The sequence below is a fragment of the Prorops nasuta genome, unplaced genomic scaffold, assembly GCF_024137725.1.
Source record: "Prorops nasuta isolate Cenicafe-Biocafe unplaced genomic scaffold, Cenicafe_Pnas_1.2 PNAS00041, whole genome shotgun sequence".
NCBI lineage: Eukaryota > Metazoa > Arthropoda > Insecta > Hymenoptera > Bethylidae > Prorops > Prorops nasuta.
The window spans coordinates 1,858,902-1,930,990 of NW_027116838.1; positions in this window are offsets into that span (position 1 = coordinate 1,858,902).

Below are 72,089 nucleotides of genomic sequence, written 5' to 3' on the forward strand. Positions count from 1 at the left end.
CTTGGGGTCAGGGAGTACATATAAAGGGGCTATGGTAACTCACTTGGGGTCAGGGAGTACTACTATGGGACTAGGGTAACCTACTTGCGGTCAGAGAGTACATATATAGGGGCTAGGATAACACACTTGGGGTCAAGGAGAACTTATAAAGGTTATATGGTAACTCACTTGGGGTCAGGGAGTACATATAAAGCGGCTAGGGTAACTCATTTGGAATCTGGGAGTACTTATAAAGGGGCTAGGATAACACACTTGGGGTCAGGGAGTACTTATAAAGGGGCTAGGGTAACTCACTTGGGGTCAGGGAGTACTTATATGGGACCAGGGTAACTCACTTGGGGCTAGGGTGTACTTATAAAGGGGCTAGGGTAACTCCCTTGGGGTCAGGGAGTACTTATATAGGGGCTATGGTAACTCACTTGGAATCTGGGGGTACATATAAAGGGGCTAGGATAACACTCTTGGGGTCAGGGAGTACTTATAAAGGGGCTAGGATAACACACTTGGAGTCAGGGAGTACTTATAAAGGGGCTGGGGTAACTCACTTGGGGTCAGGGAGTACATATAAAGGGGCTATGGTAACTCACTTGGGGTCAGGGAGTACATATAAAGGGTCTATGGTAACTCACTTGGGGTCAGGGAGTACATATAAAGGGTCTATGGTAACTCACTTGGGGTCAGGGAGTACTACTATGGGACTAGGGTAACTTATTTGCGGTCAGAGAGTACATATAAAGGGGCTAGGATAACTCACTTGGGGTCAGGGAGAACTTATAAAGGTGATATGGTAACTCACTTGGGGTCAGGGAGTACTTATATGGGACTAGGGTAACTCAGTTGGGGTCAGGGAGTACATATAAAGGGGCTAGGATAACATACTTGCTGTCAGAGAGTACTTCTATGGGACTAGGGTAACTCACTTGGGGACAGGGAGTACTTTAATGGGACCAGGGTAACTCACTTGGGGCCAGGGTGTACTTATAAAGGGGCTGGGGTAACTCACTTGGGGTCTGGGAGTACATATAAAGGGGCTAGGATAACATACTTGGGGTCAGGGAGTACTTATAAAGGGGCTAGGATAACACACTTGGAGTCAGGGAGTACTTATAAAGGGGCTAGGATAACACACTTGGGGTCAGGGAGTACATATAAAGGGGCTATGGCAACTCACTTGGGGTCAGGGAGTACTACTATGGGACCAGGGTAACTCACTTGCGGTCAGAGAGTACATATAAAGGGGCTAGGGTAACTCACTTGGGGTCAGAGAGTACTACTATGGGACCAGGGTAACTCACTTGCGGTCAGTGAGTACATATAAAGGGGCTAGGATAACACACTTGGGATCAGGGATTACTTATAAAGGTGATATGGTAACTCACTTGTGGTCAGGGAGTACTTATAAAGGGGCTAGGGTAACTCACTTAGGGTCAGGGAGTACATATAAAGGGGCTGGGATTACACACTTGGGGTCAGGGAGTACTTATAAAGGGGCTAGGGTAACTCACTTGGGTTCAGGGAGTACATATAAAGGGGCTATGGTAACTCACTTGAGGTCAGGGAGTACTACTATGGGACCAGGGTATCTCACTTGCGGTCAGAGAGTACATATAAAGGGGATAGGATAACTCACTTGGGGTCAGGGAGTACTTATAAAGGTGATATGGTAACTCACTTGGGATAAGGGAGTACTTATATGGGACCAGGGTAATTCACTTGGGGCCAGGGTGTACTTATAAAGGGGCTAGGGTAACTCACTTGGGGTCAGGGAGTACTACTATGGGACCAGGGTAACTCACTTGCGGTCAGAGAGTACATATAAAGGGGCTAGGATAACTCACTTGGGGTCAGGGAGAACTTATAAATGGGCTATGGTAACTCATTTGGAGTCTGGGAGTACATATAAAGGGGCTAGGATAACACACTTGGGGTCAGGGAGTACTTATAAAGGGGCTAGGGTAACTCACTTGGGTTCATGGAGTACATATAAAAGGGCTATGGTAACTCACTTGAGGTCAGGGAGTACTACTATGGGACCAGGGATCTCACTTGCGGTCAGAGAGTACATATAAAGGGGATAGGATAACTCACTTGGGGTCAGGGAGTACTTATAAAGGTGATATGGTAACTCACTTGGGATAAGGGAGTACTTATATGGGACCAGGGTAATTCACTTGGGGCCAGGGTGTACTTATAAAGGGGCTAGGGTAACTCACTTGGGGTCAGGGAGTACTACTATGGGACCAGGGTAACTCACTTGCGGTCAGAGAGTACATATAAAGGGGCTAGGATAACTCAATTGGGGTCAGGGAGTACCACTATGGGACTAGGGTAACTTACTTGCGGTCAGAGATTACATATATAGGGGCTAGGATAACTCACTTGGGGTCAAGGAGAACTTATAAAGGTTATATGGTAACTCACTTGGGGTCAGGGAGTACTTATATGGGACTAGGGTAACTCAATTGGGGTCAGGGAGTATATATATGGGACCAGGGTAACTCACTTGGGGCCAGGGTGTACTTATAAAGGGGCTAGGGTAACTCCCTTGGGGTCAGGGAGTACTTATAAAGGGGCTATGGTAACTCACTTGGAGTCTCGGAGTACATATAAAGGGGCTAGGATAACACACTTGGAGTCAGGGAGTACTTATAAATGGGATAGGGTAACTCACTTGGGGTCAGGGAGTACTTATATGGGACCAGGGTAACTCACTTGGGGCCAGGGTGTACTTATAAAGGGGCTAGGGTAACTCCCTTGGGGTCAGGGAGTACTTATAAAGGGCTATGGTAACTCACTTGGAGTCTGGGAGTACATATAAAGGGGCTAGGTTAACACACTTGGAATCAGGGAGTACTTATAAAGGGGATAGGGTAACTCACTTGCGGTCAGAGAGTACTTCTATGGGACTAGGGTAACTCACTTGGGGTCAGGGAGTACTTTTATGGTACCAGGGTAACTCACTTGGGGCCAGGGTGTACTTATAAAGGGGCTGGGGTAACTCACTTGGGTTCTGGGAGTACATATAAAGGGGCTAGGATAACACACTTGGGGTCAGGGAGTACTTATAAAGGGGCTAGGATAACACACTTGGAGTCAGGGAGTACTTATAAAGGGGATAGGGTAACTCACTTGCGGTCAGAGAGTACTTCTATGGGACTAGGGTAATTCACTTGGGGTCAGGGAGTACTTTTATGGGACCAGGGTAACTCACTTGGGGCCAGGGTGTACTTATAAAGGGGCTGGGGTAACTCACTTGGGGTCAGGGAGTACATATAAAGGGTCTATGGAAACTCACTTGGGGTCAAGGAGTACATATAAAGGGTCTATGGTAACTCACTTGGGGTCAGGGAGTACTACTATGGGACCAGGGTAACTCACTTGCGGTCAGAGTGTACATATAAAGGGGTTAGGATAACTCACTTGGGGTCAGGGAGTACTTATATGGGACTAGGGTAACTCACTTGGGGTCAGGGAGTACTTATAAAAGGGCTAGGGTAACTCACTTAGGGTCAGGGAGTACATATAAAGGGGCTAGGGTAACTCACTTGGGGTCAGGGAGTACTACTATGGGACTAGGGTAACTTACTTGCGGTCAGAGAGTACATATAAAGGGGATAGGATAACTCACTTGGGGTCAGGGAGTACTTATAAAGGTGATATGGTAACTCACTTGGGATAAGGGAGTACTTATATGGGACCAGGGTAATTCACTTGGGGCCAGGGTGTACTTATAAAGGGGCTAGGGTAACTCACTTGGGGTCAGGGAGTACTACTATGGGACCAGGGTAACTCACTTGCGGTCAGAGAGTACATATAAAGGGGCTAGGATAACTCACTTGGGGTCAGGGAGAACTTATAAATGGGCTATGGTAACTCATTTGGAGTCTGGGAGTACATATAAAGGGGCTAGGATAACACACTTGGGGTCAGGGAGTACTTATAAAGGGGCTAGGGTAACTCACTTGGGTTCATGGAGTACATATAAAAGGGCTATGGTAACTCACTTGAGGTCAGGGAGTACTACTATGGGACCAGGGATCTCACTTGCGGTCAGAGAGTACATATAAAGGGGATAGGATAACTCACTTGGGGTCAGGGAGTACTTATAAAGGTGATATGGTAACTCACTTGGGATAAGGGAGTACTTATATGGGACCAGGGTAATTCACTTGGGGCCAGGGTGTACTTATAAAGGGGCTAGGGTAACTCACTTGGGGTCAGGGAGTACTACTATGGGACCAGGGTAACTCACTTGCGGTCAGAGAGTACATATAAAGGGGCTAGGATAACTCAATTGGGGTCAGGGAGTACCACTATGGGACTAGGGTAACTTACTTGCGGTCAGAGATTACATATATAGGGGCTAGGATAACTCACTTGGGGTCAAGGAGAACTTATAAAGGTTATATGGTAACTCACTTGGGGTCAGGGAGTACTTATATGGGACTAGGGTAACTCAATTGGGGTCAGGGAGTATATATATGGGACCAGGGTAACTCACTTGGGGCCAGGGTGTACTTATAAAGGGGCTAGGGTAACTCCCTTGGGGTCAGGGAGTACTTATAAAGGGGCTATGGTAACTCACTTGGAGTCTCGGAGTACATATAAAGGGGCTAGGATAACACACTTGGAGTCAGGGAGTACTTATAAATGGGATAGGGTAACTCACTTGGGGTCAGGGAGTACTTATATGGGACCAGGGTAACTCACTTGGGGCCAGGGTGTACTTATAAAGGGGCTAGGGTAACTCCCTTGGGGTCAGGGAGTACTTATAAAGGGCTATGGTAACTCACTTGGAGTCTGGGAGTACATATAAAGGGGCTAGGTTAACACACTTGGAATCAGGGAGTACTTATAAAGGGGATAGGGTAACTCACTTGCGGTCAGAGAGTACTTCTATGGGACTAGGGTAACTCACTTGGGGTCAGGGAGTACTTTTATGGTACCAGGGTAACTCACTTGGGGCCAGGGTGTACTTATAAAGGGGCTGGGGTAACTCACTTGGGTTCTGGGAGTACATATAAAGGGGCTAGGATAACACACTTGGGGTCAGGGAGTACTTATAAAGGGGCTAGGATAACACACTTGGAGTCAGGGAGTACTTATAAAGGGGATAGGGTAACTCACTTGCGGTCAGAGAGTACTTCTATGGGACTAGGGTAATTCACTTGGGGTCAGGGAGTACTTTTATGGGACCAGGGTAACTCACTTGGGGCCAGGGTGTACTTATAAAGGGGCTGGGGTAACTCACTTGGGGTCAGGGAGTACATATAAAGGGTCTATGGAAACTCACTTGGGGTCAAGGAGTACATATAAAGGGTCTATGGTAACTCACTTGGGGTCAGGGAGTACTACTATGGGACCAGGGTAACTCACTTGCGGTCAGAGTGTACATATAAAGGGGTTAGGATAACTCACTTGGGGTCAGGGAGTACTTATATGGGACTAGGGTAACTCACTTGGGGTCAGGGAGTACTTATAAAAGGGCTAGGGTAACTCACTTAGGGTCAGGGAGTACATATAAAGGGGCTAGGGTAACTCACTTGGGGTCAGGGAGTACTACTATGGGACTAGGGTAACTTACTTGCGGTCAGAGAGTACATATAAAGGGGATAGGATAACTCACTTGGGGTCAGGGAGTACTTATAAAGGTGATATGGTAACTCACTTGGGATAAGGGAGTACTTATATGGGACCAGGGTAATTCACTTGGGGCCAGGGTGTACTTATAAAGGGGCTAGGGTAACTCACTTGGGGTCAGGGAGTACTACTATGGGACCAGGGTAACTCACTTGCGGTCAGAGAGTACATATAAAGGGGCTAGGATAACTCACTTGGGGTCAGGGAGAACTTATAAATGGGCTATGGTAACTCATTTGGAGTCTGGGAGTACATATAAAGGGGCTAGGATAACACACTTGGGGTCAGGGAGTACTTATAAAGGGGCTAGGGTAACTCACTTGGGTTCATGGAGTACATATAAAAGGGCTATGGTAACTCACTTGAGGTCAGGGAGTACTACTATGGGACCAGGGATCTCACTTGCGGTCAGAGAGTACATATAAAGGGGATAGGATAACTCACTTGGGGTCAGGGAGTACTTATAAAGGTGATATGGTAACTCACTTGGGATAAGGGAGTACTTATATGGGACCAGGGTAATTCACTTGGGGCCAGGGTGTACTTATAAAGGGGCTAGGGTAACTCACTTGGGGTCAGGGAGTACTACTATGGGACCAGGGTAACTCACTTGCGGTCAGAGAGTACATATAAAGGGGCTAGGATAACTCAATTGGGGTCAGGGAGTACCACTATGGGACTAGGGTAACTTACTTGCGGTCAGAGATTACATATATAGGGGCTAGGATAACTCACTTGGGGTCAAGGAGAACTTATAAAGGTTATATGGTAACTCACTTGGGGTCAGGGAGTACTTATATGGGACTAGGGTAACTCAATTGGGGTCAGGGAGTATATATATGGGACCAGGGTAACTCACTTGGGGCCAGGGTGTACTTATAAAGGGGCTAGGGTAACTCCCTTGGGGTCAGGGAGTACTTATAAAGGGGCTATGGTAACTCACTTGGAGTCTCGGAGTACATATAAAGGGGCTAGGATAACACACTTGGAGTCAGGGAGTACTTATAAATGGGATAGGGTAACTCACTTGGGGTCAGGGAGTACTTATATGGGACCAGGGTAACTCACTTGGGGCCAGGGTGTACTTATAAAGGGGCTAGGGTAACTCCCTTGGGGTCAGGGAGTACTTATAAAGGGCTATGGTAACTCACTTGGAGTCTGGGAGTACATATAAAGGGGCTAGGTTAACACACTTGGAATCAGGGAGTACTTATAAAGGGGATAGGGTAACTCACTTGCGGTCAGAGAGTACTTCTATGGGACTAGGGTAACTCACTTGGGGTCAGGGAGTACTTTTATGGTACCAGGGTAACTCACTTGGGGCCAGGGTGTACTTATAAAGGGGCTGGGGTAACTCACTTGGGTTCTGGGAGTACATATAAAGGGGCTAGGATAACACACTTGGGGTCAGGGAGTACTTATAAAGGGGCTAGGATAACACACTTGGAGTCAGGGAGTACTTATAAAGGGGATAGGGTAACTCACTTGCGGTCAGAGAGTACTTCTATGGGACTAGGGTAATTCACTTGGGGTCAGGGAGTACTTTTATGGGACCAGGGTAACTCACTTGGGGCCAGGGTGTACTTATAAAGGGGCTGGGGTAACTCACTTGGGGTCAGGGAGTACATATAAAGGGTCTATGGAAACTCACTTGGGGTCAAGGAGTACATATAAAGGGTCTATGGTAACTCACTTGGGGTCAGGGAGTACTACTATGGGACCAGGGTAACTCACTTGCGGTCAGAGAGTACATATAAAGGGGTTAGGATAACTCACTTGGGGTCAGGGAGTACTTATATGGGACTAGGGTAACTCACTTGGGGTCAGGGAGTACTTATAAAAGGGCTAGGGTAACTCACTTAGGGTCAGGGAGTACATATAAAGGGGCTAGGGTAACTCACTTGGGGTCAGGGAGTACTACTATGGGACTAGGGTAACTTACTTGCGGTCAGAGAGTACATATATAGGGGCTAGGATAACACACTTGGGGTCAAGGAGAACTTATAAAGGTTATATGGTAACTCACTTGGGGTCAGGGAGTACTTATATGGGACTAGGGTAACTCAATTGGGGTCAGGGAGTACATATAAAGCGGCTAGGGTAACTCATTTGGAATCTGGGAGTACTTATAAAGGGGCTAGGATAACACACTTGGGGTCAGGGAGTACTTATAAAGGGGCTAGGGTAACTCACTTGGGGTCAGGGAGTACTTATTAGGGACCAGGGTAACTCACTTGGGGCCAGGGTGTACTTATAAAGGGGCTAGGGTAACTCCCTTGGGGTCAGGGAGTACTTATAAAGGGGCTATGGTAACTCACTTGGAGTCTGGGAGTACATATAAAGGGGCTAGGATAACTCACTTGGGGTCAGGGAGTACTTTTATGGGACTAGGGTAACTCACCTGGGGTCAGGGAGTACTTATATAGGGGCTAGGTTAACACTCTTGGGGTCAGGGAGAACTAATCAAGGTGATATGGTAACTCATTTGGGGTCAGGGAGTACTTTTATGGGACCAGGGTAACTCACTTGGGGCCAGGGTATACTTATAAAGGGGCTGGGGTAACTCACTTGGGGTCAGGGAGTACATATAAAGGGGCTATGGTAACTCACTTGGGGTCAGGGAGTACATATAAAGGGTATATGGAAACTCACTTGGGGTCAGGGAGTACTTTTATGGGACCAGGGTAACTCACTTGGGGCCAGGGTGTACTTATAAAGGGGCTGGGGTAACTCACTTGGGGTCTGGGAGTACATATAAAGGGGCTAGGATAACACACTTGGGGTCAGGGAGTACTTATAAAGGGGCTAGGGTAACTCACTTGGGGTCAGGGAGTACTTATATGGGACCAGGGTAACTCACTTGGGGCCAGGGTGTACTTATAAAGGGGCTGGGGTAACTCACTTGGGGTCTGGGAGTACATATAAAGGGGCTAGGATAACACACTTGGGGTCAGGGAGTACATATAAAGGGGCTATGGTAACTCACTTGGGGTCAGGGAGTACATATAAAGGGTCTATGGTAACTCACTTGGGGTCATGGAGTACATATAAAGGGTCTATGGTAACTCACTTGGGGTCAGGGAGTACTACTATGTGACTAGGGTAACTTATTTGCGGTCAGAGAGTACATATAAAGGGGCTAGGATAACTCACTTGGGGTCAGGGAGAACTTATAAAGGTGATATGGTAACTCACTTGGGGTCAGGGAGTACTTATATGGGACTAGGGTAACTCACTTGGGGTCAGGGAGTACATATAAAGGGGCTAGGATAACATACTTGCGGTCAGAGAGTACTTCTATGGGACTAGGGTAACTCACTTGGGGACAGGGAGTACATTAATGGGACCAGGGTAACTCACTTGGGGCCAGGGTGTACTTATAAAGGGGCTGGGGTAACTCACTTGGGGTATGGGAGTACATATAAAGGGGCTAGGATAACATACTTGGGGTCAGGGAGTACTTATAAAGGGGCTAGGATAACACACTTGGAGTCAGGGAGTACTTATAAAGGGGATAGGGTAATTCACTTGCGGTCAGAGAGTACTTCTATGGGACTAGGGTAACTCACTTGGGGTCAGGGAGTACTTTTATGGGACCAGGGTAACTCACTTGGGGCCAGGGTGTACTTATAAAGGGGCTGGGGTAACTCACTTGGGGTCTGGGAGTACATATAAAGGGGCTAGGATAACACACTTGGGGTCAGGGAGTACTTATAAAGGGGCTAGGGTAACTCACTTGGGGTCAGGGAGTACTTATTAGGGACCAGGGTAACTCACTTGGGGCCAGGGTGTACTTATAAAGGGGCTAGGGTAACTCCCTTGGGGTCAGGGAGTACTTATAAAGGGGCTATGGTAACTCACTTGGAGTCTGGGAGTACATATAAAGGGGCTAGGATAACTCACTTGGGGTCAGGGAGTACTTTTATGGGACTAGGGTAACTCACCTGGGGTCAGGGAGTACTTATATAGGGGCTAGGGTAACACTCTTGGGGTCAGGGAGAACTAATCAAGGTGATATGGTAACTCATTTGGGGTCAGGGAGTACTTTTATGGGACCAGGGTAACTCACTTGGGGCCAGGGTATACTTATAAAGGGGCTGGGGTAACTCACTTGGGGTCAGGGAGTACATATAAAGGGGCTATGGTAACTCACTTGGGGTCAGGGAGTACATATAAAGGGTCTATGGAAACTCACTTGGGGTCAGGGAGTACTTTTATGGGACCAGGGTAACTCACTTGGGGCCAGGGTGTACTTATAAAGGGGCTGGGGTAACTCACTTGGGGTCTGGGAGTACATATAAAGGGGCTAGGATAACACACTTGGGGTCAGGGAGTACTTATAAAGGGGCTATGGTAACTCACTTGGGGTCAGGGAGTACTACTATGTGACTAGGGTAACTTATTTGCGGTCAGAGAGTACATATAAAGGGGCTAGGATAACTCACTTGGGGTCAGGGAGAACTTATAAAGGTGATATGGTAACTCACTTGGGGTCAGGGAGTACTTATATGGGACTAGGGTAACTCACTTGGGGTCAGGGAGTACATATAAAGGGGCTAGGATAACATACTTGCGGTCAGAGAGTACTTCTATGGGACTAGGGTAACTCACTTGGGGACAGGGAGTACATTAATGGGACCAGGGTAACTCACTTGGGGCCAGGGTGTACTTATAAAGGGGCTGGGGTAACTCACTTGGGGTATGGGAGTACATATAAAGGGGCTAGGATAACATACTTGGGGTCAGGGAGTACTTATAAAGGGGCTAGGATAACACACTTGGAGTCAGGGAGTACTTATAAAGGGGATAGGGTAATTCACTTGCGGTCAGGGAGTACTTATAAAGGTGATATGGTAACTCACTTGGGATAAGGGAGTACTTATATGGGACCAGGGTAATTCACTTGGTGCCAGGGTGTACTTATAAAGGGGCTAGGGTAACTCACTTGGGTCAGGGAGTACTACTATGGGACCAGGGTAACTCACTTGCGGTCAGAGAGTACATATAAAGGGGCTAGGATAACTCACTTGGGGTCAGGGAGTACCACTATGGGACTAGGGTAACTTACTTGCGGTCAGAGATTACATATATAGGCGCTAGGATAACACACTTGGGGTCAAGGAGAATTTATAAAGGTTATATGGTAACTCACTTGGGGTCAGGGAGTACTTATATGGGACTAGGGTAACTCACTTGGGGTCAGGGAGTACTTATAAAAGGGCTAGGGTAACTCACTTAGGGTCAGGGAGTACATATAAAGGGGCTAGGGTAACTCACTTGGGGTCAGGGAGTACTACTATGGGACTAGGGTAACTTACTTGCGGTCAGAGAGTACATATATAGGGGCTAGGATAACACACTTGGGGTCAAGGAGAACTTATAAAGGTTATATGGTAACTCACTTGGGGTCAGGGAGTACTTATATGGGACTAGGGTAACTCAATTGGGGTCAGGGAGTACATATAAAGCGGCTAGGGTAACTCATTTGGAATCTGGGAGTACTTATAAAGGGGCTAGGATAACACACTTGGGGTCAGGGAGTACTTATAAAGGGGCTAGGGTAACTCACTTGGGGTCAGGGAGTACTTATTAGGGACCAGGGTAACTCACTTGGGGCCAGGGTGTACTTATAAAGGGGCTAGGGTAACTCCCTTGGGGTCAGGGAGTACTTATAAAGGGGCTATGGTAACTCACTTGGAGTCTGGGAGTACATATAAAGGGGCTAGGATAACTCACTTGGGGTCAGGGAGTACTTTTATGGGACTAGGGTAACTCACCTGGGGTCAGGAAGTACTTATATAGGGGCTAGGGTAACACTCTTGGGGTCAGGGAGAACTAATCAAGGTGATATGGTAACTCATTTGGGGTCAGGGAGTACTTTTATGGGACCAGGGTAACTCACTTGGGGCCAGGGTATACTTATAAAGGGGCTGGGGTAACTCACTTGGGGTCAGGGAGTACATATAAAGGGGCTATGGTAACTCACTTGGGGTCAGGGAGTACATATAAAGGGTCTATGGAAACTCACTTGGGGTCAGGGAGTACTTTTATGGGACCAGGGTAACTCACTTTGGGCCAGGGTGTACTTATAAAGGGGCTGGGGTAACTCACTTGGGGTCTGGGAGTACATATAAAGGGGCTAGGATAACACACTTGGGGTCAGGGAGTACTTATAAAGGGGCTAGGGTAACTCACTTGGGGTCAGGGAGTACTTATATGGGACCAGGGTAACTCACTTGGGGCCAGGGTGTACTTATAAAGGGGCTGGGGTAACTCACTTGGGGTCTGGGAGTACATATAAAGGGGCTAGGATAACACACTTGGGGTCAGGGAGTACATATAAAGGGGCTATGGTAACTCACTTGGGGTCAGGGAGTACATATAAAGGGTCTATGGTAACTCACTTGGGGTCATGGAGTACATATAAAGGGTCTATGGTAACTCACTTGGGGTCAGGGAGTACTACTATGTGACTAGGGTAACTTATTTGCGGTCAGAGAGTACATATAAAGGGGCTAGGATAACTCACTTGGGGTCAGGGAGAACTTATAAAGGTGATATGGTAACTCACTTGGGGTCAGGGAGTACTTATATGGGACTAGGGTAACTCACTTGGGGTCAGGGAGTACATATAAAGGGGCTAGGATAACATACTTGCGGTCAGAGAGTACTTCTATGGGACTAGGGTAACTCACTTGGGGACAGGGAGTACATTAATGGGACCAGGGTAACTCACTTGGGGCCAGGGTGTACTTATAAAGGGGCTGGGGTAACTCACTTGGGGTATGGGAGTACATATAAAGGGGCTAGGATAACATACTTGGGGTCAGGGAGTACTTATAAAGGGGCTAGGATAACACACTTGGAGTCAGGGAGTACTTATAAAGGGGATAGGGTAATTCACTTGCGGTCAGAGAGTACTTCTATGGGACTAGGGTAACTCACTTGGGGTCAGGGAGTACTTTTATGGGACCAGGGTAACTCACTTGGGGCCAGGGTGTACTTATAAAGGGGCTGGGGTAACTCACTTGGGGTCTGGGAGTACATATAAAGGGGCTAGGATAACACACTTGGGGTCAGGGAGTACTTATAAAGGGGCTAGGGTAACTCACTTGGGGTCAGGGAGTACTTATTAGGGACCAGGGTACCTCACTTGGGGTCAGGGAGTACATATAAAGGGTCTATGGTAACTCACTTGGGGTCATGGAGTACATATAAAGGGTCTATGGTAACTCACTTGGGGTCAGGGAGTACTACTATGTGACTAGGGTAACTTATTTGCGGTCAGAGAGTACATATAAAGGGGCTAGGATAACTCACTTGGGGTCAGGGAGTACATATAAAGGGGCTATGGTAACTCACTTGGGGTCAGGGAGTACATATAAAGGGTCTATGGTAACTCACTTGGGGTCATGGAGTACATATAAAGGGTCTATGGTAACTCACTTGGGGTCAGGGAGTACTACTATGTGACTAGGGTAACTTATTTGCGGTCAGAGAGTACATATAAAGGGGCTAGGATAACTCACTTGGGGTCAGGGAGAACTTATAAAGGTGATATGGTAACTCACTTGGGGTATGGGAGTACATATAAAGGGGCTAGGATAACATACTTGGGGTCAGGGAGTACTTATAAAGGGGCTAGGATAACACACTTGGAGTCAGGGAGTACTTATAAAGGGGATAGGGTAATTCACTTGCGGTCAGAGAGTACTTCTATGGGACTAGGGTAACTCACTTGGGGTCAGGGAGTACTTTTATGGGACCAGGGTAACTCACTTGGGGCCAGGGTGTACTTATAAAGGGGCTGGGGTAACTCACTTGGGGTCTGGGAGTACATATAAAGGGGCTAGGATAACACACTTGGGGTCAGGGAGTACTTATAAAGGGGCTAGGGTAACTCACTTGGGGTCAGGGAGTACTTATATGGGACCAGGGTAACTCACTTGGGGCCAGGGTGTACTTATAAAGGGGCTAGGGTAACTCCCTTGGGGTCAGGGAATACTTATAAAGGGGCTATGGTAACTCACTTGGGGTCAGGGAGTACTACCAGAGATGAAACGGGAGATTGCTCATGCGAGGTCCCGAGGCAATCCCTACCGGTAGGCGGCGCTGGTGTTGGCAAACGCGTGTCTCAGGTCCATCTAACCCCTAACGCCATCTATCGGAAGAGACCACGAAGCACGAGCGTTAAGCTTAGAATAGAGTAAAACATATATGCATTGTTGCCAGAAAGCGGAATAAAGAGAGAGCGGAGATATTTTCTCGGACCTCTCTGTCTTTCTCGCTGTTAGCTTCTAGCAGAAGAGTCGAGGCAAAATCTTTCCGTTTCGCTTTGCCGAAAATCTACCAATATTCGATGTCATTTATATTTGCAGGCCAATGCCTTTATACATGATTTTTTCAGCATATTTATTTATCAGCATTGACTTATTTAAATCAATAATAAATTAAGGAAATGCGTATTTGATATATAATAATTATTTTAACTATAATTTCATCCTTATATTTCGCTTATTTCCGTAAAATCTGAATTTCTTTAGTTTATTATTGATTATTGTAAGTCAATGGCCATTAAAAAAAATTTAATCTTAAAAAAAAAAAGAAAAGTACCGTTCAGGAATCGAACCCGGACCCACAAATCGCCACGCTATTACCTTACCGCCTAGACCACGAGGCTTCTTCAGTGGACCGTAAACAGTTAGTCTTTTTAAGGGCTTGAAATCTTCTATTGAACCATATAAATAAACGAAGAACCGACATCTTTATTCATTATTATTCTATCATAATGGTACACAAATTAAAGAATAATTATATAATGTAGATTTTCAAAAGCTTTTCCAATAACCAAGAACGGAAACTGCGAGCGTTGATTATTTATCTTCGTTCTTGGCTATTGGAAAAGCTTTTGAAAACTATTCAAAATATAATTATTCCTTAATTTGTGTACCATTATGACAGAATAATAATGAATAAAGCTGTCGGTTGCTCGTTTATTTATTTGGTTTAAAAGAAGATTTCAAGCCCTTAAAAAGACTATCTGTTTACGGTGCACTGAAGCAGCCTCGTGGTCTAGGCGGTAAGGTAATAGCGTGGCGATTTGTGGGTCCGGGTTCGATTCCTAAACAGTACTTTTCTTTTTTTTTTTAAGATTAAATTTTTTTTAATGGCCATTGACTTACAATAATCAATAATAAACTAAAGAAATTCAGATTTTACGGAAATAAGCGAAATATAACGATGAAATTATAGTTAAAATAATTATTATATATCAAATACGCATTTCCTTAATTTATTATTGATTTAAATAAGTCAATGCTGATAAATAAATATGCTGAAAAAATCATGTATAAAGGCATTGGCCTGCAAATATAAATGACATCGAATATTGGTAGATTTTCGGCAAAGCGAAACGGAAAGATTTTGCCTCGACTCTTCTGCTAGAAGCTAACAGCGAGAAAGACAGAGAGGTCCGAGAAAATATCTCCGCTCTCTCTTTATTCCGCTTTCTGGCAACAATGCATATATGTTTTACCCTATTCTAAGCTTAACGCTCGTGCTTCGTGGTCTCTTCCGATAGATGGCGTTAGGGGTTAGATGGACCTGAGACACGCGTTTGCCAACACCAGCGCCGCCTACCGGTAGGGATTGCCTCGGGACCTCGCATGAGCAATCTCCCGTTTCATCTCTGGTACTACTATGGGACCAGGGTAACTCACTTGCGGTCAGTGAGTACATATAAAGGGGCTAGGATAACTCACTTGGGGTCAGGGAGTACTTATAAAGGTGATATGGTAACTCACTTGGGGTCAGGGAGTACTTATAAAGGGGCTAGGGTAACTTACTTCGGGTCAGGGAGTACATAAAAAGGGGCTATGGCAACTCACTTGGGGTCAGGGAGAACTACTATGGAACCAGGGTAACTCATTTGCGGTCAGAGAGTACATATATAGGGGCTAGGGTACCTCACTTGGGGTCAGGGAGTACTTATAAAGGGGCTAGGGTAACTCACTTGCGGTCAGAGAGTACATATAAAGGGGCTAGGGTAACTCACTTGGGGTCAGAGAGTACTACTATGGGACCAGGGTAACTCACTTGCGGTCAGTGAGTACATATAAAGGGGCTAGGATAACTCACTTGGGGTCAGGGAGTACTTATAAACGGGCTAGGGTAACTCACTTGGGGTCAGGGAGTACATATAAAGGGGCTGGGATTACCCACTTGGGGTCAGGGAGTACTTATAAAGGGGCTAGGGTAACTCACTTGGGTTCAGGGAGTACATATAAAGGGGCTATGGTAACTCACTTGAGGTCAGGGAGTACTACTATGGGACCAGGGTATCTCACCTGCGGTCAGAGAGTACATATAAAGGGGATAGGATAACTCACTTGGGGTCAGGGAGAACTTATAAATGGGCTATGGTAACTCATTTGGAGTCTGGGAGTACATATAAAGGGGCTAGGATAACACACTTGGGGTCAGGGAGTACTTATAAAGGGGCTAGGGTAACTCACTTGGGTTCAGGGAGTACATATAAAGGGGCTATGGTAACTCACTTGAGGTCAGGGAGTACTACTATGGGACCAGGGTATCTCACTTGCGGTCAGAGAGTACATATAAAGGGGATAGGATAACTCACTTGGGGTCAGGGAGTACTTATAAAGGTGATATGGTAACTCACTTGGGATAAGGGAGTACTTATATGGGACCAGGGTAATTCACTTGGTGCCAGGGTGTACTTATAAAGGGGCTAGGGTAACTCACTTGGGTCAGGGAGTACTACTATGGGACCAGGGTAACTCACTTGCGGTCAGAGAGTACATATAAAGGGGCTAGGATAACTCACTTGGGGTCAGGGAGTACCACTATGGGACTAGGGTAACTTACTTGCGGTCAGAGATTACATATATAGGCGCTAGGATAACACACTTGGGGTCAAGGAGAATTTATAAAGGTTATATGGTAACTCACTTGGGGTCAGGGAGTACTTATATGGGACTAGGGTAAGTCAATTGGGGTCAGGGAGTATATATATGGGACCAGGGTAACTCACTTGGGACCAGGGTGTACTTATAAAGGGGCTAGGGTAACTCCCTTGGGGTCAGGGAGTACTTATAAAGGGGCTATGGTAACTCACTTGGAGTCTGGGAGTACATATAAAGTGGCTAGGATAACACACTTGGAGTCAGGGAGTGCTTATAAAGGGGATAGGGTAACTCACTTGGGGTCAGGGAGTACTTATATGGGACCAGGGTAACTCACTTGGGTCCAGGGTGTACTTATAAAGGGGCTAGGGTAACTCCCTTGGGGTCAGGGAGTACTTATAAAGGGGCTATGGTAACTCACTTGGAGTCTGGGAGTACATATAAAGGGGCTAGGTTAACACACTTGGAGTCAGGGAGTACTTATAAAGGGGATAGGGTAACTCACTTGCGGTCAGAGAGTACTTCTATGGGACTAGGGTAACTCACTTGGGGTCAGGGAGTACATTTATGGGACCGGGGTAACTCACTTGGGGCCAGGGTGTACTTATAAAGGGGCTGGGGTAACTCACTTGGGTTCTGGGAGTACATATAAAGGGGCTAGGATAACACACTTGGGGTCAGGGAATACTTATAAAGGGGCTAGGATAACACACTTGGAGTCAGGGAGTACTTATAAAGGGGATAGGGTAACTCACTTGCGATCAGAGAGTACTTCTATGGGACTAGGGTAACTCACTTGGGGTCAGGGAGTACTTTTATGGGACCAGGGTAACTCACTTGGGGCCAGGGTGTACTTATAAAGGGGCTGGGGTAACTCACTTGGGGTCAGGGAGTACATATAAAGGGGCTGGGTTAACTCACTTGGGGTCAGGGAGTACATATAAAGGGTCTATGGAAACTCACTTGGGGTCAGGGAGTACATATAAAGGGTCTATGGTAACCCACTTGGGGTCAGGGAGTACTACTATGGGACTAGGGTAACATTCTTGCGGTCAGAGTGTACATATATAGGGGCTAGGATAACACACTTGGGATCAAGGAGAACTTATAAAGGTGATATGGTAACTCACTTGGGGTCAGGGAGTACTTATAAAAGGGCTAGGGTAACTCACTTGGGGTCAGGGAGTACATATAAAGGGGCTAGGGTAACTCACTTGGGGTCAGGGAGTACATATAAAGGGGCTATGGTAACTCACTTGGGGTCAGGGAGTACAACTATGGGACTAGGGTAACTTACTTGCGGTCAGAGAGTACATATATAGGGGCTAGGATAACACACTTGGGGTCAAGGAGAACTTATAAAGGTTATATGGTAACTCACTTGGGGTCAGAGAGTACATATAAAGCGGCTAGGGTAACTCATTTGGAATCTGGGAGTACTTATAAAGGGGCTAGGATAACACACTTGGGGTCAGGGAGTACTTATAAAGGGGCTAGGGTAACTCACTTGGGGTCAGGGAGTACTTATATGGGACCAGGGTAACTCACTTGGGGCCAGGGTGTACTTATAAAGGGGCTAGGGTAACTCCCTTGGGGTCAGGGAGTACTTATAAAGGGGCTATGGTAACTCACTTGGAGTCTGGGAGTACATATAAAGGGGCTAGGATAACACTCTTGGGGTCAGGGAGTACTTATAAAGGGGCTAGGATAACACACTTGGAGTCAGGGAGTACTTATAAAGGGGCTGGGGTAACTCACTTGGGGTCAGGGAGTACATATAAAGGGGCTATGGTAACTCATTTGGGGTCAGGGAGTACATATAAAGGGTCTATGGTAACTCACTTGGGGTCAGGGAGTACATATAAAGGGTCTATGGTAACTCACTTGGGGTCAGGGAGTACTACTATGGGACTAGGGTAACTTATTTGCGGTCAGAGAGTACATATAAAGGGGCTAGGATAACTCACTTGGGGTCAGGGAGAACTTATAAAGGTGATATGGTAACTCACTTGGGGTCAGGGAGTACTTATATGGGACTAGGGTAACTCAGTTGGGGTCAGGGAGTACATATAAAGGGGCTAGGATAACATACTTGCTGTCAGAGAGTACTTCTATGGGACTAGGGTAACTCACTTGGGGACAGGGAGTACTTTAATGGGACCAGGGTAACTCACTTGGGGCCAGGGTGTACTTATAAAGGGGCTGGGGTAACTCACTTGGGGTCTGGGAGTACATATAAAGGGGCTAGGATAACATACTTGGGGTCAGGGAGTACTTATAAAGGGGCTAGGATAACACACTTGGAGTCAGGGAGTACTTATAAAGGGGATAGGGTAACTCACTTGCGGTCAGAGAGTACTTCTATGGGACTAGGGTAACTTACTTGGGGTCAGGGTGTACTTTTATGGGACCAGGGTAACTCACTTGGAGCCAGGGTGTACTTATAAAGGGGCTGCGGTAACTCACTTGGGGTCTGGGAGTACATATAAAGGGGCTAGGATAACACACTTGGGGTCAGGGAGTACTTATAAAGGGGCTAGGGTAACTCACTTGGGGTCAGGGAGTACTTATATGGGACCAGGGTAACTCACTTGTGACCAGGGTGTACTTATAAAGGGGCTAGGGTAACTCCCTTGGGGTCAGGGAATACTTATAAAGGGGCTATGGTAACTCACTTGGGGTCAGGGAGTACTACTATGGGACCAGGGTAACTCAATTGCTATCAGAGAGTACATATATAGGGGCTAGGGTACCTCACTTGGGGTCAGGGAGTACTTATAAAGGGGCTAGGGTAAATCACTTGGTGTCATGGAGTACATATAAAGGGGCTATGGCAACTCACTTGGGGTCAGGGAGTACTACTATGGGACCAGGGTAACTCACTTGCGGTCAGAGAGTACATATAAAGGGGCTAGGGTAACTCACTTGGGGTCAGAGAGTACTACTATGGGACCAGGGTAACTCACTTGCGGTCAGTGAGTACATATAAAGGGGCTAGGATAACACACTTGGGATCAGGGATTACTTATAAAGGTGATATGGTAACTCACTTGTGGTCAGGGAGTACTTATAAAGGGGCTAGGGTAACTCACTTAGGGTCAGGGAGTACATATAAAGGGGCTGGGATTACACACTTGGGGTCAGGGAGTACTTATAAAGGGGCTAGGGTAACTCACTTGGGTTCAGGGAGTACATATAAAGGGGCTATGGTAACTCACTTGAGGTCAGGGAGTACTACTATGGGACCAGGGTATCTCACTTGCGGTCAGAGAGTACATATAAAGGGGATAGGATAACTCACTTGGGGTCAGGGAGTACTTATAAAGGTGATATGGTAACTCACTTGGGATAAGGGAGTACTTATATGGGACCAGGGTAATTCACTTGGGGCCAGGGTGTACTTATAAAGGGGCTAGGGTAACTCACTTGGGGTCAGGGAGTACTACTATGGGACCAGGGTAACTCACTTGCGGTCAGAGAGTACATATAAAGGGGCTAGGATAACTCACTTGGGGTAAGGGAGAACTTATAAATGGGCTATGGTAACTCATTTGGAGTCTGGGAGTACATATAAAGGGGCTAGGATAGCACACTTGGGGTCAGGGAGTACTTATAAAGGGGCTAGGGTAACTCACTTGGGTTCATGGAGTACATATAAAGGGGCTATGGTAACTCACTTGAGGTCAGGGAGTACTACTATGGGACCAGGGATCTCACTTGCGGTCAGAGAGTACATATAAAGGGGATAGGATAACTCACTTGGGGTCAGGGAGTACTTATAAAGGTGATATGGTAACTCACTTGGGATAAGGGAGTACTTATATGGGAACAGGGTAATTCACTTGGGGCCAGGGTGTACTTATAAAGGGGCTAGGGTAACTCACTTGGGGTCAGAGAGTACTACTATGGGACCAGGGTAACTCACTTGCGGTCAGAGAGTACATATAAAGGGGCTAGGATAACTCAATTGGGGTCAGGGAGTACCACTATGGGACTAGGGTAACTTACTTGCGGTCAGAGATTACATATATAGGGGCTAGGATAACTCACTTGGGGTCAAGGAGAACTTATAAAGGTTATATGGTAACTCACTTGGGGTCAGGGAGTACTTATATGGGACTAGGGTAACTCAATTGGGGTCAGGGAGTATATATATGGGACCAGGGTAACTCACTTGGGGCCAGGGTGTACTTATAAAGGGGCTAGGGTAACTCCCTTGGGGTCAGGGAGTACTTATAAAGGGGCTATGGTAACTCACTTGGAGTCTCGGAGTACATATAAAGGGGCTAGGATAACACACTTGGAGTCAGGGAGTACTTATAAAGGGGATAGGGTAACTCACTTGGGGTCAGGGAGTACTTATATGGGACCAGGGTAACTCACTTGGGGCCAGGGTGTACTTATAAAGGGGCTAGGGTAACTCCCTTGGGGTCAGGGAGTACTTATAAAGGGCTATGGTAACTCACTTGGAGTCTGGGAGTACATATAAAGGGGCTAGGTTAACACACTTGGAATCAGGGAGTACTTATAAAGGGGATAGGGTAACTCACTTGCGGTCAGAGAGTACTTCTATGGGACTAGGGTAACTCACTTGGGGTCAGGGAGTACTTTTATGGTACCAGGGTAACTCACTTGGGGCCAGGGTGTACTTATAAAGGGGCTGGGGTAACTCACTTGGGTTCTGGGAGTACATATAAAGGGGCTAGGATAACACACTTGGGGTCAGGGAGTACTTATAAAGGGGCTAGGATAACACACTTGGAGTCAGGGAGTACTTATAAAGGGGATAGGGTAACTCACTTGCGGTCAGAGAGTACTTCTATGGGACTAGGGTAATTCACTTGGGGTCAGGGAGTACGTTTATGGGACCAGGGTAACTCACTTGGGGCCAGGGTGTACTTATAAAGGGGCTGGGGTAACTCACTTGGGGTCAGGGAGTACATATAAAGGGTCTATGGAAACTCACTTGGGGTCAAGGAGTACATATAAAGGGTCTATGGTAACTCACTTGGGGTCAGGGAGTACTACTATGGGACCAGGGTAACTCACTTGCGGTCAGAGAGTACATATAAAGGGGTTAGGATAACTCACTTGGGGTCAGGGAGTACTTATATGGGACTAGGGTAACTCACTTGGGGTCAGGGAGTACTTATAAAAGGGCTAGGGTAACTCACTTAGGGTCAGGGAGTACATATAAAGGGGCTAGGGTAACTCACTTGGGGTCAGGGAGTACTACTATGGGACTAGGGTAACTTACTTGCGGTCAGAGAGTACATATATAGGGGCTAGGATAACACACTTGGGGTCAAGGAGAACTTATAAAGGTTATATGGTAACTCACTTGGGGTCAGGGAGTACTTATATGGGACTAGGGTAACTCAATTGGGGTCAGGGAGTACATATAAAGCGGCTAGGGTAACTCATTTGGAATCTGGGAGTACTTATAAAGGGGCTAGGATAACACACTTGGGGTCAGGGAGTACTTATAAAGGGGCTAGGGTAACTCACTTGGGGTCAGGGAGTACTTATTAGGGACCAGGGTAACTCACTTGGGGCCAGGGTGTACTTATAAAGGGGCTAGGGTAACTCCCTTGGGGTCAGGGAGTACTTATAAAGGAGCTATGGTAACTCACTTGGAGTCTGGGAGTACATATAAAGGGGCTAGGATAACTCACTTGGGGTCAGGGAGTACTTTTATGGGACTAGGGTAACTCACCTGGGGTCAGGGAGTACTTATATAGGGGCTAGGGTAACACTCTTGGGGTCAGGGAGAACTAATCAAGGTGATATGGTAACTCATTTGGGGTCAGGGAGTACTTTTATGGGACCAGGGTAACTCACTTGGGGCCAGGGTATACTTATAAAGGGGCTGGGGTAACTCACTTGGGGTCAGGGAGTACATATAAAGGGGCTATGGTAACTCACTTGGGGTCAGGGAGTACATATAAAGGGTCTATGGAAACTCACTTGGGGTCAGGGAGTACATATAAAGAGTCTATGGTAACTCACTTGGGGTCAGGGAGTACTACTATGGGACCAGGGTAACTCACTTGCGGTCAGAGAGTACATATAAAGGGGCTAGGATAACTCACTTGGGGTCAGGGAGTACTTTTATGGGACTAGGGTAACTCACCTGGGGTCAGGGAGTACTTATATAGGGGCTAGGGTAACACTCTTGGGGTCAGGGAGAACTAATCAAGGTGATATGGTAACTCATTTGGGGTCAGGGAGTACTTATATGGGACCAGGGTAACTCACTTGCGGTCAGAGAGTACATATAAAGGGGCTAGGATAACTCAATTGGGGTCAGGGAGTACCACTATGGGACTAGGGTAACTTACTTGGGGTCTGGGAGTACATATAAAGGGGCTATGGTAACTCACTTGGGGTCAGGGAGTACATATAAAGGGGCTATGGTAACTCACTTGGGGTCAGGGAGTACATATAAAGGGGCTATGGTAACTCACTTGCGGTCAGAGAGTACATATAAAGGGGCTAGGATAACTCAATTGGGGTCAGGGAGTACCACTATGGGACTAGGGTAACTTACTTGGGGTCTGGGAGTACATATAAAGGGGCTAGGATAACTCACTTGGGGTCAGGGAGTACTTTTATGGGACTAGGGTAACTCACCTGGGGTCAGGGAGTACTTATATAGGGGCTAGGGTAACACTCTTGGGGTCAGGGAGAACTAATCAAGGTGATATGGTAACTCATTTGGGGTCAGGGAGTACTTTTATGGGACCAGGGTAACTCACTTGGGGCCAGGGTATACTTATAAAGGGGCTGGGGTAACTCACTTGGGGTCAGGGAGTACATATAAAGGGGCTATGGTAACTCACTTGGGGTCAGGGAGTACATATAAAGGGTCTATGGAAACTCACTTGGGGTCAGGGAGTACATATAAAGAGTCTATGGTAACTCACTTGGGGTCAGGGAGTACTACTATGGGACCAGGGTAACTCACTTGCGGTCAGAGAGTACATATAAAGGGGCTAGGATAACTCACTTGGGGTCAGGGAGTACTTTTATGGGACTAGGGTAACTCACCTGGGGTCAGGGAGTACTTATAAAGGGGCTGGGGTAACTCACTTGGGGTCAAGGAGTACATATAAAGGGGCTATGGTAACACACTTGGGGTCAGGGAGTACTAATAAAGGGGTTAGATTAACTCACTTGCGGTCAGAGAGTACATATAAAGGGGCTGGGATAACTCACTTGGGGTCAGGGAGTATTTATAAGGGGGCTATGGTAACTCACTTGGGGTCAGGAAGTACTTCTATGGGACTAGGGTATCTCACTTGGGGTCTGGGAGTACATATAAAGGGGCTAGGATAACTCACTTGCGGTCAGAGAGTACTTCTATGGGACTAGGGTAACTCACTTGGGGTCAGGGTGTACTTTTAAGAGACTAGGGTAACTCACTTGGGGTCAGGGAGTACTTATATAGGGGCTAGGGTAACTCACTTGGGGTCAGGGAGTACTTATAAAGGTGATATGGTAACTCACTTGGGATAAGGGAGTACTTATATGGGACCAGGGTAATTCACTTGGGGCCAGGGTGTACTTATAAAGGGGCTAGGGTAACTCACTTGGGGTCAGGGAGTACTACTATGGGACCAGGGTAACTCACTTGCGGTCAGAGAGTACATATAAAGGGGCTAGGATAACTCAATTGGGGTCAGGGAGTACCACTATGGGACTAGGGTAACTTACTTGCGGTCAGAGATTACATATATAGGGGCTAGGATAACTCACTTGGGGTCAAGGAGAACTTATAAAGGTTATATGGTAACTCACTTGGGGTCAGGGAGTACTTATATGGGACTAGGGTAACTCAATTGGGGTCAGGGAGTATATATATGGGACCAGGGTAACTCACTTGGGGCCAGGGTGTACTTATAAAGGGGCTAGGGTAACTCCCTTGGGGTCAGGGAGTACTTATAAAGGGGCTATGGTAACTCACTTGGAGTCTCGGAGTACATATAAAGGGGCTAGGATAACACACTTGGAGTCAGGGAGTACTTATAAAGGGGATAGGGTAACTCACTTGGGGTCAGGGAGTACTTATATGGGACCAGGGTAACTCACTTGGGGCCAGGGTTTACTTATAAAGGGGCTAGGGTAACTCCCTTGGGGTCAGGGAGTACATATAAAGGGGCTAGGATAACACACTTGGGGTCAGGGAGTACTTATAAAGGGGCTAGGATAACACACTTGGAGTCAGGGAGTACTTATAAAGGGGATAGGGTAACTCACTTGCGGTCAGAGAGTACTTCTATGGGACTAGGGTAACTCACTTGGGGTCAGGGAGTACTTTTATGGGACCAGGGTAACTCACTTGGGGCCAGGGTGTACTTATAAAGGGGCTGGGGTAACTCACTTGGGTTCTGGGAGTACATATAAAGGGGCTAGGATAACACACTTGGGGTCAGGGAGTACTTATAAAGGGGCTAGGATAACACACTTGGAGTCAGGGAGAACTTATAAAGGTGATATGGTAACTCACTTGGGGTCAGGGAGTACTTATATGGGACCAGGGTAACTCACTTGGGGCCAGGGTGTACTTATAAAGGGGCTAGGGTAACTCCCTTGGGGTCAGGGAGTACTTATAAAGGGGCTATGGTAACTCACTTGGAGTCTGGGAGTACATATAAAGGGGCTAGGATAACACACTTGGGGTCAGGGAGTACTTATAAAGGGACTAGGATAACACACTTGGAGTCAGGGAGTACTTATAAAGGCGATAGGGTAACTCACTTGCGGTCAGAGAGTACTTCTATGGGACTAGGGTAACTCACTTGGGGTCAGGGAGTACTTTTATGGGACCAGGGTAACTCACTTGGGGCCAGGGTGTACTTATAAAGGGGCTGGGGTAACTCACTTGGGGTCAGGGAGTACATATAAAGGGGCTGGGGTAACTAACTTGGGGTCAGGGAGTACATATAAAGGGTCTATGGAAACTCACTTGGGGTCAGGGAGTACATATAAAGGGTCTATGGTAACTCACTTGGGGTCAGGGAGTACTACTATGGGACCAGGGTAACTCACTTGCGGTCAGAGAGTACATATAAAGGGGCTAGGATAACTCACTTGGGGTCAGGGAGAAGTTATAAAGGTGATATGGTAACTCACTTGGGGTCAGGGAGTACTTATATGGGACTAGAGTAACTCACTTGGGGTCCTGCAGTACTTATATGGGACCAGGGTAACTCACTTGGGACCAGGGTGTACTTATAAAGGGGCTAGGGTAACTCACTTGGGGTCAGGGAGTACATATAAAGGGGCTATGGTAACTCACTTGGGGTCAGGGAGTACTACTATGGGACTAGGGTAACCTACTTGCGGTCAGAGTGTACATATATAGGGGCTAGGATAACACACTTGGGGTCAAGGAGAACTTATAAATGTGATATGGTTACTCACTTGGGGTCAGGGAGTACTTATAAAAGGGCTAGGGTAACTTACTTGGGGTCAGGGAGTACATATAAAGGGGCTAGGGTAACTCACTTGGGGTCAGGGAGTACATATAAAGGGGCTATGGTAACTCACTTGGGGTCAGGGAGTACTACTATGGGACTAGGGTAACTTACTTGCGGTCAGAGAGTACATATATAGGGGCTAGGATAACACACTTGGGGTCAAGGAGAACTTATAAAGGTTATATGGTAACTCACTTGGGGTCAGGGAGTACTTATATGGGACTAGGGTAACTCAATTGGGGTCAGGGAGTACATATAAAGCGGCTAGGGTAACTCATTTGGAATCTGGGAGTACTTATAAAGGGGCTAGGATAACACACTTGGGGTCAGCGAGTACTTATAAAGAGGATAGGGTAACTCACTTGCGGTCAGAGAGTACTTCTATGGGACTAGGGTAAATCACTTGGGGTCAGGGAGTACTTTTATGGTACCAGGGTAACTCACTTGGGGCCAGTGTGTACTTATAAAGGGGCTGGGGTAACTCACTTGGGGTCAGGGAGTACATATAAAGGGGCTAGGATAACTCACTTGCGGTCAGAGAGTACTTCTATGGGACTAGGGTAACTCACTTGGGGTCAGGGTGTACTTTTAAGAGACTAGGGTAACTCACTTGGGGTCAGGGAGTACTTATATAGGGGCTAGGGTAACTCACTTGGGGTCAGTGAGTACTACTATTGGACTAGGGTAACTCTCTTGCGCCAGAGAGTACATATAAAGGGGCTAGGATAACTCACTTGGGGTCAGGGAGTACTTATAAAGGGGCTATGGTAACTCACTTGGGGTCAGGGAGTACTACTATGAGTCTAGGTTAACTTACTTGCGGTCAGAGAGTACATATAAAGGGGCTAGGATAACTAACTTGGAGTCAGGGAGTACATTTATGGGACTAGGGTCACTTATTTGCGGTCAGAGAGTACATATAAAGGGGCTAGGATTACTCACTTGGGATCAGTGAGAACTTATAAAGGGGTTTCCATAACTCACTTGCGGTCAGAGAGTACATATAAAGGGGCTAGGATAACTCACTTAGGGTCAGGAAGTACTTCTATGGGATTAAGGTAATTCACTTGGGGTCAGGGAGTACTTTTATGGGACTAGGGTAACTCACTTGGGGTCAGGGAGTACTTATTTAGGGGCTAGGGTAACTCTCTTGGGGTCAGTGAGTACTACTATGGGACTAGGGTAATTCACTTGCGGTCAGAGAGTACATATAAAGGGGCTCCGGTAACTCACTTGGGGTCAGGGAGTACTACTATGGGACCAGGGTAACTCACTTGCGGTCAGAGAGTACATATAAAGGGGCTAGGGTAACTCACTTGGGGTCAGAGAGTACTACTATGGGACCAGGGTAACTCACTTGGGACCAGGGTGTACTTATAAAGGGGCTAGGGTAACTCACTTGGGGTCAGGGAGTACATATAAAGGGGCTATGGTAACTCACTTGGGGTCAGGGAGTACTACTATGGGACTAGGGTAACCTACTTGCGGTCAGAGTGTACATATATAGGGGCTAGGATAACACACTTGGGGTCAAGGAGAACTTATAAAGGTGATATGGTTTCTCACTTGGGGTCAGGGAGTACTTATAAAAGGGCTAGGGTAACTCACTTGGGGTCAGGGAGTACATATAAAGGGGCTAGGGTAACTCACTTGGGGTCAGGGAGTACATATAAAGGGGCTATGGTAACTCACTTGGGGTCAGGGAGTACTACTATGGGACTAGGGTAACTTACTTGCGGTCAGAGAGTACATATATAGGGGCTAGGGTAACTTACTTGCGGTCAGAGAGTACATATATAGGGGCTAGGGTAACTTACTTGCGGTCAGAGAGTACATATATAGGGGCTAGGATAACACACTTGGGGTCAAGGAGAACTTATAAAGGTTATATGGTAACTCACTTGGGGTCAGGGAGTACTTATTTGGGACTAGCGTAACTCAATTGGGGTCAGGGAGTACATATAAAGCGGCTAGGGTAACTCATTTGGAATCTGGGAGTACTTATAAAGGGGCTAGGATAACACACTTGGGGTCAGGGAGTACTTATAAAGGGGATAGGGTAACTCACTTGCGGTCAGAGAGTACTTCTATGGGACTAGGGTAACTCACTTGGGGTCAGGGAGTACTTTTATGGGACCAGGGTAACTCACTTGGGGCCAGGGTGTACTTATAAAGGGGCTGGGGTAACTCACTTGGGTTCTGGGAGTACATATAAAGGGGCTAGGATAACACACTTGGGGTCAGGGAGTACTTATAAAGGGGCTAGGATAACACACTTGGAGTCAGGGAGTACTTATAAAGGGGATAGGGTAACTCACTTGCGGTCAGAGAGTACTTCTATGGGACTAGGGTAACTCACTTGGGGTCAGGGAGTACTTTTATGGGACCAGGGTAACTCACTTGGGGCCAGGGTGTACTTATAAAGGGGCTGGGGTAACTCACTTGGGGTCAGGGAGTACATATAAAGGGGCTAGGATAACACACTTGGGGTCAGGGAGTACTTATAAAGGGGCTAGGATAACACACTTGGAGTCAGGGAGTACTTATAAAGGGGATAGGGTAACTCACTTGCGGTCAGAGAGTACTTCTATGGGACTAGGGTAACTCACTTGGGGTCAGGGAGTACTTTTATGGGACCAGGGTAACTCACTTGGGGCCAGGGTGTACTTATAAAGGGGCTGGGGTAACTCACTTGGGTTCTGGGAGTACATATAAAGGGGCTAGGATAACACACTTGGGGTCAGGGAGTACTTATAAAGGGGCTAGGATAACACACTTGGAGTCAGGGAGAACTTATAAAGGTGATATGGTAACTCACTTGGGGTCAGGGAGTACTTATATGGGACCAGGGTAACTCACTTGGGGCCAGGGTGTACTTATAAAGGGGCTAGGGTAACTCCCTTGGGGTCAGGGAGTACTTATAAAGGGGCTATGGTAACTCACTTGGAGTCTGGGAGTACATATAAAGGGGCTAGGATAACACACTTGGGGTCAGGGAGTACTTATAAAGGGACTAGGATAACACACTTGGAGTCAGGGAGTACTTATAAAGGCGATAGGGTAACTCACTTGCGGTCAGAGAGTACTTCTATGGGACTAGGGTAACTCACTTGGGGTCAGGGAGTACTTTTATGGGACCAGGGTAACTCACTTGGGGCCAGGGTGTACTTATAAAGGGGCTGGGGTAACTCACTTGGGGTCAGGGAGTACATATAAAGGGGCTAGGGTAACTAACTTGGGGTCAGGGAGTACATATAAAGGGTCTATGGAAACTCACTTGGGGTCAGGGAGTACATATAAAGGGTCTATGGTAACTCACTTGGGGTCAGGGAGTACTACTATGGGACCAGGGTAACTCACTTGCGGTCAGAGAGTACATATAAAGGGGCTAGGATAACTCACTTGGGGTCAGGGAGAAGTTATAAAGGTGATATGGTAACTCACTTGGGGTCAGGGAGTACTTATATGGGACTAGAGTAACTCACTTGGGGTCCTGCAGTACTTATATGGGACCAGGGTAACTCACTTGGGACCAGGGTGTACTTATAAAGGGGCTAGGGTAACTCACTTGGGGTCAGGGAGTACATATAAAGGGGCTATGGTAACTCACTTGGGGTCAGGGAGTACTACTATGGGACTAGGGTAACCTACTTGCGGTCAGAGTGTACATATATAGGGGCTAGGATAACACACTTGGGGTCAAGGAGAACTTATAAATGTGATATGGTTACTCACTTGGGGTCAGGGAGTACTTATAAAAGGGCTAGGGTAACTTACTTGGGGTCAGGGAGTACATGTAAAGGGGCTAGGGTAACTCACTTGGGGTCAGGGAGTACATATAAAGGGGCTATGGTAACTCACTTGGGGTCAGGGAGTACTACTATGGGACTAGGGTAACTTACTTGCGGTCAGAGAGTACATATATAGGGGCTAGGATAACACACTTGGGGTCAAGGAGAACTTATAAAGGTTATATGGTAACTCACTTGGGGTCAGGGAGTACTTATATGGGACTAGGGTAACTCAATTGGGGTCAGGGAGTACATATAAAGCGGCTAGGGTAACTCATTTGGAATCTGGGAGTACTTATAAAGGGGCTAGGATAACACACTTGGGGTCAGCGAGTACTTATAAAGAGGATAGGGTAACTCACTTGCGGTCAGAGAGTACTTCTATGGGACTAGGGTAAATCACTTGGGGTCAGGGAGTACTTTTATGGTACCAGGGTAACTCACTTGGGGCCAGTGTGTACTTATAAAGGGGCTGGGGTAACTCACTTGGGGTCAGGGAGTACATATAAAGGGTCTATGGAAACTCACTTGGGGTCAGGGAGTACATATAAAGGGTCTATGGTAACTCACTTGGGGTCAGGGAGTACTACTATGGGACCAGGGTAACTCACTTGCCGTCAGAGAGTACATATAAAGGGGCTAGGATAACTCACTTGGGGTCAAGGAGAACTTATAAAGGTGATATGGTTACTCACTTGGGGTCAGGGAGTACTTATAAAAGGGCTAGGGTAACTCACTTGGGGTCAGGGAGTACATATAAAGGGGCTAGGGTAACTCACTTGGGGTCAGGGAGTACATATAAAGGGGCTATGGTAACTCACTTGGGGTCAGGGAGTACTACTATGGGACTAGGGTAACTTACTTACGGTCAGAGAGTACATATATAGGGGCTAGGATAACACACTTGGGGTCAAGGAGAACTTATAAAGGTGATATGGTTACTCACTTGGGGTCAGGGAGTACTTATAAAAGGGCTAGGGTAACTCACTTGGGGTCAGGGAGTACATATAAAGGGGCTAGGGTAACTCACTTGGGGTCAGGGAGTACTACTATGGGACTAGGGTAACTTACTTACGGTCAGAGAGTACATATATAGGGGCTAGGATAACACACTTGGGGTCAAGGATAACTTATAAAGGTTATATGGTAACTCACTTGGGGTCAGGGAGTACTTATATGGGACTAGGGTAACTCAATTGGGGTCAGGGAGTACATATAAAGCGGCTAGGGTAACTCATTTGGGGCCAGGGTGTACTTATAAAGGGGCTAGGGTAACTCCCTTGGGGTCAGGGAGTACTTATAAAGGGGCTATGGTAACTCACTTGGAGTCTGGGAGTACATATAAAGGGGCTAGGATAACACACTTGGGGTCAGGGAGTACTTATAAAGGGGCTAGGGTAACTCCCTTGGGGTCAGGGAGTACTTATAAAGGGGCTATGGTAACTCACTTGGGTTCTGGGAGTACATATAAAGGGGCTAGGATAACACACTTGGGGTCAGGGAGTACTTATAAAGGGGCTAGGATAACACACTTGGAGTCAGGGAGTACTTATAAAGGGGATAGGGTAACTCACTTGCGGTCAGAGAGTACTTCTATGGGACTAGGGTAACTCACTTGGGGTCAGGGAGTACTTTTATGGGACCAGGGTAACTCACTTGGGGCCAGGGTGTACTTATAAAGGGGCTGGGGTAACTCACTTGGGGTCAGGGAGTACATATAAAGGGGCTAGGATAACACACTTGGGGTCAGGGAGTACTTATAAAGGGGCTAGGATAACACACTTGGAGTCAGGGAGTACTTATAAAGGGGATAGGGTAACTCACTTGCGGTCAGAGAGTACTTCTATGGGACTAGGGTAACTCACTTGGGGTCAGGGAGTACTTTTATGGGACCAGGGTAACTCACTTGGGGCCAGGGTGTACTTATAAAGGGGCTGGGGTAACTCACTTGGGTTCTGGGAGTACATATAAAGGGGCTAGGATAACACACTTGGGGTCAGGGAGTACTTATAAAGGGGCTAGGATAACACACTTGGAGTCAGGGAGAACTTATAAAGGTGATATGGTAACTCACTTGGGGTCAGGGAGTACTTATATGGGACCAGGGTAACTCACTTGGGGCCAGGGTGTACTTATAAAGGGGCTAGGGTAACTCCCTTGGGGTCAGGGAGTACTTATAAAGGGGCTATGGTAACTCACTTGGAGTCTGGGAGTACATATAAAGGGGCTAGGATAACACACTTGGGGTCAGGGAGTACTTATAAAGGGACTAGGATAACACACTTGGAGTCAGGGAGTACTTATAAAGGCGATAGGGTAACTCACTTGCGGTCAGAGAGTACTTCTATGGGACTAGGGTAACTCACTTGGGGTCAGGGAGTACTTTTATGGGACCAGGGTAACTCACTTGGGGCCAGGGTGTACTTATAAAGGGGCTGGGGTAACTCACTTGGGGTCAGGGAGTACATATAAAGGGGCTAGGGTAACTAACTTGGGGTCAGGGAGTACATATAAAGGGTCTATGGAAACTCACTTGGGGTCAGGGAGTACATATAAAGGGTCTATGGTAACTCACTTGGGGTCAGGGAGTACTACTATGGGACCAGGGTAACTCACTTGCGGTCAGAGAGTACATATAAAGGGGCTAGGATAACTCACTTGGGGTCAGGGAGAAGTTATAAAGGTGATATGGTAACTCACTTGGGGTCAGGGAGTACTTATATGGGACTAGAGTAACTCACTTGGGGTCCTGCAGTACTTATATGGGACCAGGGTAACTCACTTGGGACCAGGGTGTACTTATAAAGGGGCTAGGGTAACTCACTTGGGGTCAGGGAGTACATATAAAGGGGCTATGGTAACTCACTTGGGGTCAGGGAGTACTACTATGGGACTAGGGTAACCTACTTGCGGTCAGAGTGTACATATATAGGGGCTAGGATAACACACTTGGGGTCAAGGAGAACTTATAAATGTGATATGGTTACTCACTTGGGGTCAGGGAGTACTTATAAAAGGGCTAGGGTAACTTACTTGGGGTCAGGGAGTACATGTAAAGGGGCTAGGGTAACTCACTTGGGGTCAGGGAGTACATATAAAGGGGCTATGGTAACTCACTTGGGGTCAGGGAGTACTACTATGGGACTAGGGTAACTTACTTGCGGTCAGAGAGTACATATATAGGGGCTAGGATAACACACTTGGGGTCAAGGAGAACTTATAAAGGTTATATGGTAACTCACTTGGGGTCAGGGAGTACTTATATGGGACTAGGGTAACTCAATTGGGGTCAGGGAGTACATATAAAGCGGCTAGGGTAACTCATTTGGAATCTGGGAGTACTTATAAAGGGGCTAGGATAACACACTTGGGGTCAGCGAGTACTTATAAAGAGGATAGGGTAACTCACTTGCGGTCAGAGAGTACTTCTATGGGACTAGGGTAAATCACTTGGGGTCAGGGAGTACTTTTATGGTACCAGGGTAACTCACTTGGGGCCAGTGTGTACTTATAAAGGGGCTGGGGTAACTCACTTGGGGTCAGGGAGTACATATAAAGGGTCTATGGAAACTCACTTGGGGTCAGGGAGTACATATAAAGGGTCTATGGTAACTCACTTGGGGTCAGGGAGTACTACTATGGGACCAGGGTAACTCACTTGCCGTCAGAGAGTACATATAAAGGGGCTAGGATAACTCACTTGGGGTCAAGGAGAACTTATAAAGGTGATATGGTTACTCACTTGGGGTCAGGGAGTACTTATAAAAGGGCTAGGGTAACTCACTTGGGGTCAGGGAGTACATATAAAGGGGCTAGGGTAACTCACTTGGGGTCAGGGAGTACATATAAAGGGGCTATGGTAACTCACTTGGGGTCAGGGAGTACTACTATGGGACTAGGGTAACTTACTTACGGTCAGAGAGTACATATATAGGGGCTAGGATAACACACTTGGGGTCAAGGAGAACTTATAAAGGTGATATGGTTACTCACTTGGGGTCAGGGAGTACTTATAAAAGGGCTAGGGTAACTCACTTGGGGTCAGGGAGTACATATAAAGGGGCTAGGGTAACTCACTTGGGGTCAGGGAGTACTACTATGGGACTAGGGTAACTTACTTACGGTCAGAGAGTACATATATAGGGGCTAGGATAACACACTTGGGGTCAAGGATAACTTATAAAGGTTATATGGTAACTCACTTGGGGTCAGGGAGTACTTATATGGGACTAGGGTAACTCAATTGGGGTCAGGGAGTACATATAAAGCGGCTAGGGTAACTCATTTGGGGCCAGGGTGTACTTATAAAGGGGCTAGGGTAACTCCCTTGGGGTCAGGGAGTACTTATAAAGGGGCTATGGTAACTCACTTGGAGTCTGGGAGTACATATAAAGGGGCTAGGATAACACACTTGGGGTCAGGGAGTACTTATAAAGGGGCTAGGGTAACTCCCTTGGGGTCAGGGAGTACTTATAAAGGGGCTATGGTAACTCACTTGGAGTCTGGGAGTACATATAAAGGGGCTAGGATAACACACTTGGGGTCAGGGAGTACTTATAAAGGGGCTAGGATAACACACTTGGAGTCAGGGAGTACTTATAAAGGGGATAGGGTAACTCACTTGCGGTCAGAGAGTACTTCTATGGGACTAGGGTAACTCACTTGGGGTCAGGGAGTACTTTTATGGGACCAGGGTAACTCACTTGGGACCAGGGTGTACTTATAAAGGGGCTAGGGTAACTCACTTGGGGTCAGGGAGTACATATAAAGGGGCTATGGTAACTCACTTGGGGTCAGGGAGTACTACTATGGGACTAGGGTAACCTACTTGCGGTCAGAGTGTACATATATAGGGGCTAGGATAACACACTTGGGGTCAGGGAGTACTTATAAAGGGGCTAGGATAACACACTTGGAGTCAGGGAGTACTTATAAAGGGGATAGGGTAACTCACTTGCGGTCATAGAGTACTTCTATGGGACTAGGGTAACTCACTTGGGGTCAGGGAGTACTTTTATGGGACCAGGGTAACTCACTTGGGGCCAGGGTGTACTTATAAAGGGGCTGGGGTAACTCACTTGGGTTTTGGGAGTACATATAAAGGGGCTAGGATAACACACTTGGTGTCAGGGAGTACTTATAAAGGGGCTAGGATAACACACTTGGAGTCAGGGAGTACTTATAAAGGGGATAGGGTAACTCACTTGCGGTCAGAGAGTACTTCTATGGGACTAGGGTAACTCACTTGGGGTCAGGGAGTACTTTTATGGGACCAGGGTAACTCACTTGGGGCCAGGGTGTACTTATAAAGGGGCTGGGGTAACTCATTTGGGGTCAGGGAGTACATATAAAGGGGCTATGGTAACTCACTTGGGGTCAGGGAGTACATATAAAGGGTCTATGGTAACTCACTTGGGGTCAGGGAGTACATATAAAGGGTCTATGGTAACTCACTTGGGGTCAGGGAGTACTACTATGGGACTAGGGTAACTTATTTGCGGTCAGAGAGTACATATAAAGGGGCTAGGATAACTCACTTGGGGTCAGGGAGAACTTATAAAGGTGATATGGTAACTCACTTGGGGTCAGGGAGTACTTATATGGGACTAGGGTAACTCACTTGGGGTCAGGGAGTACATATAAAGGGGCTAGGATAACATACTTGCGGTCAGAGAGTACTTCTATGGGACTAGGGTAACTCACTTGGGGACAGGGAGTACTTTAATGGGACAAGGGTAACTCACTTGGGGCCAGGGTGTACTTATAAAGGGGCTGGGGTAACTCACTTGGGGTCTGGGAGTACATATAAAGGGGCTAGGATAACATACTTGGGGTCAGGGAGTACATATAAAGGGTCTATGGTAACTCACTTGGGGTCAGGGAGTACATATAAAGGGTCTATGGTAACTCACTTGGGGTCAGGGAGTACTACTATGGGACCAGGGTAACTCACTTGCGGTCAGAGAGTACATATAAAGGGGCTAGGATAACTCACTTGGGGTCAGGGAGAAGTTATAAAGGTGATATGGTAACTCACTTGGGGTCAGGGAGTACTTATATGGGACTAGAGTAACTCATTTGGGGTCCTGGAGTACTTATATGGGAACAGGGTAACTCACTTGGGACCAGGGTGTACTTATAAAGGGGCTAGGGTAACTCACTTGGGGTCAGGGAGTACATATAAAGGGGCTAAGGTAACTCACTTGGGGTCAGGGAGTACTACTATGGGACTAGGGTAACCTACTTGCGGTCAGAGTGTACATATATAGGGGCTAGGATAACACACTTGGGGTCAAGGAGAACTTATAAATGTGATATGGTTACTCACTTGGGGTCAGGGAGTACTTATAAAAGGGCTAGGGTAACTTACTTGGGGTCAGGGAGTACATATAAAGGGGCTAGGGTAACTCACTTGGGGTCAGGGAGTACATATAAAGGGGCTATGGTAACTCCCTTGGGGTAAGGGAGTACTTATAAAGGGGCTATGGTAACTCACTTGGAGTCTGGGAGTACATATAAAGGGGCTAGGATAACACACTTGGGGTCAGGGAGTACTTATAAAGGGGCTAGGATAACACACTTGGAGTCAGGGAGTACTTATAAAGAGGATAGGGTAACTCACTTGCGGTCAGAGAGTACTTCTATGGGACTAGGGTAAATCACTTGGGGTCAGGGAGTACTTTTATGGGACCAGGGTAACTCACTTGGGGCCAGGGTGTACTTATAAAGGGGCTGGGGTAACTCACTTGGGGTCAGGGAGTACATATAAAGGGTCTAAGGAAACTCACTTGGGGTCAGGGAGTACATATAAAGGGTCTATGGTAACTCACTTGGGGTCAGGGAGTACTACTATGGGACCAGGGTAACTCACTTGCCGTCAGAGAGTACATATAAAGGGGCTAGGATAACTCACTTGGGGTCAAGGAGAACTTATAAAGGTGATATGGTTACTCACTTGGGGTCAGGGAGTACTTATAAAAGGGCTAGGGTAACTCACTTGGGGTCAGGGAGTACATATAAAGGGGCTAGGGTAACTCACTTTGGGTCAGGGAGTACATATAAAGGGGCTATGGTAACTCACTTGGGGTCAGGGAGTACTACTATGGGACTAGGGTAACTTACTTACGGTCAGAGAGTACATATATAGGGGCTAGGATAACACACTTGGGGTCAAGGAGAACTTATAAAGGTTATATGGTAACTCACTTGGGGTCAGGGAGTACTTATATGGGACTAGGGTAACCTACTTGCGGTCAGAGTGTACATATATAGGGGCTAGGATAACACACTTGGGGTAAAGGAGAACTTATAAAGGTGATATGGTTACTCACTTGGGGTCAGGGAGTACTTATAAAAGGGCTAGGGTAACTCACTTGGGGTCAGGGAGTACATATAAAGGGGCTATGGTAACTCACTTGGGGTCAGGGAGTACTACTATGGGACTAGGGTAACTTATTACGGTCAGAGAGTACATATATAGGGGCTAGGATAACACACTTGGGGTCAAGGAGAACTTATAAAGGTTATATGGTAACTCACTTGGGGTCAGGGAGTACTTATATGGGACTAGGGTAACTCAATTGGGGTCAGGGAGTACATATAAAGCGGCTAGGGTAACTCATTTGGGGCCAGGGTGTACTTATAAAGGGGCTAGGGTAACTCCCTTGGGGTCAAGGAGTACTTATAAAGGGGCTATGGTAACTCACTTGGAGTCTGGGAGTACATATAAAGGGGCTAGGATAACACACTTGGGGTCAGGGAGTACTTATAAAGGGGCTAGGATAACACACTTGGAGTCAGGGAGTACTTATAAAGGGGATAGGGTAACTCACTTGCGGTCAGAGAGTACTTCTATGGGACTAGGGTAACTCACTTGGGGTCAGGGAGTACTTTTATGGGACCAGGGTAACTCACTTGGGGCCAGGGTGTACTTATAAAGGGGCTGGGGTAACTCACTTGGGGTCAGGGAGTACATATATAGGGGCTATGGTAACTCACTTGGGGTCAGGGAGTACATATAAAGGGTCTATGGTAACTCACTTGGGGTCAGGGAGTACATATAAAGGGTCTATGGTAACTCACTTGGGGTCAGGGAGTACTACTATGGGACTAGGGTAACTTATTTGCGGTCAGAGAGTACATATAAAGGGGCTAGGATAACTCACTTGGGGTCAGGGAGAACTTATAAAGGTGATATGGTAACTCACTTGGGGTCAGGGAGTACTTATATGGGACCAGGGTAACTCACTTGGGGTCAGGGAGTACATATAAAGGGGCTAGGATAACATACTTGCGGTCAGAGAGTACTTCTATGGGACTAGGGTAACTCACTTGGGGACAGGGAGTACTTTAATGGGACAAGGGTAACTCACTTGGGGCCAGGGTGTACTTATAAAGGGGCTGGGGTAACTCACTTGGGGTCTGGGAGTACATATAAAGGGGCTAGGATAACATACTTGGGGTCAGGGAGTACTTATAAAGGGGCTAGGATAACACACTTGGAGTCAGGGAGTACTTATAAAGGGGATAGGGTAACTCACTTGCGGTCAGAGAGTACTTTTATGGGACTAGGGTAACTCAATTGGGGTCAGGGAGTACTTTTATGGGACCAGAGTAACTCACTTGGGGCCAGGGTGTACTTATAAAGGGGCTGGGGTAACTCACTTGGGGTCAGGGAGTACATGTAAAGGGGCTATGGTAACTCACTTGGGGTCAGGGAGTACATATAAAGGGTCTATGGTAATTCACTTGGGGTCAGGGAGTACATATAAAGGGTCTATGGTAACTCACTTGGAGTCAGGGAGTACTTATATGGGACCAGGGTAACTCACTTGCGGTCAGTGAGTACATATAAAGGGGCTAGGGTAACTCCCTTGGGGTCAGGGAATACTTATAAAGGGGCTATGGTAACTCACTTGGGGTCAGGGAGTATTACTATGGGACCAGGGTAACTCACTTGCGGTCAGTGAGTACATATAAAGGGGCTAGGGTAACTCACTTGGGGTCAGGGTGTACTTTTATGGGACCAGGGTAACTCACTTGGGGCCAGGGTGTACTTATAAAGGGGCTGCGGTAACTCACTTGGTGTCTGGGAGTACATATAAAGGGGCTAGGATAACACACTTGGGGTAAGGGAGTACTTATAAAGGGGCTAGGGTAACTCACTTGGGGTCAGGGTGTACTTATATGGGACCAGGGTAACTCACTTGCGGTCAGTGAGTACATATAAAGGGGCTAGGGTAACTCCCTTGGGGTCAGGGAATACTTATAAAGGGGCTATGGTAACTCACTTGGGGTCAGGGAGTATTACTATGGGACCAGGGTAACTCACTTGCGGTCAGCGAGTACATATAAAGGGGCTAGGGTAACTCACTTGGGGTCAGGGAGTACATAAAAAGGGGCTATGGCAACTCACTTGGGGTAAGGGAGTACTACTATGGAACCAGGGTAACTCATTTGCGGTCAGAGAGTACATATATAGGGGCTAGGGTACCTCACTTGGGGTCAGGGAGTACTTATAAAGGGGCTAGGGTAACTCACTTGGTGTCATGAAGTACATATAAAGGGGCTATGGCAACTCACTTGGGGTCAGGGAGTACTACTATGGGACCAGGGTAACTCACTTGCGGTCAGAGAGTACATATAAAGGGGCTAGGGTAACTCACTTGGGGTCAGAGAGTACTACTATGGGACCAGGGTAACTCACTTGCGGTCAGTGAGTACATATAAAGGGGCTAGGATAACACACTTGGGATCAGGGATTACTTATAAAGGTGATATGGTAACTCACTTGGGGTCAGGGAGTACTTATAAAGGGGCTAGGGTAACTCACTTGGGGTCAGGGAGTACATATAAAGGGGCTGGGATTACACACTTGGGGTCAGGGAGTACTTATAAAGGGGCTAGGGTAACTCACTTGGGTTCAGGGAGTACATATAAAGGGGCTATGGTAACTCACTTGAGGTCAGGGAGTACTACTATGGGACCAGGGTATCTCACTTGCGGTCAGAGAGTACATATAAAGGGGATAGGATAACTCACTTGGGGTCAGGGAGTACTTATAAAGGTGATATGGTAACTCACTTGGGATAAGGGAGTACTTATATGGGACCAGGGTAATTCACTTGGGGCCAGGGTGTACTTATAAAGGGGCTAGGGTAACTCACTTGGGGTCAGGGAGTACTACTATGGGACCAGGGTAACTCACTTGCGGTCAGAGAGTACATATAAAGGGGCTAGGATAACTCACTTGGGGTCAGGGAGAACTTATAAATGGGCTATGGTAACTCATTTGGAGTCTGGGAGTACATATAAAGGGGCTAGGATAACACACTTGGGGTCAGGGAGTCCTTATAAAGGGGCTAGGGTAACTCACTTGGGTTCATGGAGTACATATAAAGGGGCTATGGTAACTCACTTGAGGTCAGGGAGTACTACTATGGGACCAGGGTATCTCACTTGCGGTCAGAGAGTACATATAAAGGGGAAAGGATAACTCACTTGGGGTCAGGGAGTACTTATAAAGGTGATATGGTAACTCACTTGGGATAAGGGAGTACTTATATGGGACCAGGGTAATTCACTTGGGGCCAGGGTGTACTTATAAAGGGGCTAGGGTAACTCACTTGGGGTCAGGGAGTACATATAAAGGGTCTATGGAAACTCACTTGGGGTCAGGGAGTACATATAAAGGGTCTATGGTAACTCACTTGGGGTCAGGGAGTACTACTATGGGACCAGGGTAACTCACTTGCGGTCAGAGAGTACATATAAAGGGGCTAGGATAACTCACTTGGGGTCAGGGAGAAGTTATAAAGGTGATATGGTAACTCACTTGGGGTCAGGGAGTACTTATATGGGACTAGAGTAACTCACTTGGGGTCCTGGAGTACTTATATGGGACCAGGGTAACTCACTTGGGGCCAGGGTGTACTTATAAAGGGGCTAGGGTAACTCACTTGGGGTCAGGGAGTACATATAAAGGGGCTATGGTAACTCACTTGGGGTCAGGGAGTACTACTATGGGACTAGTGTAACCTACTTGCGGTCAGAGTGTACATATATAGGGGCTAGGATAACACACTTGGGGTCAAGGAGAACTTATAAATGTGATATGGTTACTCACTTGGGGTCAGGGAGTACTTATAAAAGGGCTAGGGTAACTTACTTGGGGTCAGGGAGTACATATAAAGGGGCTAGGGTAACTCACTTGGGGTCAGGGAGTACATATAAAGGGGCTATGGTAACTCACTTGGGGTCAGGGAGTACTACTATGGGACTAGGGTAACTTACTTGCGGTCAGAGAGTACATATATAGGGGCTAGGATAACACACTTGGGGTCAAGGAGAACTTATAAAGGTTATATGGTAACTCACTTGGGGTCAGGGAGTACTTATATGGGACTAGGGTAACTCAATTGGGGTCAGGGAGTACATATAAAGCGGCTAGGGTATCTCATTTGGAATCTGGGAGTACTTATAAAGGGGCTAGGATAACACACTTGGGGTCAGGGAGTAATTATAAAGGGGCTAGGGTAACTCACTTGGGGTCAGGGAGTACTTATATGGGACCAGGGTAACTCACTTGGGGCCAGGGTGTACTTATAAAGGGGCTAGGGTAACTCCCTTGGGGTCAGGGAGTACTTATAAAGGGGCTATGGTAACTCACTTGGAGTCTGGGAGTACATTTAAAGGGGCTAGGATAACACACTTGGGGTCAGGGAGTACTTATAAAGGGGCTAGGATAACACACTTGGAGTCAGGGAGTACTTATAAAGAGGATAGGGTAACTCACTTGCGGTCAGAGAGTACTTCTATGGGACTAGGGTAAATCACTTGGGGTCAGGGAGTACTTTTATGGGACCAGGGTAACTCACTTTGGGCCAGGGTGTACTTATAAAGGGGCTGGGGTAACTCACTTGGGGTCAGGGAGTACATATAAAGGGTCTATGGAAACTCACTTGGGGTCAGGGAGTACATATAAAGGGTCTATGGTAACTCACTTGGGGTCAGGGAGTACTACTATGGGACCAGGGTAACTCACTTGCCGTCAGAGAGTACATATAAAGGGGCTAGGATAACTCACTTGGGGTCAAGGAGAACTTATAAAGGTGATATGGTTACTCACTTGGGGTCAGGGAGAACTTATAAAAGGGCTAGGGTAACTCACTTGGGGTCAGGGAGTACATATAAAGGGGCTAGGGTAACTCACTTGGGGTCAGGGAGTACATATAAAGGGGCTATGGTAACTCACTTGGGGTCAGGGAGTACTACTATGGGACTAGGGTAACTTACTTACGGTCAGAGAGTACATATATAGGGGCTAGGATAACACACTTGGGGTCAAGGAGAACTTATAAAGGTTATATGGTAACTCACTTGGGGTCAGGGAGTACTTATATGGGACTAGGGTAACCTACTTGCGGTCAGAGTGTACATATATAGGGGCTAGGATAACACACTTGGGGTCAAGGAGAACTTATAAAGGTGATATGGTTACTCACTTGGGGTCAGGGAGTACTTATAAAAGGGCTAGGGTAACTCACTTGGAGTCTGGGAGTACATATAAAGGGGCTAGGATAACACACTTGGAGTCAGGGAGTACTTATAAAGGGGATAGGGTAACTCACTTGGGGTCAGGGAGTACTTATATGGGACCAGGGTAACTCACTTGGGGCCAGGGTGTACTTATAAAGGGGCTAGGGTAACTCCCTTGGGGTCAGGGAGTACTTATAAAGGGGCTATGGTAACTCACTTGGAGTCTGGGAGTACATATAAAGGGGCTAGGATAACACACTTGGGGTCAGGGAGTACTTATAAAGGGGTTAGGGTAACTCCCTTGGGGTCAGGGAGTACTTATAAAGGGGCTATGGTAACTCACTTGGAGTCTGGGAGTACATATAAAGGGGCTAGGATAACACACTTGGGGTCAGGGAGTACTTATAAAGGGGCTAGGATAACACACTTGGAGTCAGGGAGTACTTATAAAGGGGATAGGGTAACTCACTTGCGGTCAGAGAGTACTTCTATGGGACTAGGGTAACTCACTTGGGGTCAGGGAGTACTTTTATGAAACCAGGGTAACTCACTTGGGACCAGGGTGTACTTATAAAGGGGCTAGGGTAACTCACTTGGGGTCAGGGAGTACATATAAAGGGGCTATGGTAACTCACTTGGGGTCAGGGAGTACTACTATGGGACTAGGGTAACCTACTTGCGGTCAGAGTGTACATATATAGGGGCTAGGATAACACACTTGGGGTCAAGGAGAACTTATAAAGGTGATATGGTTACTCACTTGGGGTCAGGGAGTACTTATAAAAGGGCTAGGGTAACTCACTTGGGGTCAGGGAGTACATATAAAGGGGCTAGGGTAACTCACTTGGGGTCAGGGAGTACATATAAAGGGGCTATGGTAACTCACTTGGGGTCAGGGAGTACTACTATGGGACTAGGGTAACTTATTACGGTCAGAGAGTACATATATAGGGGCTAGGATAACACACTTGGGGTCAAGTAGAACTTATAAAGGTTATATGGTAACTCACTTGGGGTCAGGGAGTACTTATATGGGACTAGGGTAACTCAATTGGGGTCAGGGAGTACATATAAAGCGGCTAGGGTAACTCATTTGGGGCCAGGGTGTACTTATAAAGGGGCTAGGGTAACTCCCTTGGGGTCAGGGAGTACTTATAAAGGGGCTATGGTAACTCACTTGGAGTCTGGGAGTACATATAAAGGGGCTAGGATAACACACTTGGGGTCAGGGAGTACTTATAAAGGGGCTAGGATAACACACTTGGAGTCAGGGAGTACTTATAAAGGGGATAGGGTAACTCACTTGCGGTCAGAGAGTACTTCTATGGGACTAGGGTAACTCACTTGGGGTCAGGGAGTACTTTTATGGGACCAGGGTAACTCACTTGGGGCCAGGGTGTACTTATAAAGGGGCTGGGGTAACTCACTTGGGTTCTGGGAGTACATATAAAGGGGCTAGGATAACACACTTGGGGTCAGGGAGTACTTATAAAGGGGCTAGGATAACACACTTGGAGTCAGGGAGTACTTATAAAGGGGATAGGGTAACTCACTTGCGGTCAGAGAGTACTTTTATGGGACTAGGGTAACTCAATTGGGGTCAGGGAGTACTTTTATGGGACCAGGGTAACTCACTTGGGGCCAGGGTGTACTTATAAAGGGGCTGGGGTAACTCACTTGGGGTCAGGGAGTACATATATAGGGGCTATGGTAACTCACTTGGGGTCAGGGAGTACATATAAAGGGTCTATGGTAACTCACTTGGGGTCAGGGAGTACATATAAAGGGTCTATGGTAACTCACTTGGGGTCAGGGAGTACTACTATGGGACTAGGGTAACTTATTTGCGGTCAGAGAGTACATATAAAGGGGCTAGGATAACTCACTTGGGGTCAGGGAGAACTTATAAAGGTGATATGGTAACTCACTTGGGGTCAGGGAGTACTTATATGGGACTAGGGTAACTCACTTGGGGTCAGGGAGTACATATAAAGGGGCTAGGATAACATACTTGCGGTCAGAGAGTACTTCTATGGGACTAGGGTAACTCACTTGGGGACAGGGAGTACTTTAATGGGACAAGGGTAACTCACTTGGGGCCAGGGTGTACTTATAAAGGGGCTGGGGTAACTCACTTGGGGTCTGGGAGTACATATAAAGGGGCTAGGATAACATACTTTGGGTCAGGGAGTACTTATAAAGGGGCTAGGATAACACACTTGGAGTCAGGGAGTACTTATAAAGGGGATAGGGTAACTCACTTGCGGTCAGAGAGTACTTTTATGGGACTAGGGTAACTCAATTGGGGTCAGGGAGTACTTTTATGGGACCAGAGTAACTCACTTGGGGCCAGGGTGTACTTATAAAGGGGCTGGGGTAACTCACTTGGGGTCAGGGAGTACATGTAAAGGGGCTATGGTAACTCACTTGGGGTCAGGGAGTACATATAAAGGGTCTATGGTAATTCACTTGGGGTCAGGGAGTACATATAAAGGGTCTATGGTAACTCACTTGGAGTCAGGGAGTACTTATATGGGACCAGGGTAACTCACTTGCGGTCAGTGAGTACATATAAAGGGGCTAGGGTAACTCCCTTGGGGTCAGGGAATACTTATAAAGGGGCTATGGTAACTCACTTGGGGTCAGGGAGTATTACTATGGGACCAGGGTAACTCACTTGCGGTCAGTGAGTACATATAAAGGGGCTAGGGTAACTCACTTGGGGTCAGGGTGTACTTTTATGGGACCAGGGTAACTCACTTGGGGCCAGGGTGTACTTATAAAGGGGCTGCGGTAACTCACTTGGTGTCTGGGAGTACATATAAAGGGGCTAGGATAACACACTTGGGGTAAGGGAGTACTTATAAAGGGGCTAGGGTAACTCACTTGGGGTCAGGGTGTACTTATATGGGACCAGGGTAACTCACTTGCGGTCAGTGAGTACATATAAAGGGGCTAGGGTAACTCCCTTGGGGTCAGGGAATACTTATAAAGGGGCTATGGTAACTCACTTGGGGTCAGGGAGTATTACTATGGGACCAGGGTAACTCACTTGCGGTCAGTGAGTACATATAAAGGGGCTAGGGTAACTCACTTGGGGTCAGGGAGTACATAAAAAGGGGCTATGGCAACTCACTTGGGGTAAGGGAGTACTACTATGGAACCAGGGTAACTCATTTGCGGTCAGAGAGTACATATATAGGGGCTAGGGTACCTCACTTGGGGTCAGGGAGTACTTATAAAGGGGCTAGGGTAACTCACTTGGTGTCATGAAGTATATATAAAGGGGCTATGGCAACTCACTTGGGGTCAGGGAGTACTACTATGGGACCAGGGTAACTCACTTGCGGTCAGAGAGTACATATAAAGGGGCTAGGGTAACTCACTTGGGGTCAGAGAGTACTACTATGGGACCAGGGTAACTCACTTGCGGTCAGTGAGTACATATAAAGGGGCTAGGATAACACACTTGGGATCAGGGATTACTTATAAAGGTGATATGGTAACTCACTTGGGGTCAGGGAGTACTTATAAAGGGGCTAGGGTAACTCACTTGGGGTCAGGGAGTACATATAAAGGGGCTGGGATTACACACTTGGGGTCAGGGAGTACTTATAAAGGGGCTAGGGTAACTCACTTGGGTTCAGGGAGTACATATAAAGGGGCTATGGTAACTCACTTGAGGTCAGGGAGTACTACTATGGGACCAGGGTATCTCACTTGCGGTCAGAGAGTACATATAAAGGGGATAGAATAACTCACTTGGGGTCAGGGAGTACTTATAAAGGTGATATGGTAACTCACTTGGGATAAGGGAGTACTTATATGGGACCAGGGGAATTCACTTGGGGCCAGGGTGTACTTATAAAGGGGCTAGGGTAACTCACTTGGGGTCAGGGAGTACTACTATGGGACCAGGGTAACTCACTTGCGGTCAGAGAGTACATATAAAGGGGCTAGGATAACTCACTTGGGGTCAGGGAGAACTTATAAATGGGCTATGGTAACTCATTTGGAGTCTGGGAGTACATATAAAGGGGCTAGGATAACACACTTGGAGTCAGGGAGTACTTATAAAGGGGATAGGGTAACTCACTTGGGGTCAGGGAGTACTTATATGGGACCAGGGTAACTCACTTGGGGCCAGGGTGTACTTATAAAGGGGCTAGGGTAACTCCCTTGGGGTCAGGGAGTACTTATAAAGGGCTATGGTAACTCACTTGGAGTCTGGGAGTACATATAAAGGGGCTAGGTTAACACACTTGGAGTCAGGGAGTACTTATAAAGGGGATAGGGTAACTCACTTGCGGTCAGAGAGTACTTCTATGGGACTAGGGTAACTCACTTGGGGTCAGGGAGTACTTTTATGGGACCAGGGTAACTCACTTGGGGCCAGGGTGTACTTATAAAGGGGCTGGGGTAACTCACTTGGGTTCTGGGAGTACATATAAAGGGGCTAGGATAACACACTTGGGGTCAGGGAGTACTTATAAAGGGGCTAGGATAACACACTTGGAGTCAGGGAGTACTTATAAAGGGGCTGGGGTAACTCACTTGGGGTCAGGGAGTACATATAAAGGGGCTAGGGTAACTCACTTGGGGTCAGGGAGTACATATAAAGGGTCTATGGAAACTCACTTGGGGTCAAGGAGTACATATAAAGGGTCTATGGTAACACACTTGGGGTCAGGGAGTACTTATAAAGGGGCTAGGATAACACACTTGGAGTCAGGGAGTACTTATAAAGGGGATAGGGTAACTCACTTGCGGTCAGAGAGTACTTCTATGGGACTAGGGTAACTCACTTGGGGTCAGGGAGTACTTTTATGGGACCAGGGTAACTCACTTGGGGCCAGGGTGTACTTATAAAGGGGCTGGGGTAACTCACTTGGGTTCTGGGAGTACATATAAAGGGGCTAGAATAACACACTTGGGGTCAGGGAGTACTTATAAAGGGGCTAGGATAACACACTTGTAGTCAGGGAGTACTTATAAAGGGGATAGGGTAACTCACTTGCGGTCAGAGAGTACTTTTATGGGACTAGGGTAACTCAATTGGGGTCAGGGAGTACTTTTATGGGACCAGGGTAACTCACTTGGGGCCAGGGTGTACTTATAAAGGGGCTGGGGTAACTCACTTGGGGTCAGGGAGTACATATAAAGGGGCTGGGGTAACTAACTTGGGGTCAGGGAGTACATATAAAGGGTCTATGGAAACTCACTTGGGGTCAGGGAGTACATATAAAGGGTCTATGGTAACTCACTTGGGGTCAGGGAGTACTACTATGGGACCAGGGTAACTCACTTGCGGTCAGAGAGTACATATAAAGGGGCTAGGATAACTCACTTGGGGTCAGGGAGAAGTTATAAAGGTGATATGGTAACTCACTTGGGGTCAGGGAGTACTTATATGGGACTAGAGTAACTCACTTGGGGTCCTGGAGTACTTATATGGGACCAGGGTAACTCACTTGGGACCAGGGTGTACTTATAAAGGGGCTAGGGTAACTCACTTGGGGTCAGGGAGTACATATAAAGGGGCTATGGTAACTCACTTGGGGTCAGGGAGTACTACTATGGGACTAGTGTAACCTACTTGCGGTCAGAGTGTACATATATAGGGGCTAGGATAACACACTTGGGGTCAAGGAGAACTTATAAATGTGATATGGTTACTCACTTGGGGTCAGGGAGTACTTATAAAAGGGCTAGGGTAACTTACTTGGGGTCAGGGAGTACATATAAAGGGGCTAGGGTAACTCACTTGGGGTCAGGGAGTACATATAAAGGGGCTATGGTAACTCACTTGGGGTCAGGGAGTACTACTATGGGACTAGGGTAACTTACTTGCGGTCAGAGAGTACATATATAGGGGCTAGGATAACACACTTGGGGTCAAGGAGAACTTATAAAGGTTATATGGTAACTCACTTGGGGTCAGGGAGTACTTATATGGGACTAGGGTAACTCAATTGGGGTCAGGGAGTACATATAAAGCGGCTAGGATAACACACTTGGGGTCAGGGAGTACTTATAAAGGGGCTAGGATAACACACTTGGAGTCAGGGAGTACTTATAAAGGGGATAGGGTAACTCACTTGCGGTCAGGGAGTACTTATATGGGACCAGGGTAACTCACTTGGGGTCAGGGAGTATTTTTATGGGACCAGGGTAACTCACTTGGGGCCAGGGTGTACTTATAAAGGGGCTGGGGTAACTCACTTGGGTTCTGGGAGTACATATAAAGGGGCTAGGATAACACACTTGGGGTCAGGGAGTACTTATAAAGGGGCTAGGATAACACACTTGGAGTCAGGGAGTACTTATAAAGGGGCTGGGGTAAGTCACTTGGGGTCAGGGAGTACATATAAAGGGGCTAGGGTAACTCACTTGGGGTCAGGGAGTACATATAAAGGGTCTATGGAAACTCACTTGGGGTCAAGGAGTACATATAAAGGGTCTATGGTAACACACTTGGGGTCAGGGAGTACTTATAAAGGGGCTAGGATAACACACTTGGAGTCAGGGAGTACTTATAAAGGGGATAGGGTAACTCACTTGCGGTCAGAGAGTACTTCTATGGGACTAGGGTAACTCACTTGGGGTCAGGGAGTACTTTTGTGGGACCAGGGTAACTCACTTGGGGCCAGGGTGTACTTATAAAGGGGCTGGGGTAACTCACTTGGGTTCTGGGAGTACATATAAAGGGGCTAGAATAACACACTTGGGGTCAGGGAGTACTTATAAAGGGGCTAGGATAACACACTTGGAGTCAGGGAGTACTTATAAAGGGGATAGGGTAACTCACTTGCGGTCAGAGAGTACTTTTATGGGACTAGGGTAACTCAATTGGGGTCAGGGAGTACTTTTATGGGACCAGGGTAACTCACTTGGGGCCAGGGTGTACTTATAAAGGGGCTGGGGTAACTCACTTGGGGTCAGGGAGTACATATAAAGGGGCTGGGGTAACTAACTTGGGGTCAGGGAGTACATATAAAGGGTCTATGGAAACTCACTTGGGGTCAGGGAGTACATATAAAGGGTCTAGGGTAACTCACTTGGGGTCAGGGAGTACTACTATGGGACCAGGGTAACTCACTTGCGGTCAGAGAGTACATATAAAGGGGCTAGGATAACTCACTTGGGGTCAGGGAGAAGTTATAAAGGTGATATGGTAACTCACTTGGGGTCAGGGAGTACTTATATGGGACTAGAGTAACTCACTTGGGGTCCTGGAGTACTTATATGGGACCAGGGTAACTCACTTGGGACCAGGGTGTACTTATAAAGGGGCTAGGGTAACTCACTTGGGGTCAGGGAGTACATATAAAGGGGCTATGGTAACTCACTTGGGGTCAGGGAGTACTACTATGGGACTAGTGTAACCTACTTGCGGTCAGAGTGTACATATATAGGGGCTAGGATAACACACTTGGGGTCAAGGAGAACTTATAAATGTGATATGGTTACTCACTTGGGGTCAGGGAGTACTTATAAAGGGGCTAGGATAACACACTTGGAGTCAGGGAGTACTTATAAAGGGGCTGGGGTAAGTCACTTGGGGTCAGGGAGTACATATAAAGGGGCTAGGGTAACTCACTTGGGGTCAGGGAGTACATATAAAGGGTCTATGGAAACTCACTTGGGGTCAAGGAGTACATATAAAGGGTCTATGGTAACACACTTGGGGTCAGGGAGTACTTATAAAGGGGCTAGGATAACACACTTGGAGTCAGGGAGTACTTATAAAGGGGATAGGGTAACTCACTTGCGGTCAGAGAGTACTTCTATGGGACTAGGGTAACTCACTTGGGGTCAGGGAGTACTTTTGTGGGACCAGGGTAACTCACTTGGGGCCAGGGTGTACTTATAAAGGGGCTGGGGTAACTCACTTGGGTTCTGGGAGTACATATAAAGGGGCTAGAATAACACACTTGGGGTCAGGGAGTACTTATAAAGGGGCTAGGATAACACACTTGGAGTCAGGGAGTACTTATAAAGGGGATAGGGTAACTCACTTGCGGTCAGAGAGTACTTTTATGGGACTAGGGTAACTCAATTGGGGTCAGGGAGTACTTTTATGGGACCAGGGTAACTCACTTGGGGCCAGGGTGTACTTATAAAGGGGCTGGGGTAACTCACTTGGGGTCAGGGAGTACATATAAAGGGGCTGGGGTAACTAACTTGGGGTCAGGGAGTACATATAAAGGGTCTATGGTAACTCACTTGGGGTCAGGGAGTACTACTATGGGACTAGTGTAACCTACTTGCGGTCAGAGTGTACATATATAGGGGCTAGGATAACACACTTGGGGTCAAGGAGAACTTATAAATGTGATATGGTTACTCACTTGGGGTCAGGGAGTACTTATAAAAGGGCTAGGGTAACTTACTTGGGGTCAGGGAGTACATATAAAGGGGCTAGGGTAACTCACTTGGGGTCAGGGAGTACATATAAAGGGGCTATGGTAACTCACTTGGGGTCAGGGAGTACTACTATGGGACTAGGGTAACTTACTTGCGGTCAGAGAGTACATATATAGGGGCTAGGATAACACACTTGGGGTCAAGGAGAACTTATAAAGGTTATATGGTAACTCACTTGGGGTCAGGGAGTACTTATATGGGACTAGGGTAACTCAATTGGGGTCAGGGAGTACATATAAAGCGGCTAGGGTAACTCATTTGGAATCTGGGAGTACTTATAAAGGGGCTAGGATAACACACTTGGGGTCAGGGAGTAATTATAAAGGGGCTAGGGTAACTCACTTGGGGTCAGGGAGTACTTATATGGGACCAGGGTAACTCACTTGGGGCCAGGGTGTACTTATAAAGGGGCTAGGGTAACTCCCTTGGGGTCAGGGAGTACATATAAAGGGTCTATGGAAACTCACTTGGGGTCAAGGAGTACATATAAAGGGTCTATGGTAACACACTTGGGGTCAGGGAGTACTTATAAAGGGGCTAGGATAACACACTTGGAGTCAGGGAGTACTTATAAAGGGGATAGGGTAACTCATTTGCGGTCAGAGAGTACTTCTATGGGACTAGGGTAACTCACTTGGGGTCAGGGAGTACTTTTATGGGACCAGGGTAACTCACTTGGGGCCAGGGTGTACTTATAAAGGGGCTGGGGTAACTCACTTGGGTTCTGGGAGTACATATAAAGGGGCTAGAATAACACACTTGGGGTCAGGGAGTACTTATAAAGGGGCTAGGATAACACACTTGGAGTCAGGGAGTACTTATAAAGGGGATAGGGTAACTCACTTGCGGTCAGAGAGTACTTTTATGGGACTAGGGTAACTCAATTGGGGTCAGGGAGTACTTTTATGGGACCAGGGTAACTCACTTGGGGCCAGGGTGTACTTATAAAGGGGCTGGGGTAACTCACTTGGGGTCAGGGAGTACATATAAAGGGGCTGGGGTAACTAACTTGGGGTCAGGGAGTACATATAAAGGGTCTATGGAAACTCACTTGGGGTCAGGGAGTACATATAAAGGGTCTATGGTAACTCACTTGGGGTCAGGGAGTACTACTATGGGACCAGGGTAACTCACTTGCGGTCAGAGAGTACATATAAAGGGGCTAGGATAACTCACTTGGGGTCAGGGAGAAGTTATAAAGGTGATATGGTAACTCACTTGGGGTCAGGGAGTACTTATATGGGACTAGAGTAACTCACTTGGGGTCCTGGAGTACTTATATGGGACCAGGGTAACTCACTTGGGACCAGGGTGTACTTATAAAGGGGCTAGGGTAACTCACTTGGGGTCAGGGAGTACATATAAAGGGGCTATGGTAACTCACTTGGGGTCAGGGAGTACTACTATGGGACTAGTGTAACCTACTTGCGGTCAGAGTGTACATATATAGGGGCTAGGATAACACACTTGGGGTCAAGGAGAACTTATAAATGTGATATGGTTACTCACTTGGGGTCAGGGAGTACTTATAAAAGGGCTAGGGTAACTTACTTGGGGTCAGGGAGTACATATAAAGGGGCTAGGGTAACTCACTTGGGGTCAGGGAGTACATATAAAGGGGCTATGGTAACTCACTTGGGGTCAGGGAGTACTACTATGGGACTAGGGTAACTTACTTGCGGTCAGAGAGTACATATATAGGGGCTAGGATAACACACTTGGGGTCAAGGAGAACTTATAAAGGTTATATGGTAACTCACTTGGGGTCAGGGAGTACTTATATGGGACTAGGGTAACTCAATTGGGGTCAGGGAGTACATATAAAGCGGCTAGGGTAACTCATTTGGAATCTGGGAGTACTTATAAAGGGGCTAGGATAACACACTTGGGGTCAGGGAGTAATTATAAAGGGGCTAGGGTAACTCACTTGGGGTCAGGGAGTACTTATATGGGACCAGGGTAACTCACTTGGGGCCAGGGTGTACTTATAAAGGGGCTAGGGTAACTCCCTTGGGGTCAGGGAGTACTTATAAAGGGGCTATGGTAACTCACTTGGAGTCTGGGAGTACATTTAAAGGGGCTAGGATAACACACTTGGGGTCAGGGAGTACTTATAAAGGGGCTAGGATAACACACTTGGAGTCAGGGAGTACTTATAAAGAGGATAGGGTAACTCACTTGCGGTCAGAGAGTACTTCTATGGGACTAGGGTAAATCACTTGGGGTCAGGGAGTACTTTTATGGGACCAGGGTAACTCACTTGGGGCCAGGGTGTACTTATAAAGGGGCTGGGGTAACTCACTTGGGGTCAGGGAGTACATATAAAGGGTCTATGGAAACTCACTTGGGGTCAGGGAGTACATATAAAGGGTCTATGGTAACTCACTTGGGGTCAGGGAGTACTACTATGGGACCAGGGTAACTCACTTGCCGTCAGAGAGTACATATAAAGGGGCTAGGATAACTCACTTGGGGTCAAGGAGAACTTATAAAGGTGATATGGTTACTCACTTGGGGTCAGGGAGAACTTATAAAAGGGCTAGGGTAACTCACTTGGGGTCAGGGAGTACATATAAAGGGGCTAGGGTAACTCACTTGGGGTCAGGGAGTACATATAAAGGGGCTATGGTAACTCACTTGGGGTCAGGGAGTACCACTATGGGACTAGGGTAACTTACTTACGGTCAGAGAGTACATATATAGGGGCTAGGATAACACACTTGGGGTCAAGGAGAACTTATAAAGGTTATATGGTAACTCACTTGGGGTCAGGGAGTACTTATATGGGACTAGGGTAACCTACTTGCGGTCAGAGTGTACATATATAGGGGCTAGGATAACACACTTGGGGTCAAGGAGAACTTATAAAGGTGATATGGTTACTCACTTGGGGTCAGGGAGTACTTATAAAAGGGCTAGGGTAACTCACTTGGGGTCAGGGAGTACATATAAAGGGGCTAGGGTAACTCACTTGGGGTCAGGGAGTACTACTATGGGACTAGGGTAACTTACTTACGGTCAGAGAGTACATATATAGGGGCTAGGATAACACACTTGGGGTCAAGGAGAACTTATAAAGGTTATATGGTAACTCACTTGGGGTCAGGGAGTACTTATATGGGACTAGGGTAACTCAATTGGGGTCAGGGAGTACATATAAAGCGGCTAGGGTAACTCATTTGGGGCCAGGGTGTACTTATAAAGGGGCTAGGGTAGCTCCCTTGGGGTCAGGGAGTACTTATAAAGGGGCTATGGTAACTCACTTGGAGTCTGGGAGTACATATAAAGGGGCTAGGATAACACACTTGGGGTCAGGGAGTACTTATAAAGGGGCTAGGATAACACACTTGGAGTCAGGGAGTACTTATAAAGGGGTTAGGGTAACTCACTTGCGGTCAGAGAGTACTTCTATGGGACTAGGGTAACTCACTTGGGGTCAGGGAGTACTATTATGGGACCAGGGTAACTCACTTGGGACCAGGGTGTACTTATAAAGGGGCTAGGGTAACTCACTTGGGGTCAGGGAGTACATATAAAGGGGCTATGGTAACTCACTTGGGGTCAGGGAGTACTACTATGGGACTAGGGTAACCTACTTGCGGTCAGAGTGTACATATATAGGGGCTAGGATAACACACTTGGGGTCAAAGAGAACTTATAAAGGTGATATGGTTACTCACTTGGGGTCAGGGAGTACTTATAAAAGGGCTAGGGTAACTCACTTGGGGTCAGGGAGTACATATAAAGGGGCTAGGGTAACTCACTTGGGGTCAGGGAGTACATATAAAGGGGCTATGGTAACTCACTTGGGGTCAGGGAGTACTACTATGGGACTAGGGTAACTTATTACGGTCAGAGAGTACATATATAGGGGCTAGGATAACACACTTGGGGTCAAGTAGAACTTATAAAGGTTATATGGTAACTCACTTGGGGTCAGGGAGTACTTATATGGGACTAGGGTAACTCAATTGGGGTCAGGGAGTACATATAAAGCGGCTAGGGTAAATCATTTGGGGCCAGGGTGTACTTATAAAGGGGCTAGGGTAACTCCCTTGGGGTCAGGGAGTACTTATAAAGGGGCTATGGTAACTCACTTGGAGTCTGGGAGTACATATAAAGGGGCTAGGATAACACACTTGGGGTCAGGGAGTACTTATAAAGGGGCTAGGATAACACACTTGGAGTCAGGGAGTACTTATAAAGGGGATAGGGTAACTCACTTGCGGTCAGAGAGTACTTCTATGGGACTAGGGTAACTCACTTGGGGTCAGGGAGTACTTTTATGGGACCAGGGTAACTCACTTGGGGCCAGGGTGTACTTATAAAGGGGCTGGGGTAACTCACTTGGGTTCTGGGAGTACATATAAAGGGGCTAGGATAACACACTTGGGGTCAGGGAGTACTTATAAAGGGGCTAGGATAACACACTTGGAGTCAGGGAGTACTTATAAAGGGGATAGGGTAACTCACTTGCGGTCAGAGAGTACTTTTATGGGACTAGGGTAACTCAATTGGGGTCAGGGAGTACTTTTATGGGACCAGGGTAACTCACTTGGGGCCAGGGTGTACTTATAAAGGGGCTGGGGTAACTCACTTGGGGTCAGGGAGTACATATAAAGGGGCTATGGTAACTCACTTGGGGTCAGGGAGTACATATAAAGGGTCTATGGTAACTCACTTGGGGTCAGGGAGTACATATAAAGGGTCTATGGTAACTCACTTGGGGTCAGGGAGTACTACTATGGGACTAGGGTAACTTATTTGCGGTCAGAGAGTACATATAAAGGGGCTAAGATAATTCACTTGGGGTCAGGGAGAACTTATAAAGGTGATATGGTAACTCACTTGGGGTCAGGGAGTACTTATATGGGACTAGGGTAACTCACTTGGGGTCAGGGAGTACATATAAAGGGGCTAGGATAACATACTTGCGGTCAGAGAGTACTTCTATGGGACTAGGGTAACTCACTTGGGGTCAGGGAGTACTTTAATGGGACAAGGGTAACTCACTTGGGGCCAGGGTGTACTTATAAAGGGGCTGGGGTAACTCACTTGGGGTCAGAGAGTACTTTTATGGGACTAGGGTAACTCAATTGTGGTCAGGGAGTACTTTTATGGGACCAGAGTAACTCACTTGGGGCCAGGGTGTACTTATAAAGGGGCTGGGGTAACTCACTTGGGGTCAGGGAGTACATGTAAAGGGGCTATGGTAACTCACTTGGGGTCAGGGAGTACATATAAAGGGTCTATGGTAATTCACTTGGGGTCAGGGAGTACATATAAAGGGTCTATGGTAACTCACTTGGGGTCAGGGAGTACTTATATGGGACCAGGGTAACTCACTTGCGGTCAGTGAGTACATATAAAGGGGCTAGGGTAACTCCCTTGGGGTCAGGGAATACTTATAAAGGGGCTATGGTAACTCACTTGGGGTCAGGGAGTATTACTATGGGACCAGGGTAACTCACTTGCGGTCAGTGAGTACATATAAAGGGGCTAGGGTAACTCACTTGGGGTCAGAGAGTACTACTATGGGACCAGGGTAACTCACTTGCGGTCAGTGAGTACATATAAAGGGGCTAGGATAACACACTTGGGATCAGGGATTACTTATAAAGGTGATATGGTAACTCACTTGGGGTCAGGGAGTACTTATAAAGGGGCTAGGGTAACTCACTTGGGGTCAGGGAGTACATATAAAGGGGCTGGGATTACACACTTGGGGTCAGGGAGTACTTATAAAGGGGCTAGGGTAACTCACTTGGGTTCAGGGAGTACATATAAAGGGGCTATGGTAACTCACTTGAGGTCAGGGAGTACTACTATGGGACCAGGGTATCTCACTTGCGGTCAGAGAGTACATATAAAGGGGAAAGGATAACTCACTTGGGGTCAGGGAGTACTTATAAAGGTGATATGGTAACTCACTTGGGATAAGGGAGTACTTATATGGGACCAGGGTAATTCACTTGGGGCCAGGGTGTACTTATAAAGGGGCTAGGGTAACTCATTTGGGGTCAGGGAGTACTACTATGGGACCAGGGTTACTCACTTGCGGTCAGAGAGTACATATAAAGGGGCTAGGATAACTCACTTGGGATCAGGGATTACTTATAAAGGTGATATGGTAACTCACTTGGGGTCAGGGAGTACTTATAAAGGGGCTAGGGTAACTCACTTGGGGTCAGGGAGTACATATAAAGGGGCTGGGATTACACACTTGGGGTCAGGGAGTACATATAAAGGGGCTGGGATTACACACTTGGGGTCAGGGAGTACATATAAAGGGGCTATGGTAACTCACTTGAGGTCAGGGAGTACTACTATGGGACCAGGGTACCTCACTTGGGGTCAGGGAGTACTTATAAAGGGGCTAGGGTAACTCACTTGGTGTCATGAAGTACATATAAAGGGGCTATGGCAACTCACTTGGGGTCAGGGAGTACTACTATGGGACCAGGGTAACTCACTTGCGGTCAGAGAGTACATATAAAGGGGCTAGGGTAACTCACTTGGGGTCAGAGAGTACTACTATGGGACCAGGGTAACTCACTTGCGGTCAGTGAGTACATATAAAGGGGCTAGGATAACACACTTGGGATCAGGGATTACTTATAAAGGTGATATGGTAACTCACTTGGGGTCAGGGAGTACTTATAAAGGGGCTAGGGTAACTCACTTGGGGTCAGGGAGTACATATAAAGGGGCTGGGATTACACACTTGGGGTCAGGGAGTACATATAAAGGGGCTGGGATTACACACTTGGGGTCAGGGAGTACTTATATAGGGGCTAGGGTAACTCACTTGGGTTCAGGGAGTACTTATAAAGGTGATATGGTAACTCACTTGGGATAAGGGAGTACTTATATGGGACCAGGGTAATTCACTTGGGGCCAGGGTGTACTTATAAAGGGGCTAGGATAACTCACTTGGGGTCAGGGAGAACTTATAAATGGGCTATGGTAACTCATTTGGAGTCTGGGAGTACATATAAAGGGGCTAGGATAACACACTTGGGGTCAAGGAGAACTTATAAAGGTTATATGGTAACTCACTTGGGGTCAGGGAGTACTTATATGGGACTAGGGTAACTCAATTGGGGTCAGGGAGTACATATAAAGCGGCTAGGATAACACACTTGGGGTCAGGGAGTACTTATAAAGGGGCTAGGATAACACACTTGGAGTCAGGGAGTACTACTATGGGACTAGGGTAACTTACTTGCGGTCAGAGAGTACATATATAGGGGCTAGGATAACACACTTGGGGTCAAGGAGAACTTATAAAGGTTATATGGTAACTCACTTGGGGTCAGGGAGTACTTATATGGGACTAGGGTAACTCAATTGGGGTCAGGGAGTACATATAAAGCGGCTAGGATAACACACTTGGGGTCAGGGAGTACTTATAAAGGGGCTAGGATAACACACTTGGAGTCAGGGAGTACTTATAAAGGGGATAGGGTAACTCACTTGCGGTCAGGGAGTACTTATATGGGACCAGGGTAACTCACTTGGGGTCAGGGAGTATTTTTATGGGACCAGGGTAACTCACTTGGGGCCAGGGTGTACTTATAAAGGGGCTGGGGTAACTCACTTGGGTTCTGGGAGTACATATAAAGGGGCTAGGATAACACACTTGGGGTCAGGGAGTACTTATAAAGGGGCTAGGATAACACACTTGGAGTCAGGGAGTACTTATAAAGGGGCTGGGGTAAGTCACTTGGGGTCAGGGAGTACATATAAAGGGGCTATGGTAACTCACTTGGGGTCAGGGAGTACTACTATGGGACTAGTGTAACCTACTTGCGGTCAGAGTGTACATATAAAGGGTCTATGGAAACTCACTTGGGGTCAAGGAGTACATATAAAGGGTCTATGGTAACACACTTGGGGTCAGGGAGTACTTATAAAGGGGGTAGGATAACACACTTGGAGTCAGGGAGTACTTATAAAGGGGATAGGGTAACTCACTTGCGGTCAGAGAGTACTTCTATGGGACTAGGGTAACTCACTTGGGGTCAGGGAGTACTTTTATGGGACCAGGGTAACTCACTTGGGGCCAGGGTGTACTTATAAAGGGGCTGGGGTAACTCACTTGGGTTCTGGGAGTACATATAAAGGGGCTAGAATAACACACTTGGGGTCAGGGAGTACTTATAAAGGGGCTAGGATAACACACTTGGAGTCAGGGAGTACTTATAAAGGGGATAGGGTAACTCACTTGCGGTCAGAGAGTACTTTTATGGGACTAGGGTAACTCAATTGGGGTCAGGGAGTACTTTTATGGGACCAGGGTAACTCACTTGGGGCCAGGGTGTACTTATAAAGGGGCTGGGGTAACTCACTTGGGGTCAGGGAGTACATATAAAGGGGCTGGGGTAACTAACTTGGGGTCAGGGAGTACATATAAAGGGTCTATGGAAACTCACTTGGGGTCAGGGAGTACATATAAAGGGTCTAGGGTAACTCACTTGGGGTCAGGGAGTACAACTATGGGACCAGGGTAACTCACTTGCGGTCAGAGAGTACATATAAAGGGGCTAGGATAACTCACTTGGGGTCAGGGAGAAGTTATAAAGGTGATATGGTAACTCACTTGGGGTCAGGGAGTACTTATATGGGACTAGAGTAACTCACTTGGGGTCCTGGAGTACTTATATGGGACCAGGGTAACTCACTTGGGACCAGGGTGTACTTATAAAGGGGCTAGGGTAACTCACTTGGGGTCAGGGAGTACATATAAAGGGGCTATGGTAACTCACTTGGGGTCAGGGAGTACTACTATGGGACTAGTGTAACCTACTTGCGGTCAGAGTGTACATATATAGGGGCTAGGATAACACACTTGGGGTCAAGGAGAACTTATAAATGTGATATGGTTACTCACTTGGGGTCAGGGAGTACTTATAAAAGGGCTAGGGTAACTTACTTGGGGTCAGGGAGTACATATAAAGGGGCTAGGGTAACTCACTTGGGGTCAGGGAGTACATATAAAGGGGCTATGGTAACTCACTTGGGGTCAGGGAGTACTACTATGGGACTAGGGTAACTTACTTGCGGTCAGAGAGTACATATATAGGGGCTAGGATAACACACTTGGGGTCAAGGAGAACTTATAAAGGTTATATGGTAACTCACTTGGGGTCAGGGAGTACTTATATGGGACTAGGGTAACTCAATTGGGGTCAGGGAGTACATATAAAGCGGCTAGGGTAACTCATTTGGAATCTGGGAGTACTTATAAAGGGGCTAGGATAACACACTTGGGGTCAGGGAGTAATTATAAAGGGGCTAGGGTAACTCACTTGGGGTCAGGGAGTACTTATATGGGACCAGGGTAACTCACTTGGGGCCAGGGTGTACTTATAAAGGGGCTAGGGTAACTCCCTTGGGGTCAGGGAGTACATATAAAGGGTCTATGGAAACTCACTTGGGGTCAAGGAGTACATATAAAGGGTCTATGGTAACACACTTGGGGTCAGGGAGTACTTATAAAGGGGCTAGGATAACACACTTGGAGTCAGGGAGTACTTATAAAGGGGATAGGGTAACTCACTTGCGGTCAGAGAGTACTTCTATGGGACTAGGGTAACTCACTTGGGGTCAGGGAGTACTTTTATGGGACCAGGGTAACTCACTTGGGGCCAGGGTGTACTTATAAAGGGGCTGGGGTAACTCACTTGGGTTCTGGGAGTACATATAAAGGGGCTAGAATAACACACTTGGGGTCAGGGAGTACTTATAAAGGGGCTAGGATAACACACTTGGAGTCAGGGAGTACTTATAAAGGGGATAGGGTAACTCACTTGCGGTCAGAGAGTACTTTTATGGGACTAGGGTAACTCAATTGGGGTCAGGGAGTACTTTTATGGGACCAGGGTAACTCACTTGGGGCCAGGGTGTACTTATAAAGGGGCTGGGGTAACTCACTTGGGGTCAGGGAGTACATATAAAGGGGCTGGGGTAACTAACTTGGGGTCAGGGAGTACATATAAAGGGTCTATGGAAACTCACTTGGGGTCAGGGAGTACATATAAAGGGTCTATGGTAACTCACTTGGGGTCAGGGAGTACTACTATGGGACCAGGGTAACTCACTTGCGGTCAGAGAGTACATATAAAGGGGCTAGGATAACTCACTTGGGGTCAGGGAGAAGTTATAAAGGTGATATGGTAACTCACTTGGGGTCAGGGAGTACTTATATGGGACTAGAGTAACTCACTTGGGGTCCTGGAGTACTTATATGGGACCAGGGTAACTCACTTGGGACCAGGGTGTACTTATAAAGGGGCTAGGGTAACTCACTTGGGGTCAGGGAGTACATATAAAGGGGCTATGGTAACTCACTTGGGGTCAGGGAGTACTACTATGGGACTAGTGTAACCTACTTGCGGTCAGAGTGTACATATATAGGGGCTAGGATAACACACTTGGGGTCAAGGAGAACTTATAAATGTGATATGGTTACTCACTTGGGGTCAGGGAGTACTTATAAAAGGGCTAGGGTAACTTACTTGGGGTCAGGGAGTACATATAAAGGGGCTAGGGTAACTCACTTGGGGTCAGGGAGTACATATAAAGGGGCTATGGTAACTCACTTGGGGTCAGGGAGTACTACTATGGGACTAGGGTAACTTACTTGCGGTCAGAGAGTACATATATAGGGGCTAGGATAACACACTTGGGGTCAAGGAGAACTTATAAAGGTTATATGGTAACTCACTTGGGGTCAGGGAGTACTTATATGGGACTAGGGTAACTCAATTGGGGTCAGGGAGTACATATAAAGCGGCTAGGGTAACTCATTTGGAATCTGGGAGTACTTATAAAGGGGCTAGGATAACACACTTGGGGTCAGGGAGTAATTATAAAGGGGCTAGGGTAACTCACTTGGGGTCAGGGAGTACTTATATGGGACCAGGGTAACTCACTTGGGGCCAGGGTGTACTTATAAAGGGGCTAGGGTAACTCCCTTGGGGTCAGGGAGTACTTATAAAGGGGCTATGGTAACTCACTTGGAGTCTGGGAGTACATTTAAAGGGGCTAGGATAACACACTTGGGGTCAGGGAGTACTTATAAAGGGGCTAGGATAACACACTTGCGGTCAGAGAGTACTTCTATGGGACTAGGGTAAATCACTTGGGGTCAGGGAGTACTTTTATGGGACCAGGGTAACTCACTTGGGGCCAGGGTGTACTTATAAAGGGGCTGGGGTAACTCACTTGGGGTCAGGGAGTACATATAAAGGGTCTATGGAAACTCACTTGGGGTCAGGGAGTACATATAAAGGGTCTATGGTAACTCACTTGGGGTCAGGGAGTACTACTATGGGACCAGGGTAACTCACTTGCCGTCAGAGAGTACATATAAAGGGGCTAGGATAACTCACTTGGGGTCAAGGAGAACTTATAAAGGTGATATGGTTACTCACTTGGGGTCAGGGAGTACATATAAAGGGGCTAGGGTAACTCACTTGGGGTCAGGGAGTACATATAAAGGGGCTATGGTAACTCACTTGGGGTCAGGGAGTACTACTATGGGACTAGGGTAACTTACTTACGGTCAGAGAGTACATATATAGGGGCTAGGATAACACACTTGGGGTCAAGGAGAACTTATAAAGGTTATATGGTAACTCACTTGGGGTCAGGGAGTACTTATATGGGACTAGGGTAACCTACTTGCGGTCAGAGTGTACATATATAGGGGCTAGGATAACACACTTGGGGTCAAGGAGAACTTATAAAGGTGATATGGTTACTCACTTGGGGTCAGGGAGTACTTATAAAAGGGCTAGGGTAACTCACTTGGGGTCAGGGAGTACATATAAAGGGGCTAGGGTAACTCACTTGGGGTCAGGGAGTACTACTATGGGACTAGGGTAACTTACTTACGGTCAGAGAGTACATATATAGGGGCTAGGATAACACACTTGGGGTCAAGGAGAACTTATAAAGGTTATATGGTAACACACTTGGGGTCAGGGAGTACTTATATGGGACTAGGGTAACTCAATTGGGGTCAGGGAGTACATATAAAGCGGCTAGGGTAACTCATTTGGGGCCAGGGTGTACTTATAAAGGGGCTAGGGTAGCTCCCTTGGGGTCAGGGAGTACTTATAAAGGGGCTATGGTAACTCACTTGGAGTCTGGGAGTACATATAAAGGGGCTAGGATAACACACTTGGGGTCAGGGAGTACTTATAAAGGGGCTAGGATAACACACATGGAGTCAGGGAGTACTTATAAAGGGGATAGGGTAACTCACTTGCGGTCAGAGAGTACTTCTATGGGACTAGGGTAACTCACTTGGGGTCAGGGAGTACTTTTATGGGACCAGGGTAACTCACTTGGGACCAGGGTGTACTTATAAAGGGGCTAGGGTAACTCACTTGGGGTCAGGGAGTACATATAAAGGGGCTATGGTAACTCACTTGGGGTCAGGGAGTACTACTATGGGACTAGGGTAACCTACTTGCGGTCAGAGTGTACATATATAGGGGCTAGGATAACACACTTGGGGTCAAAGAGAACTTATAAAGGTGATATGGTTACTCACTTGGGGTCAGGGAGAACTTATAAAAGGGCTAGGGTAACTCACTTGGGGTCAGGGAGTACATATAAAGGGGCTAGGGTAACTCACTTGGGGTCAGGGAGTACATATAAAGGGGCTATGGTAACTCACTTGGGGTCAGGGAGTACTACTATGGGACTAGGGTAACTTATTACGGTCAGAGAGTACATATATAGGGGCTAGGATAACACACTTGGGGTCAAGTAGAACTTATAAAGGTTATATGGTAACTCACTTGGGGTCAGGGAGTACTTATATGGGACTAGGGTAACTCAATTGGGGTCAGGGAGTACATATAAAGCGGCTAGGGTAAATCATTTGGGGCCAGGGTGTACTTATAAAGGGGCTAGGGTAACTCCCTTGGGGTCAGGGAGTACTTATAAAGGGGCTATGGTAACTCACTTGGAGTCTGGGAGTACATATAAAGGGGCTAGGATAACACACTTGGGGTCAGGGAGTACTTATAAAGGGGCTAGGATAACACACTTGGAGTCAGGGAGTACTTATAAAGGGGATAGGGTAACTCACTTGCGGTCAGAGAGTACTTCTATGGGACTAGGGTAACTCACTTGGGGTCAGGGAGTACTTTTATGGGACCAGGGTAACTCACTTGGGGCCAGGGTGTACTTATAAAGGGGCTGGGGTAACTCACTTGGGTTCTGGGAGTACATATAAAGGGGCTAGGATAACACACTTGGGGTCAGGGAGTACTTATAAAGGGGCTAGGATAACACACTTGGAGTCAGGGAGTACTTATAAAGGGGATAGGGTAACTCACTTGCGGTCAGAGAGTACTTTTATGGGACTAGGGTAACTCAATTGGCGTCAGGAAGTACTTTTATGGGACCAGGGTAACTCACTTGGGGCCAGGGTGTACTTATAAAGGGGCTGGGGTAACTCACTTGGGGTCAGGGAGTACATATAAAGGGGCTATGGTAACTCACTTGGGGTCAGGGAGTACATATAAAGGGTCTATGGTAACTCACTTGGGGTCAGGGAGTACATATAAAGGGTCTATGGTAACTCACTTGGGGTCAGGGAGTACATATAAAGGGTCTATGGTAACTCACTTGGGGTCAGGGAGTACTACTATGGGACTAGGGTAACTTATTTGCGGTCAGAGAGTACATATAAAGGGGCTAGGATAATTCACTTGGGGTCAGGGAGAACTTATAAAGGTGATATGGTAACTCACTTGGGGTCAGGGAGTACTTATATGGGACTAGGGTAACTCACTTGGGGTCAGGGAGTACATATAAAGGGGCTAGGATAACATACTTGCGGTCAGAGAGTACTTCTATGGGACTAGGGTAACTCACTTGGGGTCAGGGAGTACTTTAATGGGACAAGGGTAACTCACTTGGGGCCAGGGTGTACTTATAAAGGGGCTGGGGTAACTCACTTGGGGTCTGGGAGTACATATAAAGGGGCTAGGATAACATACTTGGGGTCAGGGAGTACTTATAAAGGGGCTAGGATAACACCCTTGGAGTCAGGGAGTACTTATAAAGGGGATAGGGTAACTCACTTGCGGTCAGAGAGTACTTTTATGGGACTAGGGTAACTCAATTCTGGTCAGGGAGTACTTTTATGGGACCAGAGTAACTCACTTGGGGCCAGGGTGTACTTATAAAGGGGCTGGGGTAACTCACTTGGGGTCAGGGAGTACATGTAAAGGGGCTATGGTAACTCACTTGGGGTCAGGGAGTACATATAAAGGGTCTATGGTAATTCACTTGGGGTCAGGGAGTACATATAAAGGGTCTATGGTAACTCACTTGGGGTCAGGGAGTACTTATATGGGACCAGGGTAACTCACTTGCGGTCAGTGAGTACATATAAAGGGGCTAGGGTAACTCCCTTGGGGTCAGGGAATACTTATAAAGGGGCTATGGTAACTCACTTGGGGTCAGGGAGTATTACTATGGGACCAGGGTAACTCACTTGCGGTCAGTGAGTACATATAAAGGGGCTAGGGTAACTCACTTGGGGTCAGAGAGTACTACTATGGGACCAGGGTAACTCACTTGCGGTCAGTGAGTACATATAAAGGGGCTAGAATAACACACTTGGGATCAGGGATTACTTATAAAGGTGATATGGTAACTCACTTGGGGTCAGGGAGTACTTATAAAGGGGCTAGGGTAACTCACTTGGGGTCAGGGAGTACATATAAAGGGGCTGGGATTACACACTTGGGGTCAGGGAGTACTTATAAAGGGGCTAGGGTAACTCACTTGGGTTCAGGGAGTACATATAAAGGGGCTATGGTAACTCACTTGAGGTCAGGGAGTACTACTATGGGACCAGGGTATCTCACTTGCGGTCAGAGAGTACATATAAAGGGGAAAGGATAACTCACTTGGGGTCAGGGAGTACTTATAAAGGTGATATGGTAACTCACTTGGGATAAGGGAGTACTTATATGGGACCAGGGTAATTCACTTGGGGCCAGGGTGTACTTATAAAGGGGCTAGGGTAACTCACTTGGGGTCAGGGAGTACTACTATGGGACCAGGGTTACTCACTTGCGGTCAGAGAGTACATATAAAGGGGCTAGGATAACTCACTTGGGATCAGGGATTACTTATAAAGGTGATATGGTAACTCACTTGGGGTCAGGGAGTACTTATAAAGGGGCTAGGGTAACTCACTTGGGGTCAGGGAGTACATATAAAGGGGCTGGGATTACACACTTGGGGTCAGGGAGTACATATAAAGGGGCTGGGATTACACACTTGGGGTCAGGGAGTACATATAAAGGGGCTATGGTAACTCACTTGAGGTCAGGGAGTACTATTATGGGACCAGGGTACCTCACTTGGGGTCAGGGAGTACTTATAAAGGGGCTAGGGTAACTCACTTGGTGTCATGAAGTACATATAAAGGGGCTATGGCAACTCACTTGGGGTCAGGGAGTACTACTATGGGACCAGGGTAACTCACTTGCGGTCAGAGAGTACATATAAAGGGGCTAGGGTAACTCACTTGGGGTCAGAGAGTACTACTATGGGACCAGGGTAACTCACTTGCGGTCAGTGAGTACATATAAAGGGGCTAGGATAACACACTTGGGATCAGGGATTACTTATAAAGGTGATATGGTAACTCACTTGGGGTCAGGGAGTACTTATAAAGGGGCTAGGGTAACTCACTTGGGGTCAGGGAGTACATATAAAGGGGCTGGGATTACACACTTGGGGTCAGGGAGTACATATAAAGGGGCTGGGATTACACACTTGGGGTCAGGGAGTACTTATAAAGGGGCTAGGGTAACTCACTTGGGTTCAGGGAGTACATATAAAGGGGCTAGGGTAACTCACTTGGGTTCAGGGAGTACTTATAAAGGTGATATGGTAACTCACTTGGGATAAGGGAGTACTTATATGGGACCAGGGTAATTCACTTGGGGCCAGGGTGTACTTATAAAGGGGCTAGGATAACTCACTTGGGGTCAGGGAGAACTTATAAATGGGCTATGGTAACTCATTTGGAGTCTGGGAGTACATATAAAGGGGCTAGGATAACACACTTGGGGTCAGGGAGTCCTTATAAAGGGGCTAGGGTAACTCACTTGGGTTCATGGAGTACATATAAAGGGGCTATGGTAACTCACTTGAGGTCAGGGAGTACTACTATGGGACCAGGGTATCTCACTTGCGGTCAGAGAGTACATATAAAGGGGAAAGGATAACTCACTTGGGGTCAGGGAGTACTTATAAAGGTGATATGGTAACTCACTTGGGATAAGGGAGTACTTATATGGGACCAGGGTAATTCACTTGGGGCCAGGGTGTACTTATAAAGGGGCTAGGGTAACTCACTTGGGGTCAGGGAGTACTACTATGGGACCAGGGTTACTCACTTGCGGTCAGAGAGTACATATAAAGGGGCTAGGATAACTCACTTGGGGTCAGGGAGTACCACTATGGGACTAGGGTAACTTACTTGCGGTCAGAGATTACATATATAGGGGCTAGGATAACACACTTGGGGTCAAGGAGAACTTATAAAGGTTATATGGTAACTCACTTGGGGTCAGGGAGTACTTATATGGGACTAGGGTAACTCAATTGGGGTCAGTGAGTATATATATGGGACCAGGGTAACTCACTTGGGGCCAGGGTGTACTTATAAAGGGGCTAGGGTAACTCCCTTGGGGTCAGGGAGTACTTATAAAGGGGCTAGGATAACACACTTGGAGTCAGGGAGTACTTATAAAGGGGATAGGGTAACTCACTTGGGGTCAGGGAGTACTTATATGGGACCAGGGTAACTCACTTGGGGCCAGGGTGTACTTATAAAGGGGCTAGGGTAACTCCCTTGGGGTCAGGGAGTACTTATAAAGGGCTATGGTAACTCACTTGGAGTCTGGGAGTACATATAAAGGGGCTAGGTTAACACACTTGGAGTCAGGGAGTACTTATAAAGGGGATAGGGTAACTCACTTGCGGTCAGAGAGTACTTCTATGGGACTAGGGTAACTCACTTGGGGTCAGGGAGTATTTTTATGGGACCAGGGTAACTCACTTGGGTCCAGGGTGTACTTATAAAGGGGCTGGGTAACTCACTTGGGTTCTGGGAGTACATATAAAGGGGCTAGGATAACACACTTGGGGTCAGGGAGTACTTATAAAGGGGCTAGGATAACACACTTGGAGTCAGGGAGTACTTATAAAGGGGCTGGGGTAACTCACAAGGGGTCAGGGAGTACATATAAAGGGGCTAGGGTAACTCACTTGGGGTCAGGGAGTACATATAAAGGGTCTATGGAAACTCACTTGGGGTCAAGGAGTACATATAAAGGGTCTATGGTAACTGACTTGGGGTCAGGGAGTACTACTATGGGACCAGGGTAACTCACTTGCGGTCAGAGAGTACATATAAAGGGGTTAGGATAACTCACTTGGGGTCAGGGAGTACTTATATGGGACTAGGGTAACTCACTTGGGGTCAGGGAGTACTTATATGGGACCAGGGTAACTCACTTGCGGTCAGGGAGTACATATAAAGGGGCTAGGGTAACTCACTTGGGGTCAGGGAGTACTACTATGGGACTAGGGTAACTTACTTGCGGTCAGAGAGTACATATATAGGGGCTAGGATAACACACTTGGGGTCAAGGAGAACTTATAAAGGTTATATGGTAACTCACTTGGGGTCAGGGAGTACTTATATGGGACTAGGGTAACTCAATTGGGGTCAGGGAGTACATATAAAGCGGCTAGGGTAACTCATTTGGAATCTGGGAGTACTTATAAAGGGGCTAGGATAACACACTTGGGGTCAGGGAGTACTTATAAAGGGGCTAGGGTAACTCACTTGGGGGTCAGGGAGTACTTATATGGGACCAGGGTAACTCACTTGGGGCCAGGGTGTACTTATAAAGGGGCTAGGGTAACTCCCTTGGGGTCAGGGAGTACTTATAAAGGGGCTATGGTAACTCACTTGGAGTCTGGGAGTACATATAAAGGGGCTAGGATAACACACTTGGGGTCAGGGAGTACTTATAAAGGGGCTAGGATAACACACTTGGAGTCAGGGAGTACTTATAAAGGGGATAAGGTAACTCACTTGCGGTCAGAGAGTACTTCTATGGGACTAGGGTAACTCACTTGCGGTCAGTGAGTACATATAAAGGGGCTAGGTTAACTCCCTTGGGGTCAGGGAATACTTATAAAGGGGCTATGGTAACTCACTTGCGGTCAGAGAGTACTTTTATGGGACTAGGGTAACTCAATTGGGGTCAGGGAGTACTTTTATGGGACCAGAGTAACTCACTTGGGGCCAGGGTGTACTTATAAAGGGGCTGGGGTAACTCACTTGGGGTCAGGGAGTACATTTAAAGGGGCTATGGTAACTCAATTGGGGTCAGGGAGTACATATAAAGGGTCTATGGAAACTCACTTGGGGTCAAAGAGTACATATAAAGGGTCTATGGTAACTGACTTGGGGTCAGGGAGTACTACTATGGGACCAGGGTAACTCACTTGCGGTCAGAGAGTACATATAAAGGGATTAGGATAACTCACTTGGGGTCAGGGAGTACTTATATGGGACTAGGGTAACTCACTTGGGGTCAGGGAGTACTTATATGGGACCAGGGTAACTCACTTGGGCCCAGGGTGTACTTATAAAGGGGCTAGGGTAACTCACTTGGGGTCAGGGAGTACTACTATGGGACTAGGGTAACTTACTTGCGGTTTAGAGTGTACATATATAGGGGCTAGGATAACACACTTGGGGTCAAGGAGAACTTATAAAGGTGATATGGTTACTCTCTTGGGGTCAGGGAGTACTTATAAAAGGGCTAGGGTAACTCACTTGGGGTCAGGGAGTACATATAAAGGGGCTAGGGTAACTCACTTGGGGTCAGGGAGTACTACTATGGGACTAGGGTAACTTACTTGCGGTCAGAGAGTACATATATAGGGGCTAGGGTAACTCATTTGGAATCTGGGAGTACTTATAAAGGGGCTAGGATAACACACTTGGGGTCAGGGAGTACTTATAAAGGGGCTAGGGTAACTCACTTGGGGTCAGGGAGTACTTATATGGGACCAGGGTAACTCACTTGGGGTCAGGGAGTACATATAAAGGGGCTAGGGTAACTCACTTGGGGTCAGGGAGTACTACTATGGGACTAGGGTAACTTACTTGCGGTCAGAGAGTACATATATAGGGGCTAGGATAACACACTTGGGGTCAAGGAGAACTTATAAAGGTTATATGGTAACTCACTTGGGGTCAGGGAGTACTTATATGGGACTAGGGTAACTCAATTGGGGTCAGGGAGTACATATAAAGCGGCTAGGGTAACTCATTTGGAATCTGGGAGTACTTATAAAGGGGCTAGGATAACACACTTGGGGTCAGGGAGTACTTATAAAGGGGCTATGGTAACTCACTTGGAGTCTGGGAGTACATATAAAGGGGCTAGGATAACACACTTGGGGTCAGGGAGTACTTATAAAGGGGCTAGGATAACACACTTGGAGTCAGGGAGTACTTATAAAGGGGATAAGGTAACTCACTTGCGGTCAGAGAGTACTTCTATGGGACTAGGGTAACTCATTTGGGGTGAGGGAGTACTTTTATGGGACCAGGGTAACTCACTTGGGGCCAGGGTATACTTATAAAGGGGCTGGAGTAACTCACTTGGGGTCAGGGAGTACATATAAAGGGGCTATGGTAACTCACTTGGGGTCAGGGAGTACATATAAAGGGTCTATGGAAACTCACTTGGGGTCATGGAGTACATATAAAGAGTCTACGGTAACTCACTTGGGGTCAGGGAGTACTTCTATGGGACCAGGGTAACTCACTTGCGGTCAGAGAGTACATATAAAGGGGCTAGGATAACTCACTTGGGGTCAGGGAGTACTTTTATGGGACTAGGGTAACTCACCTGGGGTCAGGGAGTACTTATATAGGGGCTAGGGTAACACTCTTGGGGTCAGGGAGAACTAATCAAGGTGATATGGTAACTCATTTGGGGTCAGGGAGTATTTATATGGGACTAGGGTAACTCACTTGGGGTCAGGGAGTACTTATTTGGGACCAGGGTAACTCACTTGGGGCCAGGGTGTACTTATAAAGGGGCTGGGGTAACTCAATTGGGGTCTGGGAGTACATATAAAGGGGCTAGGATAACATACTTGGGGTCAGGGAGTACTTATAAAAGGGCTAGGATAACACACTTGGAGTCAGGGAGTACTTATAAAGGGGATAGGGTAACTCACTTGCGGTCAGAGAGTACTTTTATGGGACTAGGGTAACTCAATTGGGGTCAGGGAGTACTTTTATGGGACCAGAGTAACTCACTTGGGGCCAGGATGTACTTATAAAGGGGCTGGGGTAACTCACTTGGGGTCAGGGAGTACATATAAAGGGGCTAGGGTAACTCACTTGGGGTCAGGGAGTACTACTATGGGACTAGGGTAACTTACTTGCGGTCAGAGAGTACATATATAGGGGCTAGGATAACACACTTGGGGTCAAGGAGAACTTATAAAGGTTATATGGTAACTCACTTGGGGTCAGGGAGTACTTATATGGGACTAGGGTAACTCAATTGGGGTCAGGGAGTACATATAAAGCGGCTAGGGTAACTCATTTGGAATCTGGGAGTACTTTTAAAGGGGCTAGGATAACACACTTGGGGTCAAGGAGAACTTATAAAGGTTATATGGTAACTCACTTGGGGTCAGGGAGTACTTATATGGGACTAGGGTAACTCACTTGGGGTCAGGGAGTACTTATATGGGACCAGGGTAACTCACTTGGGCCCAGGGTGTACTTATAAAGGGGCTAGGGTAACTCCCTTGGGGTCAGGGAGTACTTATAAAGGGGCTATGGTAACTCACTTGGAGTCTGGGAGTACATATAAAGGGGCTAGGATAACACACTTGGGGTCAGGGAGTACTTATAAAGGGGCTAGGATAACACACTTGGAGTCAGGGAGTACTTATAAAGGGGATAAGGTAACTCACTTGCGGTCAGAGAGTACTTCTATGGGACTAGGGTAACTCATTTGGGATGAGGGAGTACTTTTATGGGACCAGGGTAACTCACTTGGGGCCAGGGTATACTTATAATGGGGCTGGAGTAACTCACTTGGGGTCAGGGAGTACATATAAAGGGGCTATGGTAACTCACTTGGGGTCAGGGAGTACATATAAAGGGTCTATGGAAACTCACTTGGGGT